The 72,089-nt window shown below is 37.9% G+C and overlaps 2 protein-coding genes and 5 pseudogenes across 5 annotated transcripts in view; 4 read left to right on the forward strand and 3 right to left on the reverse strand.

Annotated features, from left to right (window-relative positions):
- Window positions 1-542: 542 nt before the first annotated feature.
- Window positions 543-1,841, forward strand: LOC147285965 (uncharacterized; annotated as a pseudogene).
- Window positions 1,842-7,017: 5,176 nt separating this feature from the next.
- On the reverse strand, window positions 7,018-11,830 carry LOC147285966 (disease resistance protein RPV1-like; annotated as a pseudogene). The gene is made up of 5 exons (XR_015121597.1): window positions 11,173-11,830; window positions 9,732-10,833; window positions 9,212-9,643; window positions 7,893-8,752; window positions 7,018-7,811 (listed from the first exon to the last, which is right to left on the reverse strand). The product of XR_015121597.1 is annotated as a disease resistance protein RPV1-like (transcript).
- A 6,822-nt stretch (window positions 11,831-18,652) lies between these two features.
- LOC147285967 (disease resistance protein RPV1-like) lies at window positions 18,653-22,632 on the forward strand (annotated as a pseudogene). The gene is made up of 5 exons (XR_015121598.1): window positions 18,653-19,134; window positions 19,378-20,487; window positions 20,589-21,024; window positions 21,107-22,002; window positions 22,082-22,632. The product of XR_015121598.1 is annotated as a disease resistance protein RPV1-like (transcript).
- A 992-nt stretch (window positions 22,633-23,624) lies between these two features.
- On the forward strand, window positions 23,625-27,840 carry LOC147285968 (TMV resistance protein N-like; annotated as a pseudogene). The gene is made up of 5 exons (XR_015121670.1): window positions 23,625-24,121; window positions 24,440-25,544; window positions 25,636-26,067; window positions 26,181-27,065; window positions 27,190-27,840. The product of XR_015121670.1 is annotated as a TMV resistance protein N-like (transcript).
- Window positions 27,841-34,206: 6,366 nt separating this feature from the next.
- On the forward strand, window positions 34,207-40,310 carry LOC147285969 (secreted RxLR effector protein 161 pseudogene; annotated as a pseudogene).
- Window positions 40,311-43,156: 2,846 nt separating this feature from the next.
- Window positions 43,157-47,388, reverse strand: LOC147285970 (disease resistance protein RPV1-like). The gene is made up of 5 exons (XM_086238870.1): window positions 46,884-47,388; window positions 45,444-46,545; window positions 44,911-45,342; window positions 43,933-44,829; window positions 43,157-43,853 (listed from the first exon to the last, which is right to left on the reverse strand). Exons 1-5 carry the CDS (start codon window positions 47,354-47,356, stop codon window positions 43,191-43,193), a joined length of 3,567 nt encoding a protein of 1,188 aa, XP_086094996.1. The 5' UTR covers window positions 47,357-47,388; the 3' UTR covers window positions 43,157-43,190.
- Window positions 47,389-69,973: 22,585 nt separating this feature from the next.
- The window catches only part of LOC147285971 (TMV resistance protein N-like), a 2,346-nt gene continuing 230 nt past the window's right edge, over window positions 69,974-72,089 (reverse strand). Inside the window, exons 2-3 of the mRNA XM_086239325.1 lie at window positions 70,478-71,344; window positions 69,974-70,396 (exon numbers count right to left, since the gene is read on the reverse strand). Of these exons, the coding sequence (XP_086095451.1) occupies window positions 69,974-70,396; window positions 70,478-71,344 (1,290 nt within the window). The remainder of the gene's footprint in view (window positions 70,397-70,477; window positions 71,345-72,089) is intronic.

Here is a 72,089-nt window from a genome sequence, read left to right on the forward strand (position 1 = left end):
ACCAAGCTGCCACGTCAGCGCCACGCATGCGTCACTCTCACGCTGACACATGGCAAGCCTCCTGAAACTTTGTAAAAAGGAGATGTTAATTCTTGTCATGCCTGGGGTTTGAACCCAGGACCTCTTGGGTACCAAGAGTGCACCTTAACCACTGTGCTGCTGATAGTTTATTGTTAATATGCAAACCAATTAATATATATACTCTAAATGCCAGAAACTTTTATTCAAATAATTTTGTGATATTTTTCTGTTCTACTTGGGTATATGAATATTTTACTTGTTTAAATTTTTGCACTAGAATATATGTGTAGAAATTGCAGGTAATTAATGAACCAGTAGTTCATACATAAATATTGAACCTGTAGCTTCAATGATGCCATATAAGGAACCTGAAGTTTCCTTCATAAATTCACCATACATGATAAAACTAGTAGATTTTACATGTCTATACCATGTTATAGAACTTGAAGTTCTTATTTATTGTTTATGGATATTATTGCCCGAAGCACTAATTATGATTATTTGTTCCTTTCAACTAAAGAATGTCAAATCTCAACAAACTTGATTTCGTCGCTTTGGAAGTTTCCGGAAGAAACTATCTAAAGTGGACTCAAGATGTTAAGCTTCATTTGACTGCCAAGAAGATGAGATCGACAATCAATGCAGACAATGTTGTCGCAGAATCTCTTAAGGCAAGTGCCATGATCTTCATTAGGAAGCATATGGAGGAAGCACTTCAAGTTGAGTACCTCGCTGAAGAGGATCCACGAGCTCTTTGGGTTGCTCTGGAAGAGCGGTTTGACCATCAAAAGACCATTTTCTTGCCTGAAGCAAGACATGATTGGCAGAACATTCGTTTCCAGGATTTCAAATCCGTGAATGAGTATAATTCGGAGATCTGCCGGATCCGGTCGCTCCTCAAATTTTGTGGGGAGGAGCTCACCGAAGCTGACCTATTGGAGAAGACTTTCTCCACCTTCCCTGCCTCCTGTTTGGTCCTGCAGCAACAATACAGGGAGAGGAATTTTACCAAGTTCTCGGCATTGATCACTACTCTGTTGCTCGCTGAAAAGAACAACAACTTATTAATGAGAAATGATCAAGCCCGACCTGTCGGTACTGAAGCAGCACCATTGCCTGAAGCAAACGCTGTTGCTTATCGCGATTCAAACCGCGAAAGAGGATACCGAGGTCATGGAAAGGGCACAAAGTCTGACCGCCCGAGATATGGAAGGAAAGGTTCTTAGAGGAATGGCCCATATGACCGAGGCCAACGTGGCCATGGCCCACGTGGTAGAAACCACGGTCCCTCGGCCCTAAGAACTCGAAATGAGAGGAACACTGGTCCGGCCCGTCGCCACCAGAATCAGAATCAGAATGATCTCTGTTACCGATGTGGAGGAACTGATCACTGGTCCCGCACCTGCCGTGCATCAGCGCAAGCTGTAAATGAGTATCACGCCAGTCGCGGAACTCGAGAGACCAATCTCGTTGAGGGATCATTTCCTATGGATACCACCTTAGAGGTCACTGATTTCCAGACTGCTACTGGACACTTCGAGGACTAGAAACTCGATGACATGGATATGATCGGCACTTGTGCCATATTTATTTTTCTGAATAATGTTTTTCTTATTCGGATTATTTTGGTGATTTATGATTTGGATTATTTGTTTTGGAAATTTGGTTATGCTCGATTATTATTTAATTCAATCAAGTTATTTTCATATATGTGATCTATTGAATTAAATTTATGAATAAGCATGTTTGGTGGGGAAGTTTGTTGTCTGGCAGACAGTGCTACTACGCGCACCATACTTCAAGATCGGAAGTATTTTTCAAATTTATTGCTTACTCATACCTCTGTGACAACCATATCAGGCCAATCCAACCTGATAGAGGGCCATGGCAAAGCCCATTTTTATGTTGTCCAATGGTACTGAATTACCATTAATGAGGCCTTATATTCTCCAAGTTCCAGAAGAACGTTGTTGAGTTATAAGGATATTCGAGCCAACGGTTATCACGTTGAAACCACTGAGGAAAATGGAGTGGAATATCTTTGCATAACCTCCAATTTGTATGGCCAGAAGCATACATTGGAGAAATCGAAATGTCTCTCGAGCGGTCTTACATGACCACCATTAGATCGATTGAGGCCAATCACATAGTTAACCAGAAGTTAACCAATTCGAGTAGTTTTTTTTTTTCTATGGCATGACCGGTTGGGATACCCAGGTCAAAGTATGATGCGCCGTATCCTCAATTCATCACACGGGCATCCCTTTACTAATAAGGATCTTGTGTTTAGTGACACATTATGCCAAACTTGCTCGCTCAGAAAGTTGAATACTAGACCATCATATGCAAAGACTAGTAAAGACTCCACCATTTTCTTGCAAAGGATACAAGGGAATATTTGTGGACTTATCCAACCACCATGCGGACCATTTAAATATTCCATGGTTTTGGTTGATGCATCGACAAAGTGATCACATGTTACACTATTGTCCACAAGAAAAGCTGCTTTTGTTAAACTTCTCGCCCAGAAGGCTCACCACACGGATTATCCTATAAAGTCCAAAAGATTTGATAATGCCGGAGAGTTTACATCGAAAACTTTCGATGATTATTGCATGCCCCTTGGGATTAATGTTGAACATCGAGTTCCCCATGTTCACACCCAGAATGGTCTCGCATAAGCGTTCATTAAAAGATTACAAATGATCGCACGAACCTTGGTTATGCGCACCAAGCTTCCAATTTCTGCGTGGGGCTATGCAATCTTGCATGCAGCCATGTTGGTCCGGTTGAGGTCCACTACTACCTAACCTTACTCCGCGTTACAGCTGGTGACTGGGTACGAACCTGACGTTTCGTACTTACGCGTATTTGGGTATGCAGTTTACGTGCCAGTTGCGCCGCTACAACGTACCAAAATGGGTCCTCAACGAACGATGGGCATATATGTCGATTATGAATCCCCATCCATTATACGCTTTTTAGAGCCCTTGACAGGCGATCTCTTTACCGCTAGATTTGCGGATTGTCACTTTGATGAGACAGTCTTCCCGCCGTTAGGGGGAGATAAGAACGTCACTGTTCCTGAAGAACGACGTGAATTGACGTGGAATTTCCCCACTATGTCTCATCTCGATCCCCGAACCGCACAATGTGATAGTGAAGTGCGGAGAATTCTAGATTTACAAAGTATAATTCATAATATGCCAGACGCATTCTCTGATCTAGCTAAAGTGACGAGATCACATATACCTGCTGCAAATGTGCCTGCAAGGATATCCGTCCCCGAAGGACGTGTCGTCCTACGAGGACGTGTCGTCCCAGATGGACGAGGTACAACAATAGTGGCTAACCAGTCATATGTCCCTGCCCAGAAGTGAGGTTGACCACTAGGTTCGATGGACTCTTATCCCTGGAAGAGGATACATTTGGCACAAACGAGTCCCCTTGACATCGCGATCTCAATCGATCCATCTCACGAAATAGTTCCGGATTATGGGTCCGTCCCAGAAGAGACGGCGTTGGGGGGCGCTCCAACGTTTGAACCCACTCCCGAGAACATAGAGATCTCTATAAATTATGCATGCTTAAGTGAGCTCTGGAATCGAAACGAGATTATCATCGATGATATATTTGTATTCGCGGTAGCTACCGAAATCATAACTAGCGATGACATCGAACCTCACTCCGTTGATGAATGTCAACGTCGAGACGACTGGCCAAAATGGAAAGAAGCAATCCAGGTCGAATTAGATTCCTTGACAAAGAGAAAGGTGTTTGGGCCTGTCGTTCCTACACCTTCCCCATGTTAAACCTGTAGAATTTAAATGGGTATTTGTAAGGAAGCGTAATGAGAAAAACGAGATTGTGAGATACAAGGCTCGTCTAGTGGCGTAAGGATTTTCTCAACGCCCTGGGATTGATTACGAGGAAGAGTATTCCCCCGTAATGGACGTCATAACGTTCCACTACCTTATCAGTTTGGTAGTTTCCGAAAAACTGAGTATGCAGCTTATGGATGTGGTCACTGCTTATCTCTATGGGGATCTTGATACAGAGATATATATGAAAGTTCCCGAAGGACTTAAGACACCCGATGCAAATAGTTCCAGACCACGGAACACGCTCTCCATTAGTTTGAGGCGTTCACTTTATGGATTGAAACAATCCGGACGGAGGTGGTATAACCGTCTAAAGTGAGTATTTGATCGGGATGGGATATGTGAATAATGTTCTATGCCCTTGCATGTTTATTAAGAACAAGTTCTGGTTTTGCTATTGTAGTTGTTTATGTCGATGACATGAATCTAATTGGTACTCCTGAAGAGATCAAGGAAACTGCTAAACACCTGAAGTTGAAATTCGAGATGAAAGATCTTGGGAGAACGAATTTCTGTCTCGGCCTGGAGCTCGAGCACCGTGTAGATGGAATTCTAGTCCATCAATCGAATTACATCCAGAAGATGTTAAGGCGCTTTAATGAGGATAAAGCGAAGCCTTCTAGCACGCCCATGATCGTCTGTAGTCTAGATCGTAAGAAGGATCCGTTTTGTCCCGCAGATGATAACGAAGAGATATTGGCACCAGAAGTCCCATATCTAAGTACAATAGGCGCATTATTGTACTTGGCTCAATGTATTAGACCAGACATCTCATTCACTGTGAACTTGTTAGCTAGATGTAGCTCTGCGCCAACACACCGCCATTGGAATGGCATAAAAGACATTTTCCGCCACCTTAGAGGTACGACGGATATGGGCTTATTCTATCCCTAGCTACGCATCAAGGAATGAATCGAACCCCCTCGATCCTCGGAATGATGCCCGCCTTTTAGGATATGCTGACCCAGGGTATCTATCAGACCCGCATATGGCGCGTTCTCAAACTGGTTATGTCTTTACCATTGAGAATACAACAATATCTTGGAGGTCTATTATCTTGGAGGTCTATGAAACAGACCTTTGTTGCTACCTCTTCGAATCATGCTGAGATTCTAGCCCTTCACGAAGCAGTTCGTGAATGTATATGGCTAAGAGCAGTTTCCAAGCATGTTTGAACTACGTGTGGGCTGAATTCCACCACTGATGAACCAACGATTATCTATGAGGATAATGCCGCTTGCATCCAGCAGATGAAGACAGATTTCATCAAAGGAGACAACACCAAGCATATTATACCGAAGTTCTTCTTCAATCAACAGCAACAAGAGCATCAGATGATTGAAGTCAAGCAGATCCGATCTCAAGACAACCATGCAGACCTCTTTACCAAGTCACTGCCAAAGTCCACGTTCTTGATGCATGTTCGAGGTATTGGGTTGCGTAGATTAGCTGATTTACCTAGTATGTAGTCTTCAGGGGGAGTCGACATTAGGGGGAGTATCCTGAAGCATACTCGTTTGATCATCGTGTACTCTTTTGTCCTTCGTCCAGGGTTATTTTGTCCCACTGGGTTTTGTTACCTGGCAAGGTTTTAATGAGGCACATCTTGGCATGGTCACCCTACTCATACTACATCCTGAAGATGTGTTGATCTGATATATATGCATTTGCTCATCTTTTCCCTTCGACCACGGGTTTTTCCCATTGGGTTTACCGGGCAAGGTTTTGGTGTAGCAACTCTAATGCACCCCGCTCCCATAGACATACTATCTGCTCATGATCCAGAAGATATGACTTCACCTACTTTCGAGGTCCTGATGCGACTACTCCACACTCACGCGCGTTGCACTCTTTTTCCTTCGACCAGGGTTGTTTTTGTTCCCACAGGGTTTTTATTACTTGGCAAGGTTTTAACGAGGCAACTTAGAAGCGCATAGCAGAGACAACACTAATGACATGGAATATCCAAGGGGGAGTGTTGTAAATATATTATTATGTGTGGCTATTCCTGTAATTAGTTGTAGGGGCATACTAGTAAATATTCTAAACCTAGTAAACCCTACCTCTATATAAGGATATTTATAACATGAATGAAAGAGACTGATATATTTCTCTCTGCCTCCTCTTTTCCACAAACCCTAATCTCTACATACTTTTACAACAATTTCTTCCTTCTATTTACTTGTAAGTTGTATGGGATTGGCAGGTCAATCATCAATGGTTTAAAACCCCATATGATGAGTGAAAATCATGACCCACACTCTTCACATTCAGATCTACCGACGGATGATGATTCTCTATATAATCTTTTTACGACAAAAAGTTAGAGAAGACGCTGCATTTGAGTTGTGTCCTTAGAGAAGATGATCTTGCATAATGTCATGTCGACGTCAATTAGAACATCGACCATATTGTCGACTATAATATATTGGTCTTTGTCGACCAGCTATATAGTCGACATTGACCATAATATATTGTCGATCAACCATATAGTCGACGTCAACCTGATTGTACTGGTCTTGTGGCCTCCAATAGAAGCCCTTTCGTTGAAGCTGAGTCTGATTTGGGTTTGTCCTTGCTTCTACTTCCAGCCATCATACACCGACTAAGAGCAAGAATCAGTAAGAAGAAGAGGGTTGCAGATCTTTTTTTTTTTCCTTCTTCGTTTTCCTTTTATTTTTGTATTTTGATTTTTTGGTTTTCCTATTCAAACCCCCTTAAAGCATTAATCTTTCATTGTTGTGGATTACCAAGCTGCACTTTTCTGAGTAAGGTTGAGGAAACTTGCGCTATGGAGGCAAAAGCTGAGTGCGTGGGGGCTGGTTTGGGGTTAGATCGAGATGGAGGTGGGTTGTACGTGTTAGATTTTGCGCCCCCAAAATCTCTGGTTGCGTTTTGTTCTACTTCTAACCAAGCACAAGAGAAGCCTTGAAGCCTTTTCATACAAGACAGCAAGAAGACAAGATTGAGACAGTACTAACCAAGCACAAGAGAAGCCCCGATCCATCCAAGTGTACCTACCATGCAAAACACAGCACTCCAAAGCGGCTCGAGCCCATAAATTATGTTGTTTCTATTGTTGAAATATCAGGCATGGCTACATTCCTTCACTGAGTAGTTTTCAAATAAGATATATTGTATCAAACAAGAATGATCTGAAGAAATAATAAATCTAATAAACGTTGAGAAATACATGATGTAAAAAGAAAAACAAACCTGAAAGGCAGAAAATGAAACTCTCCAAAGAAAATTAATGCTTGAGCTGTTGGATGGAGGCTAGTCTTTTGAACAGGCCGGAAAGATTCTTTTGAATAGTTTTTTTGCTCAGTGCTTAAATACACTATTAGTCTTAACAGATGAGGTCCCGAAACCTTGATTAAACATAAGGTACTGGCCTGTCCGAAACTGATACTTTGATGCTGACAGTGACACATCCTCGGCAACATCGACATTCTGCCTCCAATAAGCTCTTTCTGGTTGGATTACTATATCTTTACCATTTGACAGGACACCCTGATTTTCCTGCTTGTACACAAGTTGGATTCCGAACTCCTTAATCTTCGGATTTAATGAAACACGTAATTTGTTCCCACCCTCCAATTCATCATCTCCAAACAGCCAATGGCTTAACCATAACACATCTGTATTCTCTTCGCTAAAAGCCATTGTGACGGGGGAATAGGCCCACATTAGACCCTTGGTATCATTACTGACTTTAAGAAACACAGATCCATAAGAAATATTTTTCGGTGAATAAACAACACATGCATTTAAGCCTTGGATCTTGAGATTAAGATGTGAAGGTAGAGTAATAGACAACACGGAGTCACCCTTGCTCCTGTAGATGTACCACTCTGGGATCTTGTTTCCATAAAGGAAAGTGCTAAATATGCCACATTCATACACTCCCTGCATTTTCATGCACATCACTTATATTATAACAAGCTATACAAATCATAATAATAACTACTTGAGAGACAGAGAAAGAACCTGGAGGGGACCCTTCATGGTTGTGTGTGTCAATCGGCTGAACATTTCGACCTCATCAGTGCTCCCAACGGATTCCAAATTGAACAGGCCCATATCTTTTATCATTTTTATGTCAACGCTTCTCAACGGTTTTATTTTGAACAAGCTTTGAACTTCAACTAATCTCTTGCATCCCCAAACCTCTAATCTCCATGATATGCAAGCATTTGGTAAACTTTTTACTCTTTTCAATGATGCACAATATCTTGGTCGCAATTCCTCTAAACATGGAGGGAGCTCTGGAAGCATTATGAGATTTGTGCAATTATTTAATAGAAGGACCTCGAGCTTAATAAGACTGCTCATGTTTACTGGCAGGCTAAGAATTGGGTTTCCTCTTAGATCCAAATACTTCAATGAGGACAGACTACAAATATCATTTGGAATCTCTGTTAGATTACAGTGACCCAGATTTAAGCTTCCTAAAGAATGTGGTAAATTTGCCAATGATAATCTGGTTAACTCAAGACCTTTTCTTGGTGCTACCGGCGACCAGATTGATTGCCATAATTTAGTCAAAAGCAGACCCACTTTGTTCATATCACTAGCCATGTTGGTTTGAAGGTCGAGCTTTGCGCAGCCAGAAAGATTAAGCTTTGTAAGAGATTCCAACATGTTAATGCTTCTTGGGAGTTTAATGAGATTTGTGCAGCCTCTTAGATTCAAGGACACAAGTTTCTTTAGGTCTCCAATGGATTCATCAACCTCAACCAAGTTTCTTTGAGAATTAATCTCTCAAGACTAGGGAGTCCTGACAATTTAGGCGTTGTCATAAGGCCATGTGAATGACTGAGGTTGAGGATTTTCAATCTTAGAAGACACTGTTTCAAAGAGAAGTAATTAGTTTCTATGAATACAAATAATGATCCTTAAATTTGTGTGTGAGCGTGTGTCTGTGAGCAAGAGAGTGAGAGAGAGAGAGATTAAGGAATTTTATACTTGCAAGAAACTGTTTCAAAGAGAAGTAATTAGTATCTAAGAATAAATAGTGATCCTTTTTTTTTTTTTTTTTTTTTTTTTTTGTGTGTGTGCAGGGCTATTTATGAGATTAGGGATTGAGGCAAACCATAAAAATTGGCCCCTAAAACTTTTCATATATATTCACATGATTTTTCTCTTCTTAAGTACTCATATTATTTGAATATATAAGGGTTTACAAAATTTAGGGGCCGGAGGTGGTTGCCTACCTCGCTTACCCTCAGGGACAGCCCTGTGTGTGTGTGTGTGTGTGTGTGTGAGAGAGAGAGAGAGAGAGAGAGAGAGAGAATTAGTACCCATACCTTGGTTCCCTTCCAAACATGTTGCAGGCTGCTATTCTGCAGTTCAAGAACAACTAGATTTTCCAAATAAAAAACGGCTGGTACTGATTTTAAATGGAATCCTTGCCAAGACAACCATATTAAATTTTTTGGAAAATTTTCATAGCTTCCACTAACTTTCACATTATTGAGCAGAAGAATTTCAAGATTGTGCATCCTTCTAAATGCTTCTGTTTTGAAGTCTACCTCATTTGATGCAGAACCTGAATTTGTTGGGGAAAAGTTAATTGGTTTCCAGGAGAAGAAATCAAGCCTGCGTCGTCTTGAACAATTTTGACCAGAATCATCAACATAGCATCGTTTTTTGTTACTTTGACTAAATATTGACTCAGTAGACTCATCTTCCATCAACACAGGAAGGTTGAGCATGAAGCCCTTAATAGTTTCGGTACCCTGCCAAAAAATGAGAGCATTGGGTAAGTAAAAGTCACACATGCAGAACACAAACACCAATACGGACACATGAAGATATGTTTCTTACCGTTAATTTTCTCAAAATATTAGAGGCTTCTTTATAATGCCACACTCTACTACGTTTTCCAGGGTCAAGAGATTTCTCACGAACTATTCCCCTTCCCATGTCTCTAAGTAACTGATGCATGACCAACTTATTCTTTTCATTAACTTCCAATAGACATCTATCAACTAGATTTTCAATTCCAATCCTTGTGTGAAAATCTAAGTTGTCTAGTATTATAATTGTATAATCCTGCTTCTTTCCTATAAAGAAGCAAGCTATATGAAGGAATAACTCTCTGTCATCATCATCATTTAGAGAATCATAGCTTATTCGAAGAATTTTTTGAATTTCTCCATCAGGTATCACTTCTAACTTCTGCAATGCACTTCTCCATACATCAACACAAATTTCCCTAGATAAAGAAGAGCCTATAACTTTGAGAGCTAATGGAAGCCCTCCACAATGTTGTACCACAGATTTCGAAAGCTCCATGTAACCTTCGTCAGGATGGGCTTTTCTGAAAGCATGCCAACTGAAAAGCTCAAGTGACTGATCCTCAGGCAATCCTTGAACCCTGAACATTGCATAAACTTCATCATCCTTTAACAAATGTTCACGTCTAGTTGTGATGATAATTTTACTTCCTGGATGCAACCATTCCCGCATTCCAAGAATTGCATTGAATTGGTCCAAGTGGTCTACATCATCAAGAACAATAAGAACTCTTTTGCAACATACAGCACATTGGATCTTTCCTATTCCTTCATCTGTGCTATATATTTTCTCTGCTTTCCCCTTTTGGATATTCGAAAGAAGTTGTCTTTGCAAGCGAACCAAATCTTTGGGTTGCACTGAATTTGCTCGAATATCTGCAAGAAAGCTGCTGCCTTGAAATCTATCAAAGTTCAGGTTATAAGCAACTTTGGCAATGGTGGTCTTGCCAATTCCACCCATCCCACAGATCACAGCTACACCAACATCATTCGATCCATCTTTCAACCACATGTTTATGCCTTTCACAAGATGATCCATTCCAACCATGAAGGGCGGAATGACTATTGGTTTATGATCCAGTTTAATTCTAACCTCCTCAACAATATCTTGGATAAACAGCCCCTCGTACCTATAAATTATTGAGATCTACATATATAAAAAACAATAAATCTTTTCTTCTACATTAGAAAGAGTGCAATTAACGATAATATCAGGTTGAAAGGAATGATTATATCCTCCTACTAATGCAAATTGAGTAGATATAAGATATGAACAAATTAATGAATCTTTTAAATTAAAATGCTGCCAAGGTACATAAAAATAAAGAAGAAAGAAACGAACTCTAACCCACCATTTGGCATTTGCCACCGTTTCTAATAAAAAATGTCAGAAAAAAAAAAAAAAAACTAATACTTTGAAATTAAAGTCAAGGATAAAATCAGAAGTTCTCTGGGAATGAAATTATTACCCATCTCCTAAAACCATCCCACTTAGATCTGCAACACTTCTAAGAGCTCTTCTCCAATCTTCCACCTTGTCCATCTCCTCCTTGAAGCGCTGTTCATGTCTACCAAATGCTTCTGCAAAACTCCCAGTTTGCTTCCTGACATGGGATGGATCCACATGATAGAAAACTGGCACAACCATGTGGCCATCAGTTGTTCTGCGTTTCATGATCATGGCAAGTTCGTCCAAGCACCATGTTGAGGAAGCGTAGTCCTTGGAAAACACAACTATGGATACTCGTGACTCTTGTATGGCTTTCTGCAGCTCAGCCTTGATTTCTTCTCCTCTTTCAATTTCATCATCATCTCTAAAGGTGTGGATTCCAGCCCCCTCCAAAGCTCTGTAGAGGTGATCAGTAAAGCCCTTGCGCGTGTCTTCGCCTCTGAAACTCAAGAATGCATGATACCTACACCGGAATGAGGAGGAAGCAGCCATTTATGTTTGTGTTTGTATATTCAGAGTTGTGGATTCGGTTTGTGTTTGTATTATGAGGAAATGGAGAACACTGGAACAGTAGAAAGATAAGAAAAGTGGGAATCAATATTATGGATGGACAGGGCTTGTCGCAGAGTTGATAATAAAAGTCAGAAAGTTAAATGTCTATTGTCCCACCACCCACTAAACACTTATGATTCCAACTTCCACACTAAAACTCATTGAAGATTAAGCTTCCTCTTCCTCTGTTAAGGGAAAAGAAAAATAAACAGAATATATTGATCTAAACTTGTGAATGGAAGGATATTCCAATTTTAGAAATATGCAAGAGATGAGAAAAAAAAATAAAAAAATTGGGGCATTTCAATTTGAAGTAAAATGTTAATGCAAAAAGTTTTCCAGTACTTGATTGATGGTTAATTAGTTCAATTCAATTATGTTTTTGGCACATTAATAGATTGTGGAACATGTCAGTACGTCGGATGGCTTGAAATTGTGTGAGTGGCTTGTGCTAGTAAACTAAACAAAATAGCAAGTACTTTTGTAATACACGATTAAGGATCCTTCCTATAGGAGTCAAGACCTTTGGAACAATAGAGATGAACAGAAGCTCATATATTTCCTTCTATTGTTATGTCCTATTTAAATGGTGATAAGGCTGGCTTGTCTAGACCCAGGGTGATTGTCAGTTAGTCTGCCTCTTGTTTGGGCTTTGCCCCCTTTTTAAGAGTTAATTATAACAATGGTCCATAATCTATACATCAAGTATCACTTTGGTCCATAAATTTTATTTTGGAATTTTAGGGTTCTTAATTTTTCCACCTTTCTCACTTTGGTCATTTGTGTTACATCTGTTAATTTTTCCATAAAAAATGCTTATGTGGCAAGTATGGGTCCATCTCTTTTATACTTACATAATAAAAATTATAAAATATTCAAAAATTCTTCAAAAAATTAAGAAAGGTATATTGACTTTAGGTATGAAATTTTAAAATTTTTTCAATTTAACTATCAAAACGTTTTTGTCATTTCACTTTAGATACTAAATTGATACTAAATTTCAATTTATGAGGTCTCAACTTTAAAAAAATAGTTCTACCGAGCACTCGGCACTATTCATGCTTAGAGAACCTTTTTTTTTTTTTTACAAACATAACTATGACTGTCCAACAGTCATAACTTTTTTACTAATTTGTTATTTTTTCATCATTTCTGAGGCTTAACCTTTATTGTTTAGTCTCTAGATTGTAAGACTTTATCCCCCAAGCCTAAATCAAAAGTATTGAACCTTTATAAACATTAAATTTTTATGAATTTCATACAGTCACAACTGTTGTAACTATTCGAAAAGAGTTCGAGCTATATTGCAAACCGAAAAAAAAAAAATTACAAAAAACCACCTAGGGCTCAGCACTTTGGCCAAGCGCTCAATGTCAAAAAAATTCACGTTTTGTTCAAATTTGAAAAAATTCGCGTTTCCTACATATTTGTGACCTAAACCAAAATGTCTTACTCTAGGTTAGTACCTATACTAAAAAATATTAGTGTCTTGCTGCTTTGTTGAAAAAATATCGATATTTGGTATTTAATTATAATTGTCTATTTATTTTAATTAAACAAAAAATGGTTATTAAAAATGGTTAAATCATGTGTATTGAATTAAAAATGCACGAAAAATTAATTAAATAACGTGTATTAAATAACAATGGTTATTAAAAAATGTGTATTAAATAATAACCATTTTGTTTTAATGCTAAAAATTAATTACAAAAAATAATTAAATAAAAAAAAAGTGGATCTAAGCCCAGCCACCACTGACCATCACCCTCCAGCCACCACTGACCTCACCCCTCAGCCACCACCGGCGACTCTCCCATCCACCGCTGGCGACTCCCTCCTCCACTGGCGCTACCCCATCTCTCTCTCTTTCTCTCTCTTGGTGCGAATGCCGGCGGCTTCGCCGACCTCTAATCTGAAGGTTGGCAGTTTTTGTGCCCAATAGAGAGAGACATAGAAAGACATAGAAAGACAAAGACATAGCAAGAAATAGAAGAGAGAAAGAGAGATGGGTAAAGTTAGTGGAGGGGGAGTCGTCGGGTGGTGGCTGGGTTTCTTTAACCCTATCTCATTTTTTTCATATATAAATTTTAAATAATTTTTTGTAATTAATTTTTAGTTGAAATGACGATTTTAGCCCTAAAAATTGGTCACATGCTTTGCACGTGACCAATTTTTGACGGAAATTGTAACAGAATTAACAAAAATATTCCTTGATTGAAACACTTAGAAAATAATAGTTTTTAATTGAAGCAAAGTGAAAACGGAATCCTCAATTCAAAATAGGGGTATAGTTGGAGTCATTTTGCTAAAATTTTCCCTTTTATTAATTCTGAATTGCTCATATTATCATTTAAAATATTTTAAAATGAAACTCATAATTCATGAGATTTAAATCCTACAATTTATAAGATTTAAATCCCACAGTTTAAGTGATTTACATCCCATAATTTAAGGGATCTAATATGTAGAAATCTCACAAATTATGAAATTTATTCACCTCTAAAAAGTGGCATCAATCCACAAAAAGAAAAAATATCATAGGACTAGGAAAAAATATATGGGTTGTATATTTACCATTACGTGGTTTGATATAATTTCTTGAGATATTCTAATTCAATCCATTATGGACCCTGTAAAGACTAATATCCTAGTAAGAATTCATTGAGGTCCAAAATTATTGTCTAGGTGCCACGTTGACGTTTTCTATCAAAAAATTGTCCCTAATATTATCCTACAATTAATGAAATTTAAACCTCACAATTCATGAGATTTAAATTATAGAAATCTCACAAAATATGAGATTATTCACCTACAAAAATTCAAATAAACAATACATAAAACAAAAAATAATCAGACTAGAAAAAAAATTATGCTTGGGTTGGTATATTTCAATTGTATCAATACGTGGATTCATACATTTTAAATGTATATATACCTAAAAACTGAAACCTATAACCTAAACCTGAAATCTATACCCTTAACTCTAAAGTCTAAATATATGTGTCACACCCCAATTTTTAGAAATGATTTTGGATTAGAATTGAAGTGCAAATTATTATTTTATTTATTTTTAAACTACTAAAAGAAATATATATTATTAAATTCCTCAATGGAGAACGAAGTATATATCTATGTTATAAATAAGATTAGAGTATGTGTAGTTTAAGCCAAGGAGTAAAATTTCGAAATTTTCGGCGAAATTTCGCCGAAAATTTCGTTTTTTAGGGGTATGGAAATTTTAACACCATACCAAAAAAATTTCGAAAAATTTCGAAATATTTTGCCGAAATTTCGCCGAAATTTTCCGAAATCCTCGAAATTTCGGCGAAATTTTCGATATAGTGTTCAACAAAACCAAAATCAGATCTATATGGGTGGGAGTCGCGGGGTGGGAGGCGTGGGTTTTGGGCGCGGACGGTGGTTCTGTGCGAGGTGGGGGAAGAGGTGAGCGATCGGCGCGAGGCTGGCTGAGGGAGGAGGGATGAGGCGAGCGGCGCGAGGCTGGCTGGGGAAGGAGAGAGGAGGCCAGCAGTGGGTTTTGGTCGCGGGAGGTGGGGGCAGATCTAGTGGCTGGGGAAGGAGGGATGAGGAAGGAGAAGAGAGAGAAAGAGGAAGCAGAAGAGAGAGAAAGCTACTGGAGGAAGAAGAGGAAAAGGAAAGAAAGATAAGAGGAGAAGGAAGTCACGGCCCACGAGGAAGCTACTGGAGAGAAAGCTACTGGAGGAAGATAAGCTACTGGAGAGAAAGCTACTGGAGGAAGTCACGGCCCACGAGGGAAGGAGAGGAGAAGGAAAGAAAAAAAAAAAGAAGAGAAAAGAAAGGAAAAGGAAAAAAAAAGAAAAGAAAAGGAAAGAAAAAAAAAAGAAGAGAAAAGAAAAAAAAAAAAAAAGGAAAGAAAAAAAAGAAGAGAAAAGAAAAAAAAAAAGGAAAGACAAAAAAAGAAGAGAAAAAAGGAAAGAAATTTTTTTTTTTTTTAAGGTAGATTGAGATTTGGAGTTTTTAGACAATTGGAAAGAAAAAAAAAGTTTGAGATTTTATTTGGGGTTTGATCTGGTTATTTTGGTGTTTCGTTTAGTTGTAAACATAAATTATGAAAAAGAAATTTATCCCCTTATCATGCAGTTTCATTTCCTTAATGTTTGGTTTTCCAATTTTGATAATTTGTAAAATTGAAATTTTAGATAAACCGTTGTCGTCGCTGCTGCCATCGGATTGGTTCTATTTTAACCCAATTCGGCTTAATTTAACTATCAAAGACCATTTCCAAGTCCATTTGAGTAAGCTTGCTACTTTCCGTTGCCACATTGGTGATTTATTTGTGTAATTTTATTATGTAATTATTAATTAGTGAAGTATTTTTTTAACAGTATTGTCTCCGGCGCGCATTATATTCATCACATATCACATGAAATCTACTATATTATTTGATTTCTTCAATATTTTTTATCAATGCAGTAGATAATATGTTAAATAAACATATAGTCAAGTTTCATTCAAAATTTCCATATTTTAATAGTAATTTTCGTCGTTTTTGTCTAATTTTATCGAAATCGAAATTTTAATCGAAATTTCCACGAAAATTTCCGTCGAAATTTCCATCGAAAATTTCCTCGAAACCGAAATTTTACTCCTTGGTTTAAGCTACACTATATTATTCAACAAAATATATTTATTCCAAGCAACTATCATAACTCCAAGTAGCAAATATCATAAGTCAAAGCAGCAAACAACATAATTCCAGCATTTCCTAGGCATCACTTGTATAGTCCATCTCTTGGGTATGAGGATTATCACCTGCATCAACTGTTAACAACATGAGTTTTTAAGGCTCAGTAGGGACTTTTAGTTCCTCATGGCAGGTTATTATATCATACATGGAATAACTATCAACCAAAATGCATGTTAATGCATGTATATATGAACACACTCTCTTTCTAACCTTGTTGACCTATATATAAGGTGAACAGGCCTGCACGTCCCATATCGTGCATTTTACCACTCTGACCCCGAATGCTCTCTCTCTCTCTCTCTCTATATATATATATCAACACCCATTATTCCCATAATCTCAATTGATTTCGTTTAATTCTTCTTCCTTCCCTTTTTATTGGTCACTAAGCCATCAACTTTCTCTTAGTGCCAATATCAACAAGACTACTAAGACATTCACTTTCTCTTAGTGTCGTACATAATACAATTTGGTTACGTCATCCATGCACATATACTTTTATTGATGTACATGTATGTCATGGTATAATTTATGTCAAATTACTCAAAACAAGTACTCAATTGGAATAATACTCACATGAAATTGTATATTAACAGCAGTGCTAGACATCCCACATTTTTATACCATAATTTCATACCACCTTATGTGGCAACTTACATGACATTCATGTATTGGACACTAACAAATAAAAATAAAAATCCAAAAAGAAAAAGAAAAACTTTGTCCAGTAAAATAATGACACGTAAGATGGTATAAAAATATGATATAAGAATGTGGTAAATATAGCATTATTCAACTAGGAATATATAGGACAAGTCCATACAACTGAAATAAAACAAGGAGCCGAGGCAAGTAACGGAGAGATACCAAGATGGGAGAAAATAGGGAGCGAAGAAATAGAAACAAGGTCTTCAAAAAAACCAAAGAAGCATAATTCTTCAATTGTAGGCTAACAACCACAATTTTGCACGGGGCAAACAAGGAAGCAAGCTGTTAAACCAAGCGTAATAGCAAAGAAACCACACAGCTCAGAAAACATGACATACCACTAAGAACCAAAGGCGCCGAGCAGAAGATGATAAAGAGTCCACAAAGGAACCATAAAAAAAAAAAAAAAAAAAAAAAAGAAGACTCCAACGACACAAAAGGAATAAATGATTTATCAAAAAGACAAATCAACCAGCGCCAGAGATGACAAAAAAAAAAAAAAAAAAAAAGATGATCAACCAGTCCAAACTAAAGAATCATCACAAACATTCAACGACAAAGGATTGGCGTGAGTGGAAGCAGCCAAAGCAGGATAAGCTGAAACAAAATTATCAGGAAAAACCCAAGAGCTCTCATTAATGAAATCACACACCTTAGCTTGAAAGGACGAAGCAACATCATCAAGAATATTAAGAGTATGGAATAAAGGCTCACCTAGCTAGCCAATTATCCGTCCAACCTTGAACCTGACGCAGAAGAGCTAAGCATGTTTTTAACAAATATACCTCATGTTTTCAATGTGAACTTCGCATTTGTTCTCAATCCTTGCATTGTCAACCATTTTGTGTTCCAATGGTTGGATAGTAGTTATACGTCCAATAACATCTGGAAATTTTTAGAATTAAATGGTGAACAGTTAGAATCTGTAGGAAAGATAATTATAATTGAAACAATTGTTTTTGAATATAACTATTACCTGTAAGGACTATATGGACATTGATTTTTTATGGCAACTGACTGTAATCAGAAAGGTTGAAACGGTGCATTGGTAATTTTTGGCCGAATGATTGTCAGTTTTTTAAAATTTGTTCTTTCATTGAAGATGGCCAGTGCAGCGTGAGTGACAATTTTGTGAGACGGTCGATTGTTGACGGTGTGGAAATGGGTGATATCATAAATAGATCCAACGCGCCTCTATTTTAGGAGCAAAATCATCATAATCTATTTCTTTAACCATGGTTTCGATCACGTCTCCCTTAATGATTAGGAAGAAAGAAATGACAAAAAAATAGAAGTTAAAAAGGAGTGTTGCTAATATATTTCAAATTTGAAATGTAATTGCATAATCATAACATAATGAGTAATTAAAGAAAGCATGGTAGTTGAATGACGAATAGCAGTTAATGGCCATAACATAAAGACTTGGCGACTAGCTTGTCCATCCATTCCCGGCCACTTTTCTTATACACAAACTGCATATACATTTCAATAAACTCTGCATTTACAAACACAAACACAAATGGATGCTTCCTCCTCAAACAGGTGTAGATATCATGCGTTCTTGAGTTTCAGAGGCGAAGACACACGCAAGGGTTTTACTGATCATCTCTACAGAGCTTTGGAGGGGGCAGGAATCCACACCTTTAGAGATGATGATGAAATTGAAAGAGGAGAAGAAATCAAGGCTGAGCTGCAGAAAGCCATACAAGAGTCACGAGTATCCATAGTTGTGTTTTCCCAGGACTACGCTTCCTCAACATCGTGCTTGGACGAACTTACCATGATCATGAAACGCAGAACAACTGATGGCCACATGGTCGTGCCAGTTTTCTATCATGTGGATCCATCCCATGTCCGGAAGCAAACTGGGAGTTTTGCAGATGCATTTGGTAGACATGAACAGCGCTTCAAGGAGGAGATGGACAAGGTGGAAGATTGGAGAAGAGCTCTTAGAAGTGTTGCAGATCTGGGCGGGATGGTTTTAGGAGATGGGTAATAATTTCACTCCCAAAAGCTTCTCACTTTAAATGTTGGAATTTGGTTCAATCTTCTTTATTTGGACAACATTTTATTAAAATTTAAGATTCATTTGTTCATATCATATATATACTCAATATTAGCAAGTGGGTATAATCATTCATGTCAACTTGATATTATCATCAATTGTACCCTTCTATACAGAAGTTAAATTTGTTTTTTTCTTTATATATGATGATATCAGTAATATATTTATAGGTACGAGGGGCAATTTATTCAAGATCTTGTTGAGGAGGTTGGAAATAAACTGGATCACAAAGCATTATATGTTGCACCCTTTGTGGTCGGAATGGATGATCGTGTTAAAGGCATAAACATATGGTTGAAAGATGGATCAAATGATGTTGGTGTAGCTGTGATCTGTGGGATGGGCGGAATTGGCAAGACCACCATTGCCAAAGCTGCTTATAACCAAAACTTCAATAGATTTCAAGGCAGCAGCTTTCTTGCAGATTTGAATAGAGAAACATCAGGAAAACCCAGTGATTTGATTGGCTTGCAAAGACAACTTCTTTCAGATATCCAAAAGGGGAAAACAAGGAAAATATACAGCACAGATGAAGGAATGAGAAAGATCAAATCTGCTGTATATGGCAAAAGACTTCTTATTGTTGTTGATGATGTAGACCACTCAGACCAATTCAATGCAATTCTTCGAATGCGGAACTGGCTGCACCCAGGAAGTAAAATTATCATTACAACTAGACGTGAAAATTCGTTAAATTCTAGTGAAACTTGCGAAATGTTTAAGGTTCAAGGATTGGATAAATATCAATCACTTGAGCTTTTCAGTTGGCATACCTTCAGACAAACCCATCCTATTGAAAGCTACATGGAGCTTTCAAGATCTGTAGTACAACACTGTGATGGGCTGCCATTAGCTCTTGAACTTCTGGGATCTTCTCTATCTGGAAAAGGTGCAGATGTATGGGAAGATAAATTGAAGAAATTAGAAGTGATTCCTCATGGAGAAATTCAAAAAGTTCTTAGAACAAGCTATGATTGTCTACAAGATGATCATGACAAAGATTTATTCCTTCATGTACATAGCTTGTTTCTTCATAGGAAGGAAGAAGGATTATACAATTACAATACTGGACAACTTAATTAGATTTTCACACAAGGATTGGAATTCAAAATCTAGTTGATAGATGTCTAGTGCAAATCAGTTATGAGAATAAGTTGGTCATGCATCAATTACTTAGAGATATGGGAAGGGGAATTATTCGTGAGGAATCATTTGACCCTGGAAAACGTAGTAGGGTGTGGCATCATAAAGAAGCGTCTAATGTTTTGAGAAAGTTAACTGTAAGAAACAAATATACTCCTTATGTTTGTCTATTAATTGGTTTTTGTGTTATGCATTTTTTATAACTTGTTACTAACCCAGTGTTCTCATTTGTTGGCAGGGTACTGAAACTATTAAGGGCTTCATGCTCAATGTTCCTTTGTTGATGGAAGATGAGTCTACTGAGTCAATATTTCGTAGATGTAACAAAAAACGATACCATGTTGAAGATTCTGGTGAAAGTTCTTTAAGGCGACGCAGGCTTGATTTCTTCTCCTGGAAATCAATTAACTTTTCCTCAACCAATTCAGGTCTTGCATCAAATGAAGTGGACTTCGATCAGTACAGAGGCATTTAGAAGGATGCACAATCTTGAAATTCTCCTGCTCAATAATGTAAAAATCAGTGGAAGCTATGAAGATTTTCCAAAACATTTAGTATGGTTGTCTTGGCAAGGATTCCATTCAAAATCAGTACCAGCCAATTTTAATTTGGAAAAACTAGTTGGTCTTGAGTTGCAGAATAGCTGCCTGGAACACGTCTGGAAGGGAACCAGGGTACTAATTCTAACTCTTCTCTCTCTCTCTCTCTCTCTCTCTCTCTCTCTCTAATTATACTAATTATTTCTCTTTTAAACAGTTTCTTCCAAGTCTAAAGATCCTTAATCACAGTCATTCACACAGCCTTATCACAACTTCTAACTTGTCATGCATGCCTAGGCTTGAGAGATTAATTCTTAAATATTGTATAAATTTGGCTGAGGCTGATGAATCCATTGGAAAGCTAAAGAAACTTGTGTCCTTGAATCTTAAAGGCTGCAAAAATCTCATAAAACTTCCAAGAAGTATTGCCATGTTGGAATCTCTTAAGGAGCTTATTCTCTCTGGTTGCTCAAAGCTCAGCTTTCAAGTCAATACGACTGCTAGAAATCAGCCACAATGTACATCTAGTGATATGAAGATAGTTCCTCTGTTTTTGAGTAAGTCATGGCAATCAGTCTGGTCTGTGGTATCACCAAGAAAAAGTCTTGAGCTCAGCAATTTCTCATTGTCAAATTTTCCACATTTTTTGGGAAGGTTAAGACTTGATGACTGTAATCTATCAGAGATTCCCAGTCATATTTGTAGTCTATCCTCGTTGAAGCATTTGGATCTAAGTGGAAACCCAATGATGAGACTACCAGAAAACATGAAGGATCTTATTATGCTCCAGAGTCTTGTGGTAAACAATTGCACAACCCTCATAATGATTCCAGACCTCCCACCAAGTTTAGTGAAATTGAAAGCAAACTCTTGCACATCATTGAAAATAATAGGCAATTTACCAAAGGTGCTTCGATTATTTATTGATATTTTGGGATGCAAGCGATTAGTTGAAGTTCAAATTAAAGCAGGTTCAATATAAAACCGTTGAGAAGTGTTGACATAGAAATGATCAAAGATATGGGCTTGTTCAATTTGGAATCCATTGGGAGCACTGATGAGGTCTTAATGTTCAACTTTCCCACATTTACAACCATGAAGGGTCCCCTCCAGGTTCTCTCTGTCTCTCTAGTTGTTATTAGTATGATTTTTATAGCTTATTATAAAATAAGTGATGTGCATGAAACTGCAGGGACTGTATGAACGTGGCATATTTAGCATTTCCCTTCCTGGACACAACATCCCAGAATGGTACATGTACAGGAGAAAGGGTGACTCTGAGTTGTCTATTACTCTACCTTCACACCCCCATAATCTCAAGATCCGAGGCTTAAATGTATGTCTTGTTTATTCACCGCCAGGAAAAGAATATGTATATCTTCAAGTCAGTAATGATAGCAAGGGTCTTACGTGGACCTACTTTCCAATCACATGGGCTTGTTCCGAAGAGCATAGTGATGGTACATTTCTATGGCTAAGCCGATGGAGGTTTGGAGATGATGAATTGGAAGCTGGGGACAAATTACTTGTTTCATTAATTGAAGGTTCCAAAATAAAGGAGTTTGGAATCCAGCTTGTGTATGAGTAGGATATAGCAATCCAACCAGAAAGAGCTTATTGGAGGCACAACGTCGACGGTGATGAAGATATGTCAGTGACACTGTCAGCTTTACATATTTGTCAAGGCCACTACATTCTATGTAATTACTGATGACAATCTAGAAAAACAAATCAAGAAATAACTTTAAAACTGCTTCACATTATTAAACACGCTTATGCACAACTAATTAATTTTAAAATATTTTAAAATTACAAATAATTCAATGAACACTTTTGAAATCTAAAAACAGTCACTATTGACCTATCTGTAATAAATGAAATTATTCATTTTATAAAAGAGAACATAACAAAAACTACAAATTACAATCACTACCATAACATGACTAATTAACATATGAAAATTTCAATAAATTACAAAAAAGGTCAATCAATGCTTACTCATTAATGATGTTAGAAATATATATATATATATATAAACTTTAAAAAAATTTAAAATTCAAGTAAAACTCTAAACTTAAAAAAACAAAAAAACAATCCAGCCAATCCACCCTCACCCCCGATGTGAGACTCCATAAATTTGTTTAATTTTATTTGAGATTTATTTTGAGATTTTAATAATTTATTTTAAGAAGTTGTGATTTTCAAAAATAGTTTGGAAGTCAAAAATAATATTTTGAACCCTTAGCGAATTAGTACTCATTGAGATGAGTCCGTATGATTTTTCAGTGATTTTTTTCAAGACTCGAGCTATTTTTTACGAATTTATAAAAATAATATTTAATTATACTTAAGGGCAAACAAGGAAGTTTGAGAAAAAAATTGATGATTTAACAGAAATATGGGTGACAGGTGCCACATTGGCATATATTGATAACTTTATCTGATAAATTGGCAAGAAAAAAAATTTAGGTATTAGGGGAATACACCCCTATAATCCAAGTGGTATTTGAGTAAAATTAATTATATATTTAGATTTAGACAATTCAGACGTGTGTGCTAATGATGCCATTGACTTTAATTATTCTATAGATGTCTTGTATCTCAGTGTAGAATCATTCTTGGAAGGTGGCTAATGGGGCAATGTACGTTGACTTTGATCATCCATCCATTCTCATCTCTCCATTTGCATATAATACTGGGTCTTGCTAGAAGCCCCAGGTCTCTTCTTCTTCTCAATGGCTGCTGCTAGAATCCCACAGGGCGCTTCTTCCTCCTCAAACAGGTGTAGCTATGATGTCTTCTTGAGTTTCAGAGGCAAAGACACACGCAAGGGTTTTACTGATTTTCTCTACAGAGCTTTGGAGTGGGCAGGATTCCACACCTTTAGAGATGATGATGAAATTGAAAGAGGAGCAGAAATCAGGGCTGAGCTGCAGAAAGCCATACAAGAGTCACGAGTTTTCATTATTGTCTTTTCCAAGGACTACGCTTCCTCAACATGGTGCTTGGATGAACTTGCCATGATCATGAAACGCACAACAACTGATGGCCACATGGTTGTGCCAGTCTTCTACCATGTCGATCCATCTCATGTCATGAAGCAGAGTGGGAGTTTTGTAGAAGCATTTGGTAGACATGAACAGCGCTTCAAGGAGGAGATGGACAAGGTGGAAGACTGGAGAAGAGCTCTTAGAAGTGTTGCAGATCTGGGTGGGATGGTTCTAGGAGATCGGTATAATTTCATTCCCAAAAACTTCTCATGCTATCATATAGACTTTAAAAGTATTAGCTTGTTGACATTTTTTTTTTTTATAAAGGGTGGTAAATGGTTGTTGGATTTTGGTTCTATCTTCTTTATGAAATTAATGTACCTCGGCAGCATTTTATTTAAATTTAAGATTCATTTGTTCATATCTTATTATACTCAATATTAGTAAGTGGGTAGAATCATTCATTTCAACTTGATATTATCATCAATTGTACCCTTCTATATAGAAGATGAAGTTTGTTTTTTTCTTTATAAATGTTGATACCAGTTATATATTTATAGGTACGAGGGGCAATTTATCCAAGATATTGTTGAGGAGGTTGGAAATAAACTGGGTCACAAAGCCTTATATGACGTTCCTCCCTTTGTGGTCGGAATGGATCATCGTGTGGTAGGCATAAACATGTGGTTGAAAGATGGATCAAATGATGTTGGTGTAGCTGTGATCTGTGGGATGGGCGGAATTGGCAAGACAACCATTGCCAAAGCTGCTTATAACCAAAACTTCAATAGATTTCAAGGCAGCAGCTTTCTTGCAGATATTAATAGAGAAACATCTGGAAAACCCAGTGATTTGATTCGCTTGCAAAGACAACTTCTTTCAGATATCCAAAAGGGGAAAGCAAGGGAAATATACAGCACAGATGAAGGAATGAAAAAGATTGAATCTGCTGTATATGGCAAAAGACTTCTTATTGTTGTTGATGATGTAGACCACTCAGGGCAATTGAATGCAATTCTTCGAATGCGAGAATGGTTGCATCCAGGAAGTAAAATTATCATCACAACTAGATGTGAAAATTTGTTAAATTCTAGTGAAACTAGCAAAATGTTTAAGGTTCAAGGATTGTATGATTATCAATCACTTGAGCTTTTCAGTTGGCATGCCTTCAGACAAACCCATCCTATTGAAGGCTACATGGAGCTTTCAAGATCTGTAGTACAACACTGTGATGGGCTTCCATTAGCTCTTGAAGTTCTGGGATCTTCTCTATCTGGAAAAGGTGCGGATGTATGGGAAAATCAACTGAAGAAGTTAGCAGTGATTCCTCATGGAGAAATTCAAAAAGTTCTTAGAATAAGCTATGATTCTCTACAAGATGATCATGACAAAGAGTTATTCCTTCACATAACTTGTTTCTTCATAGGAAAGAAGAAGGATTATACAATTACAATACTGGACACCTTAGATTTTCACACGAGGATTGGAATTCAAAATTTAGTTGATAGATGTCTAGTGGAAATTAATTGCAAGAATAAGTTGGTCATGCATCAATTAATTAGAGATATGGGAAGAGGAATTATTCGCGAGGAATCAATTGACCCTGGAAAATGTAGTAGGGTGTGGCATCATAAAAAAGCCTCTGATATATTGAGAAAATTAACAGTAAGAAACATGCTCTTTCATGTGTAAGTATTGGTATTTATGTTGTGCATATGTAACTTATTACTTACCCAGTGCTCTAATTTGTTGGCAGGGTACTGAAACTATTAAGGGCTTTATGCTCAACCTTCCTATGTTGATGAAAGAGGAGTCCACTGAGTCCATATTTGGTAAAAGTAACAAAAAACGATGCTATGTTGAAGATTCTGGTGAAAAATTTTCAAGACGACACATGCTGGATTTCTTCTCCTGGAAATCAATTAACTTTTCCTCAACCAATTCTGGTCTTGCATCAAATGAGGTGGACTTCAAAACAGAGGCATTTAGAAGGATGCACAATCTTGAAATTCTCCTGCTTAATAATTTAAAAATCAGTGGAAGGTATGAAAATTTTCCAAAAAATTTAGTATGGTTGTCTTGGCAAGGATTCCATTTAAAGTCAATACCAGACGATTTTTTTTTACAAAATCTAGTTGTTCTTGAGTTGAAGAATAGCCGCCTGCAACATGTTTGGAAGGGAACCAGGGTATGGTACTAATTCTCTCTCTCTCTCTCTCTCTCTCTCTCTCTCTCATACACACACACAAATTTAAGGATCACTATATATTTCTAGATAGTAATTACTTCTCTTTGAAACAGTATCTTCCAAGTCTGAAAATCCTTAATCTCAGTCATTCACATGGCCTTATGACAAACCCTGATTTATCTGGACTCCCTAATCTTGAGAGATTAGTTCTTAAAGATTGCATAAATTTGGTTGAGGTTGATGATTCCATTGGAGACCTAGAAAAACTTGTTTTCTTGAATCTTAAAGGCTGCAAAAATCTCGTGAAGCTTCCAGCAAGAATTAGCATGTTGAGATCTCTTCAGGAACTTATTCTTTCTGGTTGCTCAAAGCTTTTGCTTCATTCCAATACAACTACTACAATTGAGTTACACTCTGCAGCTAGTGATCTGAAGAAACTGATAGCTAAATCATGGCAATCAATGTGGTCGTGGGCACTACGAAGAAAAAATCTTGAATTAACCAGTTTCTCATTGGCAAATTTGCCACATTGTTTAGGAAGCTTAAGTCTGGCTCAATGCAATCTGTTAGATATACCCAGTGATCTTACTATCCTATCCTCATTGAAAAAATTGGACCTAAGTGGAAACCCATTTCTCAGCCTTCCAGAAAACATGAACGGTCTTATTATGCTGCAGAATCTTCTGTTAAACCGCTGCAAAAACCTCAAAACGCTTCCAGAGCTCCCACCAAATTTAATGATCTTGGATGCACATCATTGTACATCATTGGAAAGAATAACAAATTTACCAAACGCATTCAGATCATTAGAATTGAATATTTTGGAATGCAAGAAATTAGTTGAAGTTCAAAGCTCGTTCAATATAATACCGTTGAGAAGCGTTGACATAGAAATGATCAAAGATATGGGTCTGTTCAATTTGGAATCCATAGGAAGCACTGAGGAGGTTGAAATGACTAACTACCTGACAATGACAACCAGGAAGGGTCCCCTCCAGGTTCTCTCTCTCTCTCTCTCTCTCTCTCTCTCTCATGTCTAGCTGTTATGATTATGATTTCTATGGCGCAGCCTAGCTTTTTAAATAATTCACTGTAATTGTGGAATATATTTCCATGAAACAGGCATTGTATGAATGTGGCATATTTAGTACAGCACCTAGTATGTGTATAACATTAAGAGCTCAGCAACACATTCTATACCTTAAAGTTAGTAATGAGACCAAGGATCTAGTAATGAGACCAAGGATCGTATGTGGACCTATTGCCCGGTCACAACCGGGGTTCCAAAACAGAAGGAAGATATGTGTTTCAGTACCTTAAAGCCATTGGCAGTTTGGAAAGGATGAATTGGAGGGTGGGGAAAAAGTATGTGTTTCAGTACGCGGGGCTAATGGTTTCTGGATAAAGGAGTTTGGATTGCAGTTTTTGTATGAGCAGGAATATAAGGGTGAGGGTGTCCGATCAAATGGTGAAGATATAACCCCTCCCTGCAGCCAGAATGTCATTGCTGGGGATGTGTCATTGTCAGCTGCAAAGTATGAATTTTGGCCGGGAAAATACTTTCTTTGTAATCATATGCACGAAATTCATCAAGATCAATTCAGATGGAGGGAGGAGAAGCTAGCTCATCTTGATTTTTTATATGAGCCCGAGTTTGAGGATGATTATCATTACTATTTTCAGCACCAAGATGATCCTGCCAAAACAACCATATATTTAGAATCATGTGTTATGATGAATAATATTCCGGACAATTGGGAATTCATTGGATAATTTTAGATTTGTTGCTTAATTTCTTTCTTGTTTGATGTTCAGTTTCTGATGGATTCTTTGGAATTTAGGAATGGCATAAAAAATTGCAAGTCAGCAATTTCTCCTGGTTTTTGATGATTTTAGCAATTTACATTGTCATTTTCTTGGCTTTTCCTATTATTTTGGCTGTTTGTATATATTCATGAAGAATTAGAATGAACTATACTAATAATAAACAAACATAAAAAGATAATTATAACTGTTGATGCAAATTTCCGTAAGATAGATGCAACAACTTAGAACTGGTGATTTGGCTGATCAGAAGTGTTAGTTTCTAGGATTTGTAAATGTTGGCTATTTTTCCGTGTCAAAACAATTGTATTAATTTGTATTTATTCACTCACAAGCTCTAGGCTAGATTTAGGACAAGGTCTGCTGCTTTGAAGAAGTCAAGAATGAACAAGTCACAAGGTATACTGCACTTCATTCATTTCATGAAATTAACAGATTTTTGTCTATTTGACTAGTCATTCACTGATCATAATGAACACTGTTTTTCACGTACAGTGACTGTTACTTAAGTCACAGTTGCTACAGTGGGTCATTTCGGGTTTTGATTTTTAAGCCCAATTCTTTGAAAGCCCATATTCTGTTTAGTATTAGACATGCATGTGCATTGCACAAGACTTGTTTTTTCCACTGTAGCATTCAGATCTGATTTCCTCTTTCCCATTCACACACACACATTCACGCACACACACTATTCATCATCTTCTTCATTCTGATTTTTAAAAGCAAAATTCCTTTTGACAGCTGCTTATTTCTATCCTTAGTAAATACTAGGATACCCCTCTAGGACAAAGGGAATATGCCCTTAATCCGTCTCTTGTGGACAGCCATTGATTGGCTTCCACGTGGTATGGGCGAACATGCCTCTTGCGTGAGTGTGTACGGGTATATGGGCTGTTTTGGTTCAGATCTTTTTGTGGGTTGATGAGCAATTTTAGAGTGTGAATTCTTGGGTTTTCACTGCTGGGTATTTTCATATGAAGTGCTCATCTTCATAATTTTCAGAAAATGGTTTTTAAATATTGATAAATCACAAAGAGATTTTCTGAAATTGTTTTTGTTAAATCTGAAATTCTATATGGGTTTGAGTGCTTAAATGTCTTCACACATTCTTCAAACACATTCATTTTAGATTTAACTTGAAAGATTCAATATTGATCTTTTCATGCCGATAGCTTGAGAAGATTGATCTTTGTTTGTGAATCCTACATTTGCATATCATGTTCATGCATTGATGAAACCACTTAGCTTGGTGCGGATTGGTGCCATGGGTTGATGAGCTTGGAGTGGAGCTGCCTTCTTCATGAATGACCATCTGCCTTGCGTATGGAAGTTGCACAAAAGGGGTAAGATAGCTGCCACTTAGTCTAGGACTTAGTGATTGAGCTTGTGTGCTGAGTGCCCTCTTTTGTATTGAACTTCTGATTTAGTGGATTGCCTGGTCAGCTGGATAGACCCCCAGTTTTTACCCTTTGTGGTTTTTCTGGGTGAACATCTTGTGTGTTTCTGTCTTCCATATTTGTGTTGTTATGATTACTGACTCACTCATCTTTTAAACACAAATCTGTACTGGAGCTATTTGATTAAAATTGATATATGCCTTATATAATTGTTTAGAAAATCACACACCACTGTAGTTGTGGATAACACTGGGATGCCTATTGTGATGGGTCCTCTGAGTGTATAGGATGTCACTTGATCCTTGGTGTGTTTGATTTGTGTTGTTTTACTGAAGTGATTTTTGGTTTTTAGAAGTCAATGTGGAGTTTCACATTTTGTTACTGGACTGTCTGAGTTGTGTTTGGTTGACTAGTTCGTGAGTAATCACATAAACCAAAAATTGGGGTCCGATCACTGAAAGTGAAATTAATCAAGTTAATTAAGTGAATAGATCACCTAAATTAAACTTTCAATTGGTATCAGAGCGCTACTCTAAAAGCAAATAGAGAGATCCTAGGGTGTTGTTTGTTTTCTAGGTGTGTCTAGATGGAAAGAGATCGCGTTGCAGGATCCTGCAACTCTCCTCCATTTTTTGATGGCAGCAACTACGCTGCTTGGAGAGAAAAATTTGAAATTTTTCTTGATGCCTATGATGAGTTGGCATATGAGTATCTCAATGTTGAGTGGATTCCTCCCACACGGATGGTTGATGGGATTGAAACTCCTAAGCCTAGGTCCGAATGGTCTTTTGCCGAAGTCACGGCCTCTAGCTCCAACAAGAAGGCTAGAAATGCTATTGTCACTGCATTGTCTTCCTCACAATTTGCACACATACAACATTGTGTCACGGCTAGGCAAGCTTGGAACAAACTTAGGGTTGTTCATGAGGGGGACAAACAAGTTAGGTCACTTAAGCTTCAAATGGTACATGCCAAATTTGAAGAAATTAGGATGAAAGAGTCCGAGTCATTTTCCGAGTTCTATGAAAGGTTGGAAGCCCTCACAAATGAAGCCATGTCCCTAGGTAAACCTTATGAGGAGTCTACCATTGTCCAAAAGGTTCTTAGATCTCTACCTAAGAGATTTCAATCTAAGAAGCATGCAATACAAGAAGTCCAAAATTTGGATGAACTCAAAATTGGTAAATTGGTAGGAAAGCTTAAAACCTTTGAGATGGAACTTGAAATGGATGAAAGGGATAGCAAGAAGTCAAAAGATATTGCTTTGCAAAGTGTCAAAGAGATGAGTGAAAACTTGAGTGAAAAATCATCCATGTCCGATGATGAGGTTGCCCTTTTTGTCAAAAGATTTAGACGAATTCTTAGAAATAAAGGGAGAGAAGCTAGAACTAGTGGTAACAACTTTAAGGAGTTCAAATTCAAACCTCAAGGAGAGAATTCATTTGAGAGAAAACAAGAGAGGAAGCCTAACTTTAAAGAGGGAAGAACAACCAAGAGAGATGTGAAATGTTACACTTGTGGTGGAATAGGTCACATAGCAATTGAATGTGCAAACAATAGAAAGAATCATTCTTCAAGTAAGAATAAAGCCATGAAAATCACTTGGAGTGATAGTGAGAGTGATGACTCAAATGATTGTGAGTCTTCTTCCGATGTTGAGGGTGATGAAGTTGCATTTGTTGCATCAATCAAGGAGATTGATCAAGTAGATGGTGGGTCTGACTCAGAATCTGTTCCTGATGATGAGTCTTACACTGCACTTTGTGATAAGTATGACTTACTTTTCACCGAAACTCTTAGCATAAAGGAAGAAAATCAGAAACTAAAGAATGCTAAATTGAAATTGTGTGAGAAGATTGAGTCATTAGAGAGTGAATTAGAAAGTGTGGCTATCTTGAAACAAAATTTTGAGAGTCAAGTCAAAGTGCTCAAGGAGAGCAACATCTACTTTAAATCTTTGAATGAAAAGCTTGAAAAAGAAGTTCATGAAGCAAATGAGAGCATTGTTGAGCTCACCATTGGGGCTGAAAAGGTTGATAGGATGCTTAGGATTGGAAAGCTTCATGGTGACAAAACCGGTTTGGGTTTTAGTGAAAATAGTCCTAGTGTATCCAACACAAAGACCATTTTTGTCAAGTCAGAATCTGATCATAGTGTCAAAAAGGGTCTAGGTTTCATTGACATTGGTCAAAATGCATCTCATTCTAAGTCAAGTCAAACCACATCAAGTGTCACACAAATTGATTGTTCTACTTCACTTAGAAAAACAAAGTTTGTCCCGGTTTGTCATCATTGTCATGTCAAGGGTCACATTAGACCAAATTGCAACAAACTTAGAGGAAAGAAATCAAGTGAACCAAAGAGAAATGTTTCTCTACAAGAGCAAGTGAACAATCTACTCAAGGAGGTAACCAAAATTGCCTTACTTGTCACCCCACTTCCCAAAAATAAGCCAAGTCCACATCAAAGATGGGTTGTGAAGAGCTCCACTAAATGTCTAGTAACCTTGAATGCTTTTTCAGCCACTAAGAGGAACATTTGGTACCTAGATAGTGGGTGTTCCAAACATATGACGGGAGATAAGGAGGTCTTTACCTCTCTTGCTCCTTATGATGGTGGTAGTGTGACTTTTGGAGGAGGAGAGAAGTCCTATGTGAGTGGAAAGGGGGTTGTACACATACCCGGTATACCCGAATTGAAAAATGTAAGATTTGTTGATGGGCTAAATTCTAATTTGCTTAGTATTAGCCAACTTTGTGATGAATGGGGTGGTGAAGTGTGTATGTCCAAAAGTGGATGTAGAATTGTTGACTCCCAAGGAAGGGAGATCTTGAATGCCCCTAGGTCTAGGGATGATTGCTATGTGTTTGATGGCAATGTTGGAAAAATTGAGAATACTTGCAATAGAGCTATTGATGACACTAGCTCTCTTTGGCTTCAAAGACTTGGTCACATTAATGTTCATGACCTTTACAAGTTGTCTAAGCATGAGGTTGTTAGAGGTCTTCCAAAGATAGGAAAGCCCGAAACTTTTGTTTGTGGTCCATGTCAAATGGGGAAACAAACCAAAGAACCACACAAAAGAGTCAAAGACATAGGCACCTCTAGGACACTTGAACTAATTCACTTGGATTTAGTTGGTCCGGTCCAAACCTTATCAATAGGTGGAAAGAAATACATTCTAGTCATGGTAGATGATTTTTCTAGGTACACTTGGGTGTCATTTCTTAAGGACAAGTCGGAGACATTTCATCATTTTGCCAAGATTGTGAAACTGCTGAAAAGTGAAGGTATGTCGAGTCTGTCAACCCTGTCCAGAATTAGATCAGACCATGGTACTGAGTTTGAAAACTCTCAATTCGATGAGTTTTGTTGTCAAATGGGTATTAAACATGAATTCTCAGCTCCAATAACACCCCAACAAAATGGAATCGTTGAGAGAAAGAATAGGGTTTTGATTGAGATGGCTAGAGTGATGTTGAATAGCAAAAATCTTGCTAAACATTTCTGGGCTGAGGCGGTAAACACGGCATGTTACATCATAAATAGAGTCTACCTTAGGCCGGGAACCAAAAAGACTCCCTATGAACTGTGGAAGGGTAGGAAACCTAAGGTTACACACTTTAGAGTGTTTGGGAGTGCATGTTACATCCTTAGGGATAGAGAACATTTGGGAAAATTTGATTCCAAGAGTGATGAGGGTCTGTTCTTAGGCTATTCATCCAACAGTAGAGCTTTTAGAGTCTTCAATTTGCGAACAAATTCTATGTTGGAATCCATAAATGTGAAAATAGATGATCATGATGCATCTATTGAAATGGCTGCAGATAAGGATGGATTGTTCCCACAATCTGATCCGAAAGAGGTTAGTTTGGTTAAAGAAGAGTCCAAGTCAGGTAGTGATGAACCTACTGATGACTCAAAAATTGTTGAGTTTGACAAGTCAGAGAGCGAACAAAATGACAAAACTCTGAGTGACAGATCTGAAAAACCAAGATGGGTGAGGTGTAACCATGGTGAAGATGTAATTCTAGGTTCCTTAGACCAGCCAGTTAGGACTAGAAAACAAATGGCCAATGAACTTGCTCATGTGTGTTATGTTTCCATTGTTGAACCTAAAAATGTCAAAGAAGCACTCAATCATGAGGAATGGGTGAGTGCAATGCATGAGGAATTGAACCAATTTGAGAGGAACCAAGTGTGGACTCTTGTAGAGAGACCAACCAACACAAACGTCATTGGAACCAAATGGATATTCAAAAATAAATCCGATGAATTTGGGAATGTAGTTAGAAACAAGGCTAGGCTTGTTGCTCAAGGGTACTCTCAATTAGAGGGTATTGATTTTGATGAGACTTTTGCACCCGTTGCTAGACTTGAGTCCGTTAGGTTGCTTTGTGCCATTGCATGTCATCTTAGGTTCAAATTGTATCAAATGGATGTCAAAACAGCGTTTTTAAATGGTTACTTGAATGAGGAAGTTTTTGTAGAACAACCAAAAGGTTTTGAGGATCCTCACATGAGAGATGGTGTCTATAAATTGAGGAAAGCCTTGTATGGGCTGAAGCAAGCTCCAAGAGCTTGGTATGAGAGACTCTCTCATCACTTGTTGTCCAATGGGTATCAAAGAGGGTCGGTTGACAAGACCCTATTTGTAAAAAGGTTGAAAAATGATGTCTTGATTGCTCAAGTTTATGTGGATGATATTGTCTTTGGTTCAACTTCAGATTTTCATGTTAAGAGATTCATTGATGTAATGTCTAGTGAATTTGAAATGAGTCTAGTTGGTGAAATGAATTTCTTTTTAGGACTTCAAGTCAAGCAAGTAGATAGTGGGATATTTATCTCCCAATCTAAGTATGCTAGAAACTTGGTCAAAAGGTTTGGGCTTGAGTCTTCCAAAGTGGCTACTACTCCAATGAGTAAAAGCTCCAAACTTCATAGGGATCCAAGTGGTAAGCAAGTGGACCAAACTTTGTATAGAAGCATGATAGGAAGTCTCCTCTACCTCACAGCTAGTAGACCGGACATATCGTTTGCGGTAGGAGTGTGTGCTAGGTTCCAAAGTGATCCCAAAGAATCCCATTTGTTTGCAACAAAAAGAATCATCAAATATGTAAGTGGGACTCTTGACTATGGGTTGTGGTATACTCATGATACCAACACTAAATTGGTAGGATTTAGTGACTCCGATTGGGCTGGGTGTAGTGATGATTTGAAGAGCACCTCGGGTGGTGCTTTCTATGTTGGGAATAACTTAGTGTCTTGGCATAGCAAGAAACAGAATTCTGTCTCTTTGTCGACTGCTGAAGCTGAATACATAGCAGCAGGGAGTTGTTGTACACAACTCATTTGGATGAGGCAAATGTTAGCCGATTATGGAATTGATGAGAAAACTTTTCTCATCTATTGTGATAACATGAGTGCTATAGATATCTCCAAGAACCCGGTGCAACATACAAGAACCAAGCATATTGACATAAGACATCATTTCATTCGAGATCTTGTGGAGAGTGGAACTCTCACTTTGACTTTTGTTCCTTCCGAACAACAACTTGCAGACATCTTTACAAAAGCTCTAGAGAATCCAAAGCACATTAGTCTTCGGAAGTCAATTGGCATTTGTACACATGCATGAGTCTTTGTAGTTAAATGTGCTTCATTGTTTAAGTTTCTTTTATTTGGTTAAGTAGTTTTTCTTTTAAAGAAAATAACCACCTTGAAAGGTCTTAACATTATGTGTCACACTCTCATTGATATTCAAAAAGGTTCTTGCATAACATGAGTCATGTCAATAAGCATAATCCCTCCTTCTTGTCAAATGTTAGCCTTGAGATTTTTTTTATTTAACACTTTGTCATAATCAATCAAACTTGCTAAATGCTTTTCAATGACAATTTGTTTGAGGATGGAATTTAGCCTTTCAATATAATTTCTCCTTTGTGACCCATCTTTAGCTAAAATTTTCCTCATTTGAACAAATGTGCAACATACAAAATCAACAAAAAAAAAAAAAAGGAAGGAAGTGTGACCAAAGAAGTCACGGCCCTAGGGAGAAACAAGGTGTTTTTATGGTGTTCTAGGGTAAAGAGTCGCAAAATTGGACCAATTCATTGCACTTAACTTGGGATGTGCCTAAACAAAACAAATGAAAATAATTTTTGAAAAGCCATTGTCATGAGTTGAAAAACTTTGTTTTCAAGAATTGTACCCAAATTAGAAATTCTATTGAGTGGTTGAATTCTAATCTCTTGTTGTGGATGAAACTTATTTAACCTCTTTGATTGTCATTGACATTGTTTTACCATCTTGAACAAGTCTTGAATGTTAGCATTGACCTCCCTATATCCCAAATATGCTTATTGTCTTGCACAAAATTTGCAATCTTCATTTTCCATATCTATGAGAGTGTTGACATTGGTGGTTATTTCTTTTCAAGTGTGTTGGTTGTTTTGTCAACTTTGCTTTGTCAAAAATAAAAATCCCTGAAGCACATCTAACTCCTAGATTTTTTTTGTGTGTCATTGCTTCCAATTCTCTAAGGATTCCTCTATCTTTTTTGTTTTATGTTCCAGTACGCAGTTTGTTCATTTTGACTAGTCTAACAATCGTCAAATACAGTCAATTTTCACAGGACCATTCTGCACCTTGGATTACTGTTCATTAAAGGGCATTTCAGACTTTTCTGCATACCTATGTTCTTCTCTAGCTGTCCCTCATATTACATGTCTATATTCTGCAAGCCCGGTATCGAGATGTTGCATTTAGGGGGAGTTTGTCTTTAGGGGAGTTAGCATTTAGGGGGAGTTAGAATTTAGGGGGAGTTAGAATTTTATGGAATTTACTCTTTGAGCATGTATTTTTCTATTGCATTTCGCTCCAATTTTTTTGTGCTTCTGAACTGAATTTTCTTTTATGTATGTCCTTTTGTCTTTCCATGACAAAAAGGGGGAGAATGTATTATTGGTTGTTTTAATCTCCATTGCTTGCTGCGTTTAAACTGCATACTATCATACTTTGTGTTGTGCAAGTATTTCTTCTTGCAGGTACATTATAACAAGTGTTGGGCTGTGTGTTGAGAGTCTTGTGAGGTGAATGGGTTATTGTTTTGTCAAGGAAAGCCAAAGGGGGAGATTGTTAGTTTCTAGGATTTGTAAATGTTGGCTATTTTTCCGTGTCAAAACAATTGTATTAATTTGTATTTATTCACTCACAAGCTCTAGGCTAGATTTAGGACAAGGTCTGCTGCTTTGAAGAAGTCAAGAATGAACAAGTCACAAGGTATACTGCACTTCATTCATTTCATGAAATTAACAGATTTTTGTCTATTTGACTAGTCATTCACTGATCATAATGAACACTGTTTTTCACGTACAGTGACTGTTACTTAAGTCACAGTTGCTACAGTGGGTCATTTCGGGTTTTGATTTTTAAGCCCAATTCTTTGAAAGCCCATATTCTGTTTAGTATTAGACATGCATGTGCATTGCACAAGACTTGTTTTTTCCACTGTAGCATTCAGATCTGATTTCCTCTTTCCCATTCACACACACACATTCACGCACACACACTATTCATCATCTTCTTCATTCTGATTTTTAAAAGCAAAATTCCTTTTGACAGCTGCTTATTTCTATCCTTAGTAAATACTAGGATACCCCTCTAGGACAAAGGGAATATGCCCTTAATCCGTCTCTTGTGGACAGCCATTGATTGGCTTCCACGTGGTATGGGCGAACATGCCTCTTGCGTGAGTGTGTACGGGTATATGGGCTGTTTTGGTTCAGATCTTTTTGTGGGTTGATGAGCAATTTTAGAGTGTGAATTCTTGGGTTTTCACTGCTGGGTATTTTCATATGAAGTGCTCATCTTCGTAATTTTCAGAAAATGGTTTTTAAATCTTGATAAATCACAAAGAGATTTTCTGAAATTGTTTTTGTTAAATCTGAAATTCTATATGGGTTTGAGTGCTTAAATGTCTTCACACATTCTTCAAACACATTCATTTTAGATTTAACTTGAAGGATTCAATATTGATCTTTTCATGCCGATAGCTTGAGAAGATTGATCTTTGTTTGTGAATCCTACATTTGCATATCATGTTCATGCATTGATGAAACCACTTAGCTTGGTGCGGATTGGTGCCATGGGTTGATGAGCTTGGAGTGGAGCTGCCTTCTTCATGAATGACCATCTGCCTTGCGTATGGAAGTTGCACAAAAGGGGTAAGATAGCTGCCACTTAGTCTAGGACTTAGTGATTGAGCTTGTGTGCTGAGTGCCCTCTTTTGTATTGAACTTCTGATTTAGTGGATTGCCTGGTCAGCTGGATAGACCCCCAGTTTTTACCCTTTGTGGTTTTTCTGGGTGAACATCTTGTGTGTTTCTGTCTTCCATATTTGTGTTGTTATGATTACTGACTCACTCATCTTTTAAACACAAATCTGTACTGGAGCTATTTGATTAAAATTGATATATGCCTTATATAATTGTTTAGAAAATCACACACCACTGTAGTTGTGGATAACACTGGGATGCCTATTGTGATGGGTCCTCTGAGTGTATAGGATGTCACTTGATCCTTGGTGTGTTTGATTTGTGTTGTTTTACTGAAGTGATTTTTGGTTTTTAGAAGTCAATGTGGAGTTTCACATTTTGTTACTGGACTGTCTGAGTTGTGTTTGGTTGACTAGTTCGTGAGTAATCACATAAACCAAAAATTGGGGTCCGATCACTGAAAGTGAAATTAATCAAGTTAATTAAGTGAATAGATCACCTAAATTAAACTTTCAAGAAGCCTTGTTGGATGACGACGTGGATGTCGACTTGAGTTCTTCCTGCATGAAAAACAGGATCAAAGGAGATGGACTGGTGTGGTACCAGCCAAACACCCTCCGATGATGAAGTCAGTGATGTGTATTTGGAGGTATTTGAATGAAAGTCAGGAATAACAGGTGATGAACTTGGGAGAATAGGGAAGAACAAGGTAAAATGTTCTGGGTTTATTCTCAGCAAATTAAGTGTGCTTTTGGTAAGCTTTTTATGAGTGAAAGTTGGTGTATGTGTTTGCTTTTTTTGATAGATAGATCCCCTGAACTTTGTACATATAAGTTGGTTTATATAGACAAGGGAAATTGTGAAGAGTAAGTTACCTGCATGTGGATGAATGGTTGAGAAAGATCCACGCGTTCAGTCATGAACAGTAGCATGCACAGCTACCCACCTCCTTTGCATTCAATGCTGCATTGAATGCAAGAATGGAAGATCAGGTGGAATGCCCCAATAGTTATGGCTGTAAGCTGGAATATCTAATCTGTCAGAGGATCATGTCAGGTGCACTTGAGTATGGCGGTTCGTCCCAACGTGATCTTCTCAGAATGGCGGTGGGAGGCCAAGCCGATCCGAACACATGTCCCCATGTATAGATATGAAACCCATGTGCGATCGGATCAGATGTTTAGATGATTGGGCCGAACCGATTAGGTAGATGGTGCCGTGATCCCGTCAAGTAGAAATCAACTATGACTTGGATTTTTGAGATGATGTTCACCAATGCCGAGCCGAACCGATCTCAAATAACCAAAAAGATGAACACTCGATTCTTGGAAGATTCTCAGATCGGATCGGATCGGGTATGAAGGATCCGCCAGGATGAGCCGATGTGGTAACGTGGAGGTCCAAGCTTTGATCGTTGAAAAGTCAGACCTGAAGTTGGATCTGATCGGCCACGTGTCGAGCCATGATTGGCTGTGGGACCGATGTGGGTTTATCCACAAACAATAACAAACTAGAATAAACACAAATATTTAAAAGGATTATAAAAACATGTAAGTAGAAACGATATAATAGCAGGAATCATAAATTTCATTGATCGAAAGTTTACATAATAGCAATAAAGCACACTTGATACAAACTTTATTACAAAGCAAGCAGATATAAATATTCTACATAGAAATTTGGTGATGAAAATAGACTGATCCTCAAGGAAAGGAAAAACGGACAAACCAAGCACTAGAAATAGATAGGAATCTTATTTTTCCTACAAGAAAAGGAAAAGGTAGATTCAAATAAGATTTGCTTTATCAGCCAATAATTAGTTTGTCTAATAATAAGACAGGGGACACATTACTAACTGGAGTCTATAAAAGTCATATAGTATTCAATAATAACTTTTAAAAAGTTGTAATAAAAGTCTAAGTATATTTAAAAAGTCATTAATTTTTATGGAATTTATTTAATGATAGATTTTAATAGACTTTGAAAGACTTTAATATATATTTCAAAGTCATTATAAATTCGACCTCTCCTCTGCAGATTTCTAAGGATTTCTATAGACTCTCTAGAACTCTGTGAAAATCTGTACATTTTGCAAAAATCTATCACTTAAAAAAACTCTACAAAAGTCTATATAAATCTATATACACTACACCATCCTAAAAAAAAAATGTTAAATTTTGAAATCCATAGAAATCTCTAAGAAGAAGACTGGAGAATTGATGGTTTAAAAGTCGATGACTTTTTGAATACCACGTGACTTTTGTAAACTTTAAAAAAGTCTGCATTGAATACAACTAAACTTTTATAAACTCTTTAAAAGTCTAGATTGAATACTACTAAACTTTTATAGACTCTTCAAAAGTCTAGGTTGAATACATCTAGACTTTTAATTTCCATTAAAATCCATCAAACTCCGTATTGAATACAACCCCCTTAATTCATGTTTAGTTTAATGCTTTAATTGCTATTATTGAAGGAGGTTTTGTTCAATCCATCGCTGAATTGAAAATTGATCGAATGGAGAGCGAAGGAATTGAATCTTCGAGGAAGCACTTGAAACTAGATGTACGTGCCATCTTCGATCCATGTCTTGTATGTATGTGATTCTGATTGTGTTAATTTGTATCTGAAATCTGATTGTCAGCAAGAGTTTCAGGAAGGAGGTGGAGCAGTCTCGGACTCAGAGATTAAGCTGCTGCTGCTGCTGTTGATCTCGCGTCTTCGGCCTCCAAAGCTGTGCACTTAGCTCGCCACTATGCTCGCTGCTATTGGGAGCTCTCTAAAGCTCGCCTCAGGTACACATGCATCTACACAACATATTTTCATGATTTTTTATTTATTTATGTAAATATAGAAAAAAAAAAAAAAAAGGTGTTTCTTGGGTTGGGGTTTTTCTATAATTCTTTGACTGATATTGAAGTTGTTTTGTGTTTGTTCTGATTCAAATTGTTACTATTACAGGTTGCTTTTTGACAAAAGAAAAATGTTAATGATGTAAACTGCACTACCAAATAAGATGTATCCAAAAGTTTGCTAATCGATCATGATAAAAGGGCCAATATTTCTTAAATGGACCTCTCGATTTAGCAACAAAATGGAGAGGATCCAAATCCTTGCCAAATCTACCCAATCTTTGACTTTGCTATATTGCCTTTTGTAGCTTGTAAGTTTAAATGTCTGCAATGGTTTAGTGCTTTTTGGGTTCATCAAAGCCTATAATTGTTTGTTTGTAAATTGTAATTGTGCTACAGTGTTTAATATGCACACTGTCTGACAATATATAATATACACATTGTCTGACAGTGTATAATGTGCACACTGCGTGACAGTGTATAATATGCACACTGCTTGACAGTGTCTAATTAGTATGGGATGCAGTAAATTCAGTCACTGTCGCACTATCACTGATTTTACTATTATTATTTTCAAACTGAATTTGCATTTGTTAATTATCATTTTGACACTTTTGTATAAACTAATGATGCTCTCAACAACATAATAAACAATTTTGAATTGGTGATTGTCACACAATTACTGATTTCGAATCAATGATTGTCTCACGGTATCTGTGTGACACTATCTGTTTCAGTAAATGTGTGACCATTTTTGTTTCAGTATATGTGTGACAATATCTATTTAGGTTTTTACATGTGTGACAGTGTATGTTTCATTATCTGTGTGACAGTGTCTGTTTTGGTATCTGTGTGACAATATATATTTCAGTATCAATGTGACAGTGTCTATTTTAGTAGATATTTAGGTTTTTACCATTTCAAATTTCCAATTTAAAATCGGCATTTTAGACACTATCTGACAGTGTTTAATATGCAAATTGTCTGCAGTGTCTAATATGCACACTGTCTAACAATGTCTAATATTGATATTAACTAATTTGGATCGCAATTAGTGAAATATTCATGAAGTCAACAATACCCATTGAATTTTTGCTTAAATTTTTCTGCACTAAAATGTCAAGTTGACAAGTGTCTCCTATATAAAATTTGGGTGCCCAAATTTTCTATCGACTTTTTTAAAACAGGTCCGTGTCAAATAGCAATGATTCAAAGCACTTCTTTTTACACTATTTCGGAAACCCAAGGACTCAATCGTATGGATATGTAAAATACAGAATTTCCAATCCTAGTAGGAAAAGGAGGGAAACAGATACTCAATTTAAAGTGAGTAAACAGAATTCCATACTCGATCTCATAGATACATATAGAATTCTGTGGAAAGTCGTATTCGATGAAAGTCATATATACGGCTTGGAGGGAGATCTTTCATATCTTTCAACCTCCCCTACAATATCGTCACCGCAGTAGAGTTTAATAGGCTTATATAAAAAAGACAATATAAGGATTTCGAAATAAGCTATACTGACTGAAAAAATTGCATTTGTTTTAAATTCATACCAATCCACAAAATGGTTTCTATTTTGATGTAAAAGGTTTATAAATGAAGTTAGCAATTTGGATAGTATATCCACATCCATGCCTTCCTGATTGAAGAAAGGAATTCATGATCCCAAAGAATCAATCTTTCTTTTAGTTGTTGAATCTCTCTTTGATTGATCAAATCTTTAATCTATCTAAAATCACAACAACATAATAAACACTTTTGAATTAGTGATTGTCACACAATTACTGATTTCGAATCAGTGACTGTCGCACAGTATCTGTGTGCCAATATCTATTTCAGTATATGTGTGACAGTATTTGTTTTAGTATTTGTGTGACAGTATTTGTTTAGGATTTTACAGATAGTGATTTTCAGTATCTATGTAACAGTATCTGTTTAGGTTTTTACAGATACTAATTTTCAGTATCTGTCACACAATTATTGATTTCGAATCAATAACTGTCACACAGTGTCTAATATGTTTTCGAAACAGTACGACAAATTCCAATTTAAAATCGGCATATTAGACATTGTCAGACAGTGTCTAATATGTTTCTGAAATTGTATGACAATTTTCAATTCAAAATCGGTATATTAGACACTGCCTCTATTATGTTTGTGAAACTATGCGACAATTTCCAATTTAAAATTGGCATATTAGACACTGTTACTGAGTGACAATTTTCAATTTAAAATTGGCATATTAGACACTAACTCTAATATGTTTTTGAAACTGTGCGACAATTTTTAATTTACAATTGGTAACTGTGCGACATTTTTCAATTAAAAAACAATATCTAATATGTACACTGCATGTGTCTAATATGCATCTTAAACAAGACGATGAAGGGAAACAAGATGCAAGAAAAAAAGGAGAAAAAAATTGGAAAAAAAAAAAAAAAAACCATTACACATTGCTGCAGGTAAAAAAAGGAGAAAAAAAAAAACTTACATGTTGCTGCAAGTAAAAAGAAGAGAAACGGAAAAAAAAAAAAAAAAAGTTACACATTGCTGCTAGTAAAAAAAGGAGAAAGGAGAAAGGAGAAAGAAAAAGGGTTACATGTTGTAGGTTAAAAAAAAAAAAGGGAGAAAGGGAAAAAATATTGTTGTTAACCTTTTTGTAATTTTCAAAATTATAAAAAGATCAACAACTAACCAAAAGTTGACACACGTCCAAAGTAAAAAGTCAAAAACAATTTTTTTTTTCCCTTTCTCCCTTTTTTTTTAACTACAACGTGTAACCCTTTTTTTTTTTTTTGATTTGTGATTTGTAACCCTTATATGTAATTTGGTAATTACATATAAAGTAGTGGCCTGGATATATAATTGAAGATGACAGTGTCACTGACATATCTTCATCACCGTCGACGTCGATATTCTGCCTCCAATAAGCTCTTTCTGGTTGGATTGCTATATCCTGCTCATACACAAGCTGGATTCCAAACTCCTTTATTTTGGAAACTCCAAATAATATGTCCCCAGCTTCCAATTCATCATACCATGGAAATGTACCATCAGTATCCTCCTTTATTTTGGGACCATCAATTAATGAAACAAGTAATTTGTCCCCAGCTTCCAATTCATCATCTCCAAACCTCCAACGGCTTAGCCATAGAATTGTACCATCACTATGCTCTTCGGAATCAGCCCATGTGATTGGCAAGTAGGTCCACGTAAGACCCTTGCTATCATTACTGACTCGAAGATATACATATCCTATTATTGGCGCTAAATAAACAACACATACATTTAAGCCTCGGATCTTGAGATTATGGGGGTGTGAAGGTAGAGTAATAGACAACTCAGAGTCACCCTTGCTCCTGTACGTGTACCATTCTGGGATGTTGTGTCCAGGAAGGAAAATGCTAAATATGCCACGTTCATACACTCCCTGCAGTTTCATGCACATCACTTATTTTATAACAAGCTACAAAAATCATAATAATAACAACTTGAGAGACAGAGAGAACCTGGAGGGGACCCTTCATGTTTGTATCTGTGGCAAAGTTGAACATTAAGACCTCATCAGTGCTCCCAATGGATTCCAAATTGAACAAGCCCATATCTTTGATCATTTCTATGTCAACACTTCTCAACGGTTTTATATTGAACCTGCTTTGAACTTCAACTAATCTCTTGCATCTCCAAAAATTAAATGATGATAAGGCCCAACACTCATCTGGTAAATTGCCTACTATTTTCAATGATGTGCATTTTTCTGCTTCCAATTTCTCTAAACTTGGTGGGAGGTCTGGAATCATTACGAGGGTTCTGCAATTGTTTACCACAAGACTCTGGAGCATAATAAGATCCTTCATGTTTTCTGGTAGTCTCATCATTGGGTTTCCACTTAGATCCAAATGCTTTAACGAGGATAGACCACAAATATGACTGGGAATCTCTGATAGATTACAGTCATCAAGTCTTAACCTTCCCAAAAAATGTGGAAAATTTGACAATGAGAAATTGCTGAGCTCAAGACTTTTTCTTGGTGATACCACAGACCAGACTGATTGCCATGACTTACTAAAAAACAGAGGAATTATCCTCATATCACTAGATGTACATTGTGGCTGATTTCTAGCAGTCGTATTGACTTGAAAGCTGAGCTTTGAGCAACCTGAGAGAATAAGCTCCTTAAGAGATTCCAACAAGGCAATACTTCTTGGCAGTTTTATGAGATTTTTGCAGCCTTCAAGATTCAAGGACACAAGTTTCTTTAGCTTTCCAATGGATTCATCAACCTCAGCCAAATTTATACAATCTTTAAGAATTAATCTCTCAAGCCTAGGGAGGCCTGAAAAGTTAGAGGTTGTGATAAGGCCATGTGAATGACTGAGATTAAGGATCTTCAGACTTGGAAGAAACTGTTTAAAAGAGATATAATTAGTATAACTAGTGAGAGAGAGAGAGAGAGAGAGAGAGAAGAGTTAAAATTAGTACCATACCCTGGTTCCCTTCCAAACATATTCCAGGCAGCTATGCTGCAACTCAAGACCAACTAGTTTTTCCAAATAAAAATTGGCTGGTACTGATTGTGAATGGAATCCTTGCCAAGACAACCATACTAAATGTTTTGGAAAATCTTCATAGCTTCCACTGATTTTTACATTATTGAGCAGGAGAATTTCAAGATTGTGCATCCTTCTAAATGCCTCTGTACTGAAGTCCACCTCATTTGATGCAAGACCTGAATTGGTTGAGGAAAAGTTGATTGATTTCCAGGAGAAGAAATCAATCCTGCGTCGCCTTAAAGAATTTTCACCAGAATCTTCAACATGGCATCGTTTTTTGTTACATCTACCAAATATTGACTCAGTAGACTCATCTTCCATCAACAAAGGAACATTGAGCATGAAGCCCTTAATAGTTTCAGTACCCTGCCAACACATGAGAACACTGGGTTAGTAACAAGTTATCAAAAATGCATAACACAAAAACCAATTAATAGACAAACATAAGGAGTATATTTGTTTCTTACAGTTAGCTTTCTCAAAACATTACACGCTTCTTTATGATGCCACACCCTACTACGTTTTCCAGGGTCAAATGATTCCTCACGAATAATTCCCCTTCCCATATCTCTAAGTAATTGATGCATGACCAACTTATTCTCATAACTGATTTGCACTAGACATCTATCAACTAGATTTTGAATTCCAATCCTTGTGTGAAAATCTAAGTTGTCCAGTATTGTAATTGTATAATCCTTCTTCCTTCCTATGAAGAAACAAGCTATGTGAAGGAATAAATCTTTGTCATGACCATCTTGTAGACAATCATAGCTTGTTCTAAGAACTTTTTGAATTTCTCCATGAGGAATCACTTCTAACTTCTTCAATTGATCTTCCCATACATCTGCACCTTTTCCAGATAGAGAAGATCCTAGAACTTCAAGAGCTAATGGAAGCCCATCACAGTGTTGTACTACAGATCTTGAAAGCTCCATGTAGCCTTCAATAGGATGGTTTTGTCTGAAGGCATGCCAACTGAAAAGCTCAAGTGATTGACAATCATACAATCCTTGAACCTTAAACATTTTGCAAGTTTCACTAGAATTTAACAAATTTTCACGTCTAGTTGTGATGATAATTTTACTTCCTGGATGCAACCATTCCCGCATTCGAAGAATTGCATTGAATTGGTCCGAGTGGTCTACATCATCAACAACAATAAGAAGTCTTTTGCCATATACAGCAGATTCGATCATTCTCATTCCTTCATCTGTGCTGTATATTTCCCTTGCTTTCCCCTTTTGGATATCTGAAAGAAGTTGTCTTTGCAAGCGAATCAAATCACTGGGTTTTCCAGATGTTTCTCTATTAATATCTGCAAGAAAGCTGCTGCCTTGAAATCTATCAAAGTTCAGGTTATAAGCAACTTTGGCAATGGTGGTCTTGCCAATTCCACCCATCCCACAGATCACAGCTACACCAACATCATTCGATCCATCTTGCAACCACATGTTTATGCCTTTCACAAGATGATCCATTCCAACCATGAAGGGCGGAATGACTATTGGTTTATGATCCAGTTTAATTCTAACCTCCTCAACAATATCTTGGATAAACAGCCCCTCGTACCTATAAATTATTGAGATCAACATATATAAAAAACAATAAATCTTTTATTCTACATTAGAAAGAGTGCAATTAACGATAATATCAGGTTGAAAGGAATGATTATATCCTCCTACTAATGCAAATTGAGTAGATATAAGATATGAACAAATTAATGAATCTTTTAAATTAAAATGCTGCCAAGGTACATAAAAATGAAGAAGAAAGAAACGAACTCTAACCCACCATCTGGCATTTGCCACCGTTTCTAATAAAAAATGTCAAAAAAAAAAATAAAATCTAATACTTTGAAATTAAAGTCAATGATAAAATCAGAAGTTCTCTGGGAATGAAATTATTACCCATCTCCTAAAACCATCCCACTTAGATCTGCAACACTTCTAAGAGCTCTTCTCCAGTCTTCCACCTTGTCCATATCCTCCTTGAAGCGCTGTTCATGTCTACCAAATGCTTCTGCAAAACTCCCACTCTGCTTCCTGACATGTGATGGATCGACATGGTAGAAGACTGGCACAACCATGTGGCCATCAGTTGTTCTGCGTTTCATGATCATGGCAAGTTCGTCCAAGCACCATGTTGAGGAAGCGTAGTCCTTGGAAAAGACAATAATGGAAACTCGTGACTCTTGTATGGCTTTCTGCAGCTCAGCCCTGATTTCTGCTCCTCTTTCAATTTCATCATCATCTCTAAAGGTGTGGATTCCTGCCCACTCCAAAGCTCTGTAGAGATGATCAGTAAAACCCTTGCGTGTGTCTTCGCCTCTGAAACTCAAGAAGGCATGATACCTACACCTCTTTGAGGAGGAAGCATCCATTTGTGTTGTGTTTGTAAATGCAGAGTCTATTGAAATGTATACTGATAAGAAAAGTGGGAATGGTCCGAATGGATGGACAAGCGAGTCGTCAAGTCAATGATAAAAGTCACACTGGAGCAGTATAAATTATAATTAGTGAAAAACTTGGAAATGTGAAATACCAAATAGCAACTGCTTTAATAATGCAGTGGACCCACACGGTTGAGCAAATGCTACGATCCTTACTTTAGAAGTGTCAAGCCCTTAGGAATTGGGTAGTCTTTAGCTCTTTTAAATTAAACTGATGCAATTTTTTTTTTTTTAAAAATCGAAACAGAAACTCAAGTTTGCTGTTATTTGGTTTAGAATAATAAAGATAGCTATCAACTATCACCGGAATTAACTTTATGGTCCAGTTGGTTCCAAGCATTCAACAGGCCAATCATTATCACATATGACGCAAAAGTTGACAGAACTGGCTACTCACTCCGCACTATCAAGGAAAAGTTGGAAATATCGAATTTTTGACAAAATCAAAAAACAAAAAAAAACACAAATTACCGCAGAAAAAATCAAAATTTCAATGCCAATTTATCGTTCTTGGTAAAAATATTAGGCTAAAGTTCAATTAAGGGGGTATTTCAACTGCATCCATCATGTACAAATCATTTTAAAACATAACTCATTTAAAATTTAAATTGAAAAAATAAATTTTTTTCTCATCACTTTCTTTTTTACCTCTCTCCACCTCTCACTCTCTCTCTTCCCTCTTTTTGGCCAACCCTCCCAACCCAGCCCCTCCCGACCCCACCCTCACCACAAGGACTGGCTTGAGATGGCAACGTATTGGCATAACCCAAGAACCCAAATAAGACATAATAATAAATTATTAATCTTATAATTGGTGTAAAAGTATATGAAAGTAGGGTTTGAGGCTGAGAAAAATATGATCTGTATTCTTCATTCATCAGATAACTATCCTTATATAGAGGTAGGGTTTACTAGGGTTTAGTACAATTACAAGTAAAGCGACAAAATCAAGCTTGTTGAGATTTGACATTCTTTACAAGAAATGAACAAATAATCATAATTAGTGCTTTGGGCAATAACATCCATAAGTAACAAATAAGAACTTCAAGTTCTATAACATGGTATGAAAATTTAGATTAAACATGTAAAATCTACTAGTTTTATTATGTATGATGAATTTATGAAGGAAACTTCAAGTTCCTTATATGGCATTATTGAAGCTACAGGTTTAATATTTATGTATGAACTACTGGTTCATTAATTACCTGCATTTTCTACACATATACTCTAGTGCAAAGATTTAAACAAGTAAAATGTCCATATAACCAAATAGAACTGAAAAATATCACAAAATTGTTTAAATAAATGTTTCTGGCATTTGAAGTATATATATTAAATCAGATGAATATTAACAAGTAACAATTAGCAGCGCAGGGGTTTTTGGCGCAAGTTGGTGCGCAAAAGGTTCCAGGTTCGAACCCTAGGCATTGCAAGGGATGAAAACCTCCTTCTTTCAGAGTTTCAGGAGGCTCGCCACGTGTCAGCGTGGGACTGGCCGCTGATGTGGCGTCTTGGGCTTCTTGGGCTTGCATATTTTGTTTGGCAATCCACAATCCCAGAGCTTTTCGTGTTGATAACGTGTTGTAAAAGTGTATGAAAGTAAGGTTTGAGGTAGAGAAAAATATGATCTGTATTCTTTCATTCATCATATAACTATTGTTATATAGAGGTAGGGTTTAGTACAATTACAAGTATGCCCCTCTAACTAAATACAGGAATAGCCACACTAATAAAGTATTTACAACAATAATATAATTATTGCATAATTGCTTTGGTATAATTATTGCTTAATTGCATGCTATTTTTTCCTAATTTTGCAGAAGATTGCGGAAAAGAACAAACAAAATAGAGATGCCCAAATGATGAACCACATAGGTGGAACCCAGAGTTGTGCAGTCAGTCGGCATAATTATGTAAGTAAACTAAATTTTATTAAATTCTTATTTAAATTTTATACATTTAGGATTTTCAATTCTTAGAGGAATTAATTATTGTTTTTATGGATTACAAAATAAGTTTCAAGAGCATGGACGTGAGCCCGACATCATCTCCTTTTTTCAAGAAAAGCATACCCATAAGGATGAGAGAAGGTCTTGGGTTGATGCACCATCGGAGCAACATTTTGTAAGTGTTATATATATATTTTTATCTTATGCTTTATATTTTATCTGAACTTTCTTAATTATGAAGTTGCTAGTACTAATATATATTTGTTAGCCTGCCATGGATGCTCAATTGCATTCAAGGCTGGAATCTGGAGAAGAGGATAACAATGAGCTGCGAGAGGCGCAGGTGTATGTTGCTGAGATGGATCCTGAGAGAAAGAATAGGGTTCGGCTCTATGGACTTAGTGCGACACCATCTCAGGTGCCATTTGCTAGTGCACAACATGGATCATCATCTCGTCGATCACGCTCAGACTATGCTCGCTTGGAGGCAGAAAATCAACAATTGAAGTCCCAAATGGAGCAACTTGTGACTCAGTAGGCGGCTCATCAGGCAAGCATGGATGAGATGAGGTCGCTGATGGAGGCGTTTAGACATAGTTCACAACAGCCGCCATCTTATCCTGCACATACATTGCATCCTCCATATTCGTCTTATCCGCACATGCTGCAACCATATTCTTTTCACCCATCATATCCAGGATATTCGCCTTATCAAATGGCACCTTACCGGTCGGAGTTCACTTCTACATCTGCTGAGCAGTCTCCAGCTGTAACACCTCAAATTTTATTGATTTTGGGTTAAAGGTGTTACTAGGCTAATTCAAAATTAGTTAGAACTAATTGTTACTTCTTTTGAACACAAATGTGGATTTATTCCACACAGACAAATTTAATTATGGATTTACATTTATGTAAGTGCTTTATTTAAAATTATGCACTTATGATAGATAATGTCACTTGCTAAGAACATGACCACTTGTGCACAACACTTTAAAAGTCACACTGGAGCAGTATAATTATAATTAGTGAAAAACTTGGAAATGTGAAATACCAAATAGCAACTGCTTTAATAATGCAGTGGACCCACACGGTTAAGCAAATGCTACGATCCTTACTTTAGAAGAGTCAAGCCCTTAGGAATTGGGTTGTCTTTAGCTCTTTTAAATTAAACTGATGCAATTTTTGTTTCTTAAAAAAATCGAAACAGAAACTCAAGTTTGCTGTTATTTGGTTTAGAATAATAAAGATAGCTATCAACTATCACCTGAATTAACTTTATGGTCCAGTTGGTTCTAAGGAATAAAATTTCAAGTTTCGAGGAAATTTCGATGGAAATTTCGATGGAAATTTCGACGGAAATTTCGAAGATTTTTAAATTTCGACAGAAATTAGATGGAAATGACAGAAATTGTTATCAAAATACGAAAATTTTGAATGAAACTTTACCATATGTTTATTTAACATATTATCTACTAAATTGATCAAAAATATTGAAGAAATCAAATTATATAGTAGGTTTCATATGATATAAGGTGAATCTAATGCGCGCTGGAGCAAATACTGTTAAATAAAATTAGTATAATAAATAAACAAAATTAGTATATTTTTTATACTGTATAATTTAATTATACACTAAAATCTAATCTCTAATACTCTATATATTCTATATACCCTAATACTCTATATATTCTATATTCCCTAATACTCTTTATACTCTATAATCTATACATTAAACCCTATATACTCTATATTTTTTAGGATATTAGGTTTTAAGCCCTTTAGGATACTTTTAATTATTTTTTTATATAGAAATGTATTAAAGTTTAAGGTTTAAAATAACTAAAAAAATCTCAAACCTTTTTTTTCTTCTTTCCAATTGCCCAAAGGCCCCAAACCCCCTCTCATTTTTTTTCTTTCCTTACTCTTTTTCCCCGTGCCTCTCTCTTCAGTCTTTTTTTATTTTTTATTTTTTATCTTTCCTTCCTTTTTTCCCGTGTGTCTTACTTAGCCAAACTTTGTCTTCACTAAGTGTAACAACCCAAATTTTGGCTTATGGTAATTTTTTTACTTAAATTTTTCAAATTTGTTTTAAGGTTTTTTTAAAGGAATTAGAAATTTCTTTAAATTTATTTTAACTAACTTAGACCTTTGGTTGTGGTTCTAGAGCTTAGTTGTGTGGAAATGAATTTTAGAAAATGAAAATTCAAGAATTTGACAATTATTATTTTTTTCAGAATTAAATTATAAGAGTAGGATCTTTCATAATTTTTTTGAAAGCAATTTGACTATTTTGAGGTTATAGGAAATTAGTACTCATCAATACGAGTTCGTAGAATTTTTCGGTGAATTATTTAGAGTCTCGAGCTATTTTTGGTGAATTTCTGAAGTTTGAGAAAATAGAAAATATGAAAATTTCGATAATTTCGATAAATTTCGGTAAATTTCGGTAAATTTCGATAAATTTTGGCAAAATTTCGACGAAATTTTCCCGAAAAATTATTAAACATGTGTTTCGATTTCGACATCCTAAAAAAACGAAAGTTTCGAAATTTAATTCCTTGGTTGGTTCCAAGCATTCAACAGGCCAATCATTATCACATATGACGCAAAAGTTGACAGAACTGGCTACTCGCTCCGCACTATCAAGGAAAAGTTGGAAATATCGAATTTTTGACAAAACCAAAAAACAAAAAAAAAACACAAATTACCGCAGAAAAAATCAAAATTTTAATGCCAATTTATCGATCTTGGTATAAATATTAGGCTAAAGTTCAATTAAGGGGGTATTTCAACTGCATCCATTATGTACAAAATCATTTTAAAACATAACTCATCTAAAATCTAAATTGAAAAAATAAATTTTTTTCTCATCTCTTTCTTTTTTACCTCTCTCCACCTCTCACTCTCTCTCTTCCCTCTTTCTGGCCAACCCTCCCAACCGAGCCCCTCCTGACCCCACCCTCACCACAAGGACTACCTTGAGATGGCAACGTATTGGGATAACCCAAGAACCCAAATAAGACATAATAATAAATTATTAATCTTATAATTGTTGTAAAAGTATATGAAAGTAGGGTTTGAGGCAGAGAAAAATATGATCTGTATTCTTTCATTCATCAGATAACTATCCTTATATAGAGGTAGGGTTTACTAGGGTTTAGTACAATTACAAGTAAAGTGACAAAATCAAGCTTGTTGAGATTTGACATTCTTTACAAGAAATGAACAAATAATCATAATTAGTGCTTTGGGCAATAACATCCATAAGTAACAAATAAGAACTTCAAGTTCTATAACATGGTATGAAAATTCAGATTAAACATGTAAAATCTACTAGTTTTATTATGTATGGTGAATTTGTGAAGGAAACTTCAAGTTCTTTATATGGCATATTGAAGCTACAGGTTTAATATTTATGTATGAACTACTGGTTCATTAATTACCTGCATTTTCTACACATATACTCTAGTGCAAAGATTTAAATAAGTAAAATGTCCATATAACCAAATAGAACTGAAAAATATCACAAAATTGTTTAAATAAATGTTTCTGGCATTTGAAGTATATATATTAAATCAGATGAATATTAACAAGTAACAATTAGCAGCGCAGTGGTTTTTGGCGCAAGTTGGTGCGCAAAAGGTTCCAGGTTCGAACCCTAGGCATTGCAAGGGATGAAAACCTCTTTTTTTCAGAGTTTCAGGAGGCTCGCCACGTGTCAACGTGGGACTGGCCGCTGATGTGGCGTCTTGGGCTGCTTGGGCTTGCATAGGCTGGTTGCTAGTCGCACTAGGTGGTTTCCGATCACCCTAAAATTCTCCCTGTTTTTTTTAATCATTCAATCCAAAAAAAACATGTACAAAAGTATATAACCATAAATAAATCAATCACATAGATTTATGATTCATGCTTCATGGAGATTTTTACATGCAATCAAGGTTAAATAAGCATGAATATAAAATTATTTTATAAAATCTACTTGGTTGAAGAGCAAATTGAATGATGATCCTCTTTTGTTTGGCAATCCACAATCCCAGAGCTTTTCGTGCTGATAACGTGTTGTAAAAGTATATGAAAGTAAGGTTTGAGGTAGAGAAAAATATGATATGTATTCTTTCATTCATCATATAACTATCGTTATATAGAGGTAGGGTTTACTAGGGTTTAGTACAATTACAAGTATGCCCCTATAACTAAATACAGGAATTGCCACACTAATAAAGTATTTACAACAATAATATAATTATTGCATAATTGCTTTGGTATAATTTTTGCTTAATTGCATGCTATTTTTTCCTAATTTTGCAGAAGATTGCGGAAAAGAACAAACAAAATAGAGATGCCCAAATGATGAACCACACAGGTGGAACCCAGAGTTGTGCAGTCAATCGGCATAATTATGTAAGTAAACTAAATTTTATTAAAATCTTATTTAAATTTTATACATTTAGGATTTTTAATTCTTAGAGGAATTAATTATTGTTTTTATGGATTACAAAATAAGTTCCAAGAGCATGGACGTGAGCCCGACATCATCTCCTTTTTTCAAGAAAAGCATACCCATAAGGATGAGAGAAGGTCTTGGGTTGATGCACCATCGGAGCAGCATTTTGTAAGTGTTATATATATATATATATATATATTTTATCTTATGCTTTATATTTTATCTGAACTTTCTTAATTATGAAGTTGCTAGTACTAATATATATTTTTTAGGCTGCCATGGATGCTCAATTGCATTCAAGGCTGGAATCTGGAGAGGAGGATAACAATGAGCTGCGAGAGGCGCAGGTGTATGTTGCTGAGATGGATCCTGAGAGAAAGAATAGGGTTCGGCTCTATGGACTTAGTGCGACACCATCTCAGGTGCCATTTGCTAGTGCACAACATGGATCATCATCTCATCGATCGCGCTCAGACTATGCTCGCTTGGAGGCAGAAAATCAACAATTGAAGTCCCAAATGGAGCAACTTGTGACTCAGTAGGTGGCTCATCAGGCAAGCATGGATGAGATGAGGTCGCTGATGGAGGCGTTTAGACATAGTTCACAACAGCCGCCATCTTATCCTGCACATACATTGCATCCTCCATATTCGTCTTATCCGCACATGATGCCACCATATTCTTTTCACCCATCGTATCCTGGATATCCGCCTTATCAGATGGCACCTTATCGGTCGGAGTTCACTTCTACATCTGCTGAGCAGTCTCCAGTTGTAACACCTCAAATTTTATTGATTTTGGGTTAAGGGTATTACTACGCTAATTCAAAATTAGTTAGAACTAATTGTTACTTCTTTTAAACAAAAATGTGGATTTATTCCACATAGACAAATTTATGGATTTATATTTATCTAAGTGCTTTATGTAAAATTATGCACTTATGATAGATAATGTCACTTGCTAAGAACATGACCACTTGTGCCACTTAAACCTAATTGCGTATGTTTGGATAATTGGATTATGAACATGACTTTGTTCACTAATTTGGTAGTTTCGAATTTCAAAGAAATGCCAAGAGCTTGTATGTTTTAATTTCATCCAAAAATTGTTTTAAGGCACTTATTTTAAATAACATATTTTTATTGATTGTTTGGACACTTAATTGATCCTTTCGGATCACACACACACACACACACTCTTGCTTGTACAAATAGGTGTTTGTGACATTATTTGTTTAGAGTTAGGATTTGACAACTAGACATACCAAGGGTTGCAAAGTTGACCTTGAAACCCTATTTTCCTTGACCAATCTAGACCCTTAGGGCTAGAAACCTAGATTACTTAAGCAAGAGATCAAATGATGACTATTGCATGACATAGAGGTCATGACTAGGGGTGGACTTGGAGTGAATTTTTGGCTAAGAGGAAAGAAAAACCAAGTAAAAGGTCATGATGGTATTAATTAATTGACTTGGGTTAAATAAAAGCCTTTGATTAGTCATTGGGCTGTTTAGCCTAGAGCCTTAGGCTAAACACTCAATTAAAAAGGGTTTAAGGGATTGGCCAGCCTATTAGAAGCCTCTTGAGAAACCAAAAGCCCTGACAAATAGCCCAAGAGCCTTGTCAGAAACCTTTCCCCCGCAAGAAAGGAAGTATCTCTTAAGTTTTCCCTCCAACAGACACAAGAACATACCCTTTTATAAAACCAACTCCTGTTCAGACTAAACCCCCCCCCCCCCCCCCCCCCCGAACGAAAATTTTAAGTCTTGAACAAGAGAGAGAGAGTTAGAGAAAGAGGAAGGACAAGAGGAGAAGAAGCGTGAAGCCAAAGAGGGAGGCCAACCCGGAAAGAAGAAGGGAGTTTTGCGGCCTGCATTGCTCTTTGAAAAACTCAGCAAGAATTGGTAAGAACCCTCACCCTACCCTCTAAGTCTGATTTTCAATACCTTGTAACCTTTTTGAATGGCTAGGGTTAAGTGCATCCAAGGAAAAATCCAAGAGTCTCACAACCTAACTTTGTTTAGCTATTTTCTCATTTTTTGACCTTATTGACAAAAATTGATTTCTATACCAATCGGGATAGAATCTTGCAAAACTGTTTTTGTGCATAAAACTAGACATATACATCTTTAATTCAAGCTAAGAATCATGCAAATCCCATTTATATTAAGTGAGTTATGCATTTTTTAAGTTTGCCTAAAAATTTGCCTATTTTCTGCAGCTTTTTTCAAAGAAAATTTTTGAGGTTTGCATGCTCAAATTTTGTTTTACTTAGAGACTTGATTTGAAATCATTACAATAGATTGTAGAACTGATTTTGGACTTATACCAATTGGTTTTACTTGATTTGGTGCATTAAACCCGAAAAACACATTTTTTACCACATGAACAGTAATTATGCAGCAAAATCAGAATTCTGATGTGAACTTTGAACTTTCGAAAACAATACTTGCATAACTCCAATTGCTTTGAAATGTTTGTGCATGAGTGTTAGTATGTCTTCTAATTTCATGTAAAAAATCTCGTTCAAATTATTTTTGTGTGATTTTATAAAATTCAATAAGCAAGTACTGCCCATTTGCATTTTTAAAGAAACAAATATGTCTCAAAACTGCCATTTTTGACAATAAGGCTTTTTGGCCTAAATTGTTGGTTCACACAGGTCACAAATCATCCCTGGGATTGATCTATGAGCATGAGGGAGTTCATTTACCTCTAGAATGGAATTTGGGTTCTCAAAACCCATGTTTTTGAACAAAATCTAGGTTGCAGCATACCTCTTTTCTGCCGTGGCCTATGTGTTGGTTTTTAAGCTTCCAATTATGCTTGCATACATGATTTAGAACTTGTTTGAGTTCATAGAATGATTTTTTATAGGTTATAGGTCTCGGATGCCACTTAACTTAGCCAATACGACATCAAAACCCTAGAAAACCCCATTTGAGTTTGAGAATGTGAAATCTGATTCCCTTTGTATTTTGGGATTAATTTTCAGTTTGGTGGATCACTACAAGGACAAGAAGATTCAATTGAGGTAGGGGAAGCTAGTCTTTTCTGAACTCTATGTTTTAATGTGATTTAATTCCCAGTTAATTTAATGTGGTTGTTTCCTTGAATGCTTGGCTCGAATTGATTCTTGTCTTAGATGTTTTAACTTGTTTCTTGACTACCATGTTTGATTGGAATTAAATAATTAACCTTGAAAGGAAATTATGATTTATTAGTTAATTATAGAAAAAGATAATCAATTTGCTTTTGAAACCGAGAATTAATTGAATTTGGGATGCATGTTGATGACTTCAATTTGCCTAATTAGGGTGGAAAAAGCTAACCTATTTGTTCTAGGATTAAACAAGTGGACTTATGTGAATTTATTTGAGAATTGAATCACTAGGGGTGCATAATTAGTTTTAAAGAAACTAACCTAGGATTTAAAGTGCTAATGAACTTAGGTTGGTTTATTTTGAAAATAATGAACTACATATTATTTTCTTGTTGTATTAAAAGGGTACTGGATCACCTAGATCTAAACTAATAGGGCCTATATAATTGGTGGTACTCGAAAATTATTAAGGATTGATTTCTACCTTGTTGTAAAACTTGAAAGTTCTAAGATTTAAGAACTAGTCTAAAGGTGTATAAGAGGCTTGGAACCAATAAGAGAATGTGTGTTAAATTGGCCTTATTTGTTGGTTTCGGATCCAAGTTTAAACTTGGACTTGGCTGTGTATTTAATTGCACTTTTTGCCTTACATTTTTATTTGTGTTATAAAGGCATGTTATATGAGTAATAAAATGAATGAATTGATTATATAATTTGATTGTCATTTCATGGTTATATAGCATCATATATACATGTGAAGTAGTGAGGGCAGCCACACCTTGCATGGGGGCTGCAAAGCATACATGAGCATTCATATTTATTGAATCAAGAATGTTTACAATAATGTGGTTTAAGTATTTGGACTTCCTAATTAGAGATGAAGGGGTACAGTTCTTACTCTATCATTGGGTTCAATTCCCTAAATGGTATGCATATTGATGTAGAACAAATGGCAGAACGGTTCATGCAACAACTCGACCGCCAGAAGGCCAAGAAAAGAAACAAGCCTCAGCCCGGCCCAGTGTCAAAAATGGGCCCATGATATACCTATTTTGGCCAAATTCCTTGTTTAGGGCTTCAAATAAGCAATTTAGTGTTTTTGAATAAGTTTCCTAAATTGCACTTTATTTCCATTTTTATTTCCGTTTTGAATTTTGAACGTCTAGGGTTTTGAACGTATTTAAACAACCTTTTTGGCTGTTTGTATAATTACTTATTATCATTTTAATCATAAAACCTTGAGATTTCTCTCATTTCTCTGGTGGACTCCAGATTCTTTCTTAGGGTTAACGCTGGTTTTCCCTATTTGCGTGTTATGCTGCGTCACATATAAGTGTCGTCTAGAATTGGTTATGAAAATTAAGAATATGCTAGAAGGGAAGTAAATGGTTTTTATTTACTTCAATGAAAGAACATCTCACTATTTAGATCTTACTTTTTAGTAAGATACGAGGGATAGAGGTAATTAACTTTACAAATTAGGGCATAAGTCCACTGTCTATAAACTTTGACAGGTTTGCAATGTCATGGAGAAAAAGGTACGCTTGCATTGTTATTTAATTAAATATACATTTGCATTTCATGAGATTAATCATGTTGGATATATTAAAAATGGATGTATGATGGTTTAATCATACCCAACCCGAGAAAGCATGGTATTATTTATGAAATTATAGCCATAACTTGATGTATGTGTAATTGTGTTTTTGAGCATTGAAATTGACTAAACTTATGCTTGTATAATTGTGGTTTCGATCTTTGAAAATGAAATGCTTATATTTCAAAGAAAGAATGATTTGGTTTCCATATAAATGTTTTAAATAGGTTACCATTTAATTATTAAATTATTTGTTTGGGCATAGGCCATTTTGGCAAAGGCTTAAGCCATTGATATACCCTACTTGTTATTGAATTGTTTGTATTGAAATGATTGAGTTTTGTTGGACTAATTGAGTGTGTGATCAGTTGTTTTGGTGATGCTCACCCCTACAAAAGAATGGTTAGTTTCATAGACGTTTCGAATAGCAATGGATGAAGGTTTGGAAGTAGAGAGAAATCACCAAGAATAGCATACCAACACCACCCACATCCGAATACTCAAGTGATGAGGAAGATGACCCAATTATGGATGAGTTTGTTACTATCCATTTTTTTAACTATCTTTTTATATTTTAGTTAAGGAGTTTGTGGAATTGATTATTTAAGGATTAATATGGCTCAATTACTTACTCATTATGTGATTCCTTGAGATGTTGTTTTGTTTACACCAAAATTAGGATTTAAATTAAAGTTTTCACTTTCAATTAGATTTCAATTTCTTATTTGATGTTTTATTTACTGATTTTAAAACAAAGGGTCTGTCTTTATTTTTGGAAATTGATTTATCTTGAAAGGAGAATAACTAAAAGCTCACCATTTTACAAAGCTTCCATTTTCGGTACACTCTGATTATTTTTATGAAAAATGAAAAAAATATTCCCCACTGTTTTTGAGTTAGTTTGTTTTTAATTTTAAATCCTTACATTGATCTTCGATCTTGACATGTTCTTACTTAGGTTTAGTGAGAGTATGTTGAGGTTGAAGACCAATGTGGCGCTGCCACAGACCCAAAGTACTAGACCCCATTTTGGGGTGTGACCCCAGCGATCCCTCCAAGTGGATTTAGCAGGATACTTTCTGGAGAAGGTGTTGGTGACGTTGATTTCTTATCCCAGTTTTTGCGTTCTACATCAGATTATAGTAGTTCTCAGGCATATTTGCCTTAGGTGTAATAGCCTTAGGTATTTCTAGCGGACTTAACTGACACTATTGTTGTATTTCTGGCGGACTTAGCTGACACTTTTGTTATATTGCTGGCGGACTTAATTGACACTATTGTTATATTTCTAGCGGATTTCGTTGACATTGTTGTTATTAGAAAATTTCGGATTATTATTATTATTATCATTATTATTATTACATTTCTGATCATACATTAATTTAAAAAAAAAAAATTATATTTGTGGCGGATGTCTCGCTAGTAATAAGTATTTCTGATGAATAGTTCTTATTATTACTAGCGGATTGTCCGCCGGTAATACTTATTTCTGGCAGATTGTTGCTAATATTACTGGAGGATACGACCGCCACAAATAATATATCGTGAATACTGACGCTATTATTTCTGGTGGTCACCTAATCCGTCACTCACATTATTTCTGGCGGATTTGGTGATATATTTGCTGCTAAACTACTATTTCTGGCAGCTTTTGTCCGCCACACAGAGCATAATTTGTTGTAGTGAGAAAATGAGCTTGCATAATGTCATGTTGACGTCAATTAGAACATCCACCATATTGTCGACTATAATATATTGGTCTTTGTCGACTGGCTATATAGTCGACATTTACCATAATATATTGTCGATTGGCCACATAGTCGACGTCGACTTGATTTACAAGTCTTGTGGCCTCCAATAGACAAGCACTTACCAATTACATGGCTTTTGTTGACGTTGTGAGTCTGATTTGGGTTTGTCCTTGCTTCTACTTTCAGCCATCATAGACTGACTATGAGCAAGAATCAATAAGAAGAAGAGGGTTGCAGATCTTTTTTTTTTCCTTCTTCGTTTTCCTTTTATTTTTGTATTTTGGTTTTTTGGTTTTCCTACTCAAACCCCCTTAAAGCATGAATCTTTCATTGTTGTGGATTACCAAGCTCCCTTTTTTTGAGTAGGGTTGAGGAAACTTGCGCTATGGAGGCAATAATGAATTAGAGTATAGGTTGTGCAGTTGTACTATATTACCTTGAACAAGTATTACAAGAGAGCCTTTATATATAGGCTTAGTCATGGTACAATTAAGGCAAATAAATAATACAAACAGTCAGTTACAATTTATCAAAACGGCAATCAGTTACAGACTCACGTAGGAGAGATATCCTTGTCACATGAAGAGTCAGTAGGTGTGCTATCAGGCAAAAGCTGAGCGCGTGGGGGGTGGTTTGGGGTTAGATCGAGATGGAGGTGGGTTGTGTTAGATTTTGCGCCCCCAAAATCTCTTAGTTGTGTTTTTGGTTGTGATTCAGGTAAAAGTTGGCGCGGGTATCTGCTTTCTTAGCTTTGGATCTGCTTGAATTCATTGGATTTAAAATATATTAAAAAAAAAAAACTAAAACTTGAATGAGATTTTAAACACTTCTTATGACACAGAAAAAAAAAAAAAAAAAAGCACAACCCTTTATTAATCAAAATTGTAAATAGTAGAGCAAAATTGAATGAGATGAACTATCTGTTTGTGTATAAATCCACATGGATTTAACAACTAATAATGGATCGACACGTGGCAAGTCAGATCCAACCTCAGGCTTTGACTTTTCAATGGTCAAACTTGGACCTCCACATCATCACACCAACTCGGCACCTTTTTTGCCAGCTCGAATCGGCTCATCATGGCGAATCCCTCGCGCCCGGTCTGACCCGATCTGAGGATCTTCCAAAGAATTGAGTGTTCATCTTTTCTTGGTTATCCCAGTTCGGTTCGGCTCGGCCTTGGGCGAGCGTCCTTTCAAACTCTAGTCACAGCCAACTACGACTTGAAAGGATCACTACCTACCGGATCGGCTCGGCCAAATTGTCCATGTCCGATCCGATCACACATGGGTTTTATGTCTACACATGAGAACATGTGTTCAGGTCGACTCGGCTTCCCACCACCATTCTAAAGAAGATCACGTTGGGACGAACCGCCATACTCAAGTGCACCTGACAGGATTCTCTAACATATGAGACTTCCCAGCTCATAGTCATGACTATTAGGGCATCCCAGTTTATCTTCCATCCTTGCATTCAATGCAGCATTGAATGTAAAGAAGGTGGGTAGCTGTGCATGCCACTATTCATGACCGAACGCGTGGCCTCTTCTCAACCATTCACCCTCATGCAGGTAACTTACCCCTCACCATTTCCTTTGCCTATATAAGCTGCCTTATGTGCACAAAAGAAAAAAAACCTAATACACAATTTCATTCACAAAAAAGCCTACCAGAATACATCCCACTTGTTGAGAATAAACTCAGGAGATCTTACCTTATTCTTCCTCATTCTCTCAAGTTCATCACATGTTCTTCCTTGTTCTTACACAAACACCTTCAAATACACTTCACTGACTTCATCATCGGAGCGTGTTTGGCTGGTACCACACCGGTCCATCTCCTTTGATCTTATATTTCATGCAGGAAGAACTCAAGTCGATATCCACGTCATCATCCAACAAGGCTTCTAATCAGCCAAAATATCAGTTCTAAGTTGTTGCATTTATCTTACGGAAATTTGCATCAACAAATTGGCGCCGTCTGTGGGAAGATCATCTTCAGCCATTGTGTTCATCCTAGCAAGTGTTGAGCTCTTCCTTCAACAAATCCCTACGTCATGACTACCATCTTTCGTGACAGCAGCTCTTCTTCAGGATCCTAGGATAATCAACAACATGAGTTGGAGACGCCTAACAAAACGAGAAGAGCACATCTCGCCAAAATAGCCAAATCTAAAGCCCCTCTGAAGATTAAGGCTGCTCACAAACTCCTTAGGGAGAACCAACGCCACTTAGCCGCTGAGAATGCACTTCTCAAGCAGAACAACGAGCTGCTCGCCAAACAGGCCGAGCAGGCTGAGGAGCTCGCGCGCCATCACGCCCAACTCGACTTCAGCGGAAGATCGGGCTTCCGGTCAAGACAAACCCGAACCGAGCAGAAGGCCCTTTCACCATCTTCTTCTCGGCAGAATACTCAAGTCGGTGTGGACGACCACCCCGCTCGGCAGAGCACGAATTGCGCCTTCCCGGGCTTCGAGGACATGCCCCCGGCCACACAGCTGGAATTCCTGAATGCCCACCGTCTTCTTCAGCAAAAGAAGGCGGCCTTCAGAAGACGCTCTCCCGAAACCCCGCGGGAAGACCAATCCGAACTGGCCAATGATCAGCGACCTTCGGTCCGATCTAGATTGGGGGCCACTAATCTGGCCGGGTTAACTGAGCCTAGGGTCCCAGCCAGAAGCAGGCTCGGCCCTGTCACCGACCACATTGCCAGAACCAGCCAAGACCCCTCCACATCGGGAACACACTCGGGGAAACGAAGGGGCAAGTTGGGGACTCGATCTGATCGGCCCTATGCCGAAGGCGAAGGGGCAAGTCACAATGGCTGTAGTAGCAGTCGACTACTTCACCAAATGGGCCGAAGCTGAACCCCTAGCCACCACTATGGCCGACCGGATGGAAACTTTTGTGTGGAAGAACATTATATGCCGGTTCAGTATGCCGCACACCATGATTGCAGACAATGGTAAACAGTTCGACTGTAAAAAATTCAGGAGTTTCTGTTCACGTCTGAACATCAACTTGCACTTCGCCGCCCCTTACCATCCGCAATCAAACGGATAGGTCGAAGCTGTCAACAAGATCATCAAGAAGACCCTGAAGTCCAAGCTTGATAATGCTAAGGAAAATTGGCCAGAACTCTTGCCAGAGGTGTTATGGTCCTATCGAACTTCCTATCGCAACTCTACGAAGGAAACACCTTACGCACTGGTGTTCGGCGTCGATGCTGTTGTTCCGGTCGAAATGGGGACTCCCTCATTCCGGACCGGGACATACAACCCAGACACCAACGACACCGGACTTCGGCTCGGCCTAGACATGAACGAAGAAAGGCGAACCGATGCCAATCTCTGCCGAGCCGCCTACCAACAGAAGGTAGCCAAATACTACAACCAAAGGGTCAAACCCAGAAGCTTCGGACTAGGTAGCCTCGTCATGAAGAAGAACCCTCTTGCCATCAAGGAGAGCTCGTTCGATCCGAACTGGACCGGACCCTACAGAATCACAGGCATAGTCAAGCCTGACACTTACAACTTGGCCACTATGGCTGAGAAACCTCTCAAACATAGCTGGAATGCTGAACACCTCAAGATTTACTGCCAGTAAATGTAATTAGGATCGGGGACTATCCGACCTAACATCCTTCTAATCAATAAAGAAGAACACCCTTTTTGACTCATCCACTCTTATTTTTCCAAGTAAACACTGGAGACTCTACTCCTATACATCCCCAACAAAAAGGAAAGATCTAAGTGTTTCCTTCAAAAAATAACAAACTGACAGACTCATTAGGTCTATAAACTCATGTGCCGAGCTGGCACGCCATTTTCGGCCCAATGCTCGGCATATTACAGACTCATCAGGTCTATAAACTCATGTGCCGAGCTAGCGCGCCATTTTCGGCCTGATGCTCGGCATATTACAGACTCATCAGGTCTATAAACTCATGTGCCGAGTTGGCGCGCCATTTTCGACCTAATGCTCGGCATATTACAGACTCATCAGGTCTATAAACTCCTGCGCCGAGTTGGTGCGCCATTCGGCCCGATGCTCGGCATAGTACAGACTTATCAGGTCTATAAAAATCTCTATCCGAGCCGAAGTGACTTCCTACAGTCCTAACGTTCGACAGGATATTTCTAAAAAAGAAAAATGTCTTAAAACTCAATCTCTTATCGTGCATGCCGAGCCGATCTGAAAGCAAGTTGAGAATATGTTTCTCAAAAACAAAACTCCTAATGTCTCAACGGATATTTCAAGCCCGTCCGAGATCAGCAGGGATTTATAATTTTTGCTTATTTTCATCATGCTTATCAGGCTGATCTGAAGATAAGTTGTGAATTTTCATTTTATTGTCTTATGGTCGACAAGTCAGGCCGATCTCAAAACAAGTTGTCCATTATCACATTCATTTTGTTTTTACCATAGCTATTTTTATTCTTCATCATTTTCTTGCCCATTATTACTTGCTGCAGATTTAGCCTCGTTTCCGAGCTGAGCTGATAGACAAATCAGAATGAAAGAAAATACTGAAAATAAATTCATTACAAAGGATTCAAAAAAAAAAATCGTTCGTAAATATATCAAAACCCCGAGCCACACTTCGGCTCGGGGAACAAAACAAAAATAAACAGAACACAAGCTCAAGCGGATCTTTCAGCTGGCCCCTCCAGGGTCGGTTCGGCAGACTCTTCAGGCGTCTCCTCACCGAGCTGCACCACTTCGACCCCTTCGATCTGCATCACAGCGTTGGGATCAGTTTCGGGGACCGGAGGGATCGGGTTTGGCTCGGCTGCAGGGATCGGGGGATCCTCCTGGGTCTGCTCGGCTGCAGGCGCGATCACTTCAGCTCTGGCAAGGCAATCGGGGGGGGGGGGGGGGGGAAGCTCTTCTTGTTGACCCTTCTGGGCGTCCTCCTCATCATCCAGCTCGGCAAGGAACGACAGGTCCCAGTTCGGCCTCTTCGTCCGGATCACCCCCAGAAGCTCCCGGTACCCCTCGAACTGGGCGTCACCAAGTGCCTAGACGCTCGGAACCCCAGCCTGACGCCGAGCCTCAACAGCTCTCCGCTCGGCCGTCTCAACGTCTTGCTGGAGCTCATCGTCAAATTCGCCCAGGTCGGTCACTTTCTGCTCCAAGACCAGGAGCTCCTTCCCGAGCCGAGCAACCTCTACCTCCCACTCAGCCAGCTGAGTCCGCAGACCGGTGGACCGCTCGCACTCTACCCTGACCAGGCGCTCGGCTTCAGTCATCTTCTCCCTCAGCTCCTCGTTTCTCTCCCTAAGCCTTTTCATCTTCTCCTCGGCGTCAACAGCGGCTTGGGTTGCTTCGATTTACCTAAGGGCGAGTTGCAAAAAAAAAAAAAAAAAAAAAAAAAGAACAACAAAAGGGAAATCATTATTCCGAGCTGAGCGGACAAATATGAAAATCCCAAATCAAAGATACTTACCACCATGGCCTGGCGGGACGCATTCAGGGCCTTGCTGCCGAAGCTCGGTGCCTCATGACCAGCCCAGAGCCCCTCCACGATCCTCGGCGTGACCACACGCTTGAAGCCCGTGATGAACGGCTCGATATAGGGGTCCACCTCCACTATTCTGGAGGAGGCTGAGCCAGAGACATCGGCACTGGCACCCCCGGGCTCAGTCCGAGCCCTCTTCTCTACTCGGGCCTCAACCTGGGAGCCCTTCCTCTTCTCGGCCAGCTGAGCCGATCTCGGCATGGAGGGTCCAGCCTAGGCTGCGGCCACAACAGGCACCTGGACCGACTCGGCAGGGGCCCGAGCTCCGGCCTTTCTCTGGGCGCTCCTCGCCGCCCTCTTCCTCAACCGGGCTTCAAGCTCGGCGGGGTCCATTCCCTTCTCAGTCCTCGGGTTCCACCTGGGCACAAACCAGGAGATCCCGCTCGATTTGATCTGCGTGGGTCCGAGGAGGAATTTGGTTGACAAGTACTCCGGCGGCGACTCTCTTATCGCAGCGATCTGATCCCTGAGCTCACCCCGAAGCTTGTATTTGCCCCAGCTAACTGCAAAAATGAAACAGAAGGAGTTATAAAAAAAAAAACAATAAATCAAATCAAAAAAGTCATCATCACAAATCAAATCTGGATCGGCTCTCCCAGACATTCAATGCCTACTTGGAATCCTAAAAGCTCTAGGGACCCGAGCCGGAGGAGGACTATTCGGATCGGCGAACTCCCAATCCCCAGAAACAAAGAAGTATCTTCTCTTCCAAGTTTTCTGGGATGAGGGATTCCCAGTGAACAGTGGCCCCGAATATGCCTGAAGGTTGTAGAAACCAAGCTCGGTCTTCTGCTTCGACCTCAGTGCATAGGAGCAGATCAGCAGATCCTTGTCTGGTACACACTTGTGCAACTTGTGCACCTTGTGCCATAAGATGTGCATGGACAGGATGATCCTATACACATTCGGGTTGAGCTGGTGCGGCGCCGCGCCGATCATCGCCAGCCAATCCTGCAGGAAGGGATGCAAGAGGAGCCGAACCCCATTCTCGAACATCTCCGGGTACATTGTCACCCATCCTTTAGGGGGTCGGCTCGGCCTTTCTCAGGCGATCGGCAACCTTGTCAGAACCGAGCTCGGGATTTCTTACCTTTCTCTCAGATCCCCGAGATGAAATTCGGTCATCTCGTTGGGGATCTGGTCGGCCTTCCATGCCAACTCTTCGTAGTAATCTGGGTCGATCGGACATCCCGTCACCCGCCGAGCCGAGGTCGAGGCATCACGACCCCTGTCCCTTTCCTCTGACCCCGAGGTGATCCTCATTAGGGCATTCGAGCTCGGCTCGGCATCTGTGTCTTCTTCCTCATCTTCTTCACCCTCTTCCTGTTCCCTATCGGAACTCAATACCTGGGGATTTTCCTCATCCCCTCGAGGTCGGCGTTCCTCACCTGGATTGTGTTTCAACGCCGAGCCGACCTCGCCCAACTCTTCGGACAGCTCGTCCCAATCTGCCTCACCCTCTGGTGGGCTCCGGCTCAGCTCGGCGTCACTGTCCCCTTCAAAGGCATCTCCCGAGTCGAGCCGACCACTCGAATCGGTAGTTGACATCAAAAACACTTTGTTGTTTTCTCTCTCTTACCTTTTTGAATCAAAAAGTAACTTTTTAAAGAGCACTCAAGAACACACCCAGAAACCCGAAAATGCAAAAACTTAGAAAATGGGGAGAATCACTTACTGGTTTTCTTTTCGGCCAAACTCTCCACCCCTCACACACTCGGAACAGCCTCGCCTACGGTTGCGCTCGGTCAGAACTGTGACCGGACCACTGCACTGGCGACGGAGAGAGAAAGAGATTCACGGAGAGAGAGAGTTTTCGGTGAGAGAGAAAATTTGGGAAAATCTGAAAAGTTGGAAAGTGAAGGGAGGAAGAGGAAGAGAGAGCCATTTATATCCCCATGCAAAACCAATCTCAGCCATCCAAAAGTGGCGCTTCAAGTCCCAGATTTTGCCACCTGTCAATGTTCAAAATACCCATGAGTGAAGTGACCCTTATGTTCCCCCATGCAGACACCAAACGTCCTTTCACATTTTTGACCAAACACAAGTCACCATTTGTTCAGATCTTCGGGAAAATCAGACCTCTCCGGAACGACACAGGTGATCATCGGTTCGGCTCGGACCGATCCGAATGTCATTTTTCACTGATCATCGCCTTTTAAACTTCCAATCTATCACGGTCCGCTCGGATCGGAAGTTGGGGGACTTCTGTTTGTGTATAAATCCACATGGATTTAACAACCAATAATGGATTGACACGTGGCAAGTCAGATCCAACCTCAGGCTTTGACTTTTCAACGGTCAAACTTGGACCTCCACATCATCACACCAGCTCGGCACCTTTTTTGCCAGCTCGGATCGGCTCATCATGGTGAATCCCTCGCGCCCTGTCCGACCCGATCTGAGGATCTTCCAAAGAATTGAGTGTTCATATTTTCTTGGTTATCCCAGTTCGGTTCGGCTCGACCTTGGGCGAGCGTCCTTTCAAACTCTAGTCATAGCCAACTACGACTTGATGGGATCACTACCTACCGGATTGGCTCGGCCGGATTGTCCATGTCCGATCCGATGACACATGGGTTTCATGTCTACACATGAGAACATGTGTTCGGGTCGGCTCGGCTTCCCACCACCATTCTAAAGAAGATCACGTTGGGACGAACCGCCATACTTAAGTGCACCTGACAGGATTCTCTGACAGATGAGACTTCCCAGCTCATAGTCATGACTATTAGGGCATCCCAGTTTATCTTTCATCCTTACATTCAATGCAACATTGAATGTAAAGAAGGTGGGTAGCTGTGCATGCCACTATTCATGACCGAACGCGTGGCCTCTTCTCAACCATTCACCCTCATGCAGGTAACTTACCCCTCACCATTTCCTTTGCCTATATAAGCTGCCTTATGTGCACAAAAGAAAAAAACCTAATACACAATTTCACTCACAAAAAAGCTTACCAGAATACATCCCACTTGTCGAGAATAAACCCAGGAGATCTTACCTTGTTCTTCCTCATTCTCCCAAGTTCATCACATGTTCTTCCTTGTTCTTACACAAACACCTTCAAATACACTTCACTGACTTCATCATCGGAGCGTGTTTGGCTGGTACCACACCGGTCTATCTCTTTTGATCTTATATTTCATGCAGGAAGAACTCAAGTCGACATCCACGTCATCATCCAACAAGGCTTCTGATCAGCCAAAATATCAGTTCTAAGTTGTTGCATTTATCTTACGGAAATTTGCATCAACACTATCAAATCTAGAAATGTTCATCATGTTCATGATAGATTTTTTTTTGTTAGAATCTTGAAGGGTATTTTGGTTCAAAAATGACTAAGGAGTCAGAAAAGTAAGTTTTTTTTTCCTTTTTTTTTTTTTTACAAAAAAAGAAATTATAAAAATAATTTGTTCAAAAAAGTAGGTCATTGAGTTCAATTTCCCTAAGGAAAATTGGCAATTATAGTGGTACAGCGAACCACCTATTCTACACAGTAAGAAGGAATCCAAGACCAATAATAACAAACAATGTAAGAGGTTTATACAAAAGTGAGCCCCCAGCCCCCACTAATATTAGTGGATCTAGCGTTCTGTTCTAACCAAGCACAAGAGAAGCCTTGAAGCCTTTTCATACAAGACAGCAAGAAGACAAGATTGAGACAGTACTAACCAGTAACCAAGCACAAGAGAAGCCCCGATCCATCCAACTGTACCTACCATGCAAAACACAGCAGTCCAAAGTGGCTCGAGCCCATAAATTATGTTGTTTCTATTGTTGAAATATCAGGCATGGCTACATTCCTTCTCTGAGTTGTTTTCAAATAAGATATATTGTACATCAAACAAGAATGATCTGAAGAAATAATAAATCTAATAAACGTTGAGAAATACATGATGTAAAAAGAAAAACAAACCAGAAAGGCAGAAAATGAAACTCTCCAAAGAAAATTAATGCTTGAGCTGTTGGATGGAGGCTAGTCTTTTGAACAGGAAAGATTCTTTTGAATAGTTTTTTTGCTCAGTGCTTAAATACACTATTAGTCTTAATAGATGAGTTCCCGAAACCTTGATTAAACAGAAGGTACTGGCCTGTCCGAAACTGATACTTTGATGCTGACAGTGACACATCCTCAGCAACATCGACATTCTGCCTCCAATAAGCTCTTTCTGGTGGGATTACTATATCTTTACCATTGACAGGACACCCTGATTTTCCTGCTTGTACACAAGTTGGATTCCGACCACCTTAATCTTCGGCATTAATGAAACACGTAATTTGTTCCCACCCTCCAATTCATCATCTCCAAACAGCCAATGGCTTAGCCATAACACATCTGTATTCTCTTCGCTAACAGCCATTGTGACTGGGGAATAGGCCCACATGAGACCCTTGGTATCATTACTGACTTTAAGAAACAGAGATCCATCATAAATATTTTTTTGTGAATAAACAACACATGCATTTAAGCCTTGGATCTTGAGATTAAGATGTGAAGGTAGAGTAATAGACAACACGGAGTCACCCTTGCTCCTGTAGATGTACCACTCTGGGATCTTGTTTCCATAAAGGAAAGTGCTAAATATGCCACATCCATACACTCCCTGCATTTTCATGCACATCACTTATATTATAACAAGCTATACAAATCATAATAATAACTACTTGAGAGACAGAGAAAGAACCTGGAGGGGACCCTTCATGGTTGTATGTGTCAATCGGCTGAACATTTCGACCTCATCAGTGCTCCCAACGGATTCCAAATTGAACAGGCCCATATCTTTTATCATTTTTATGTCAACGCTTCTCAACGGTTTTATTTTGAACAAGCTTTGAACTTCAACTAATCTCTTGCATCCCCAAACCTCTAATCTCCATGATATGCAAGCATCTGGAAAACTTTTTACTCTTTTCATTGATGCACAATATCTTGGTCGCAATTCCTCTAAACATGGAGGGAGCTCCGGAAGCATTATGAGATTTGTGCAATTATTTAATAGAAGGACCTCGAGCTTAATAAGACTGCTCATGTTTACTGGCAGGCTAAGAATTGGGTTTCCTCTTAGATCCAAATACTTCAATGAGGACAGACTACAAATATCATTTGGAATCTCTGTTAGATTACAGTGACCCAGATTTAAGCTTCCTAAAGAATGTGGTAAATTTGCCAATGATAATCTGGTTAACTCAAGACCTTTTCTTGGTGCTACCGGCGACCAGATTGACTGCCATAATTTAGTCAAAAGCAGACGCACTTTGTTCATATCACTAGCCATGTTGGCTTGAAGGTCGAGCTTTGCGCAGCCAGAAAGATTAAGCTTTGTAAGAGATTCCAACATGTTAATGCTTCTTGGAAGTTTAATGAGATTTTTGCAGCCTCTTAGATTCAAGGACACAAGTTTCTTTAGGTTTCCAATGGATTCATCAACCTCAACCAAATTTATACAATCTTTGAGAATTAATCTCTCAAGACTAGGGAGTCCTGACAATTTAGGCGTTGTCATAAGGCCATGTGAATGACTGAGGTTGAGGATTTTCAATCTTAGAAGACACTGTTTCAAAGAGAAGTAATTAGTTTCTATGAATACAAATAATGATCCTTAAATTTGTGTGTGAGCGTGTGTCTGTGAGCAAGAGAGTGAGAGAGAGAGAGATTAAGGAATTTTATACTTGCAAGAAACTGTTTCAAAGAGAAGTAATTAGTATCTAAGAATAAATAGTGATCCTTTTTTTTTTTGTGTGTGTGTGCAGGGCTATTTATGAGATTAGGTATTGAGGCAAACCATAAAAATTGGCCCCTAAAACTTTTCATATATATTCACATGATTTTTCTCTTCTTAAGTACTCATATTATTTGAATGGGATTAATGTCATTTTGCTCCCCAGACTATTACACATGTATCAGTTTGCTCCCCAGACTTCTAATTTGGAAAATTAAGGACCCTGACTTTTTCAATTTTGCCAATTAAGGTTATTCCGTCAATTTATACATTTTTCATCTAAAATGTCGAGATGATCAAGCAAAATTTAGCAAGAAATAAAAGAGGAAAAATGATGCATGAGGAAAAAATGATAAGATCTAATTGGAAGGGACCATTTTGCCCTCAAAGATTTGGATAAAAAATGTGTAAATTGACAAAAGAACCTCAATTGGCAAAATTAAAAAAGTCAGAGTCCTTAATTTTCCAAATTAGAAGCCTGGGGAGCAAACTGATACAAGTGTAATAGTCGGGGGAGCAAAATGGTATTAATCCCTATTTGAATATATAAGGGTTTACAAAATTTAGGGGCCGGAGG

This window comes from Dryas octopetala, chromosome 4, assembly GCF_963921425.1.
Source record: "Dryas octopetala chromosome 4, drDryOcto1.1, whole genome shotgun sequence".
In the NCBI taxonomy this organism is placed as follows: Eukaryota; Viridiplantae; Streptophyta; class Magnoliopsida; order Rosales; family Rosaceae; genus Dryas; species Dryas octopetala.

Coding starts and splice junctions, on each gene's coding strand:
- LOC147285970 (XM_086238870.1), bottom strand. CDS start 47,356: ATGGATGCTTCCTCCTCAAAGAGGTGTAGGTATCATGCCTTCTTGAGT. Junction 46,546..46,883: donor GGGATGGTTTTAGGAGATGG/GTAATAATTTCA, acceptor AATAATTTATAG/GTACGAGGGGCTGTTTATCC. Junction 44,830..44,910: donor ATGTTTGGAAGGGAACCAGG/GTATGGTACTAA, acceptor TCTTTTAAACAG/TTTCTTCCAAGTCTGAAGAT.